Raw genomic sequence first — 72,089 nt, 5'->3', positions numbered from 1 at the left:
TCTCAAATGTCAGTCATAGTTTATAATACAGTTCTGTTATTTTCTTACCTTAGGATGTTGGGATAGAAATTTGGCAGCTTCTTCAAAGTACTCTAGGTGAAATTCAGTCATTGCTGGTGGAAGGTCTTCAAAAGCCAAGTATGGCAGGGCCAAAGCAGCAAATCCGTGACTGGCTAGGAGACTGGAACGATATTCTACCAAACCACCTTCATCTCCAAACATGTCAATCACTCCAGGAAATAATCCCTCCCCTGTGAATGGAATGTGGAACCATTAACGTGGAATAATGTGTCAAATTAATTAACGCTAAACTCAAGACATGAATACAGCTTAAATACACATCTGAAAAACGTTTATGGGAACTATTATACCTTCCAAAAGTTTTGTAAAAATGTTCAGGCAGCCTTTTGGTGCCAGATAGCACAATTAGGCCCTTGACCTGTATAGTAGCACAGCTTGGTCAAGGACACACCCCCAGCAGCACCTCCTTCTGTGTCAGCACATGTGCTCTGCAGTAGAAGCTCATTGGCTCCTAATACTGCCCTCCCTCCCCCAGTCTGGGTGATGCTGCACTACATATACACAAGGATTTACACTAGTGGCATTTAAGGTATTATTGCTGATTTTAATGTAATACACATCTGCACTAATTAATGGCTGGGATATCCCTGCCATGGATAGAGCAACAAGGGGGTTTGCGGATTTTGCATCACTGGAGAAGGACATACTGGAGTGTAATTGTGCCATAATGTGCAAGTATGCCTAGCACCATGTCACAAGCCTACCCACCCTGCAAGTGGTAACTTTTAACTTATTAAATCAATGATGTCATGTAATAATGCACAACAATCAGAGTATTAGGGGTGGGGTTTTGTCAACTATTATGGAAATGTGGTCCACCAGGGTATCATCCCGATGTAGATGTAGATACAACCAAGTAAGCTAAGTGAGACTTTAAATATACCACTGGTAACCATTCTATGCAATAAATTATAGCATATATAAAAAAAATCAAATTTACATTTAGAAACCAAATATAACATTTAACCACTTTACCACCGGAGGATTTTGCTGTCTTACATCCAGGCCACTTTTTGCGATTTGGTACTGTGCGACTTTAACTGACAATTGTGCGGTCATGCAACGCCGTACCCAAACGAAATTTACGTCCTTTTTTTCCCCGCAAACAGAGCTTTCTTTTGGTGGCATTTGATCACCTGTGCGATTTTCATTTTTTACGATATTAACCACTTACCGCATACTAACGTAGGTCTACGTCGGTAAACTTTGCGGTAGTGTACCGGGATGATGCCTCTAGCTAGAGGCACCATCCCGGTACCGTGGTTTAGAGCTGACGGTTGGCTTTCCGTCGGTACCGACCGATGCGGCTCGGGAGCCGCTCGATCGGTACCCGGGGGGGCGGGAGGGGATGTCCCCCCCCCCTCCCGCCGCCTTCCGTGGCTTTGCCCGGGGCTCCCGTTCCACCGGGAGCCCTGAGCACCCAGCCGGCACGTCCGCCGGCTGGATGGAGTCCCGATGAATGCCGGAAACGGCATCGATCGGGTCTCCGATGACGTAACCCGGAGGCGGCGTCCATGACGTCACTTCCGGGTTACTGTGCTGCAAAAGGCGGCAAATTTGAAAAACGGCTGTATGCAAAAATGCCGTTTTCGGCGTTTTGCATACAGGGAAGTGTAGTGGAGGAGTCGAGGGTCTTTTAGACCCTCGATCCCTCCATAAAGTGTACCTGTCACTACATATTGATGTCACAAGGGATGTTTACATTGCTTGTGACAGCAATAAAAGTGATCAGATTTTTTTTTTTTTTTCTAAACTTTAATAAAGTTAAAAAAATTAATTAAATAAATGGGAAAAAAAAAAAAAATTTAGCCGCCCCCGTCACCGTTAGCTCGCGCACAAAAAAAAACCGTATACGGAAGTCGAGCCGCAAATGAAATCGCTGTTCAAACCACACATGTGAGGTATCGCCGCGATCGCCAGAGCGTGAGCAATAATTTAAAAAAAAGAGCTACACTCTAACTCAAAACTGGTAACCATTAAATAAATTTAAAAACGTCGCAGATTGAGATCTCTATTGACCGTAGTTTGTCGCGATCCCACGGGGGGGCGCAATTTTAAACCGTAACATGTTGGGTATCTATTTACTCGGCGTGACATGTTCTTTCACAATATACAAAAAAAATGGGCTAACTTTACTGTTTAGTATTTTTTAAAATTAGTGAAATGTGATTTTTCAAAAATTTTCCAAAAAAGTGGCGCTTTAAAGACCGCTGCGCAAATACCGCGTGATAAAAAATATTACAATGACCGACATTTTATTCTCCAGAGTCTTTGCTAAAAAAATATATATAATGTTTGGGGGTTCTAAGTAGTTTTCTAGGAAAAAATACTGATTTAAACTTGTAAACAAAAAGTGTCCGAAATAGGGCTGGGGCTTAAGTGGTTAATAAAAAAAAAGCGACAATTTTGAAAAAATAACAATATTTTTCTACTTTGACAGTTAAAAAATATCCAATATATAAAATTTTTGTCATATATTTAGACCAAAAGGTATTTAGCTACATGTCTTTGACAAAAAAATTCTCAATGAGCGTATTTTTAACCGCTTTAAGACCGGAAGATTTTACCCCATTCCTGACCAGGCCATATTTTGCAATTCGGCACTGCATTATTTTAACGGACAATTGCGCGGTCGTGCAACGCTGTACCCAAATTAAATTTATGTTCCTTTTTCCCCCCACAAATAGAGCTTTCTTTTGGTGGTATTTGATCACCTGTGCGATTTTTACTTTTTGCGCTATAAACAAAAAAATAGTGACAATTTTGAAAAAATAACAATATTTTTCACATTTTTTTATATGAAATTCCCCCCCAAAAAATGTAAAAAATCAAAATTTTTTAACATTTTAGGCCAATTTGTTTTCTGAAACATATTTTTGGTAAAAAAAAAAAAAGAAATCGCAATAAGCGGATTTTGATTGGTTTGCGCAAAAGTTATCGCAGCTACTAACTACAGGAAATTTATGTCATTTTTATTGTTTTTTTTTTTTTTATCTAGTAATGGCGGTGATCTGCGATTTTTTTTGCGCGGGACTGCGACATTGCGGCAGACAGATCGGACCCTTGACTGACATTTTTGACACTTTTGGGGGTACCAGTGACATTACTACAGTAATCATTGCTATACATATGCACTGTTACTGTAAAAATGACACTGGCAGGGAAGGGGTTAACTTTTATTGGTGATCAAGGGGTTAATGTATGCCTGGTGCTTACTAACGTGTGTGGGGGGAGGGGACTGTGTGACACAGGCACAGATCGCAGGTTCAGCTATGCTGAACCCTGCAATCTGACCCTGCCTGTCACTTAGGAGATCCGCCCGCTTTCTTTACACAAGCGGGCGGATCTCCACACTCGTTCCCCGACGATCGGGGAAGAGCAGTGGTGATCACCGCCGCTCCTCCCCTGGCCCGACTCCCGCTGTAACTGAATACAGCGGGAGCGAGACTCCGGCGGCGCGCGCGCCACCCACAAGGGGAGGAGTCCAGCGACGTAGGTCTACGGCGCTTGACGATAACGAGCCACTTTGCCGCAGTACGGTCAACGTGACCGGTCGGCAAGTGGTTAAAATGCTGATACCGAGGTACTTGTCACAGACATTACTGTATATCTTTCAGAAATGTCTACGCGTTTAGCAGATTCAACTGCTTCTTCAGGACCAGCAAGGATTTTTGCACAAAGAAAGATATTAATAATCATAGAAATACTTCTTAAATCAAAATTAGAGCAAAACAGCATAATGCATGGGGTGGTCTGTGTTGGTCAAACCCGCCTGCCGGCCCATGGGAGATAACCCAAGGGCATCCACTAACAGATAAGTATACCTATATTTGTGTCCTCATATACCACACTATTTATAGTATAAGTAGCCCAATGTAAGCGTAAATGAGCTCTGTACATATATATCAATGGCAAAATCTTAAAGGGACCCAAAGTCTGTTAGACAACTTCACGGCATACTTCTTGTAACTCAACTTCATCAAATATGTCCACAAAATGTCCTCCCTGCCCTCAATGTCTGATGAATGCCTCTGTATCAGCCTTTTAAATGGTATATTTGGATTTTATTAGTATATATATATATATATATATATATATATATATATATATATATATATATTGTATAGACTGTAACTGTTTTTTGAAACTGTTAAAGTGGTTGTAAACCTTCCTTTTTTTTTAAATAAAACATGCTTATACTTACCTGCTCTGTGTAATGGTTTTGCACAGAGCAGCCCTGATCCTCCTCTTCTGGGGTCCCCTGCTGCGGCTCCAGGCCCCTCGTCTTGATCGGGTGCCCCCATGGAATGTCACTTTCCCTGGGGGCGCCTGTGTAGGCTCGCTCCTGAGTCCCGCTTCTGCATCTGTTGACTCAGACAGTGGGTTTCAGCCTTTCCAATCCAAGTGCCTGCATCATCCTGACGTAAATTTTGTTTGGGTACAGCGTCGCACGACCGCGCAATTGTCAGTTAAAGTCGCACAGCGCCGAATCGCAAAAAGTGGCCCAGACGTAAGACAGCAAAATCCTCCGGTGGTAAAGTGGTTAAAGCGGAGTTCCGGGCACAGAAGTCATTTTTCAATAAACATACCCCCGGGACAGTCAGGGCTAGCACATTCCACAATGGCTATCCTCTGATCTGTCCCAGTTCGCACTTATCTTTTAGAAGAAATACTCACTTATAAAATTTCTTCCACAGCGTCTCCATCTCTCTTGTGGGCAGCTGAAGCCGGCGCGGTCCTCTTCGGCGTCTTCTTCCGCGTCTTCTTCTCCCAGAATGCGCCTGCACCGGCCCCTCTCGTCACTTCCGGTGCGGCGCCGCATTCCTCCACAGCTTCTGGGCATGCCCAGAAGCTGTTTAGCAGGGGAATGCGGCGTCGCCCGGAAGTGACGAGCGGGGCCGGTGCCGTCGCATTGATTCCTGGGAGCGATGACGTTCAGCTCCCAGAAATCAGTGCAAGCCCGGAAGAGACGACTGAGCCTCGGCACAGAGGGAGGAAGTGAAGACTAGGTGAGTATCTTCGATCTTCAATTACAAGGTGAGTAAATAAAAAAAAAAAAAAACCTAACTATCCAATTCCTTTTCAGGTGAAGGTGTAGAAGCGGACGGGCACAAAAAAAAAATATCGATTTTGTGCCCGGAACTCCGCTTTAAACACAAAAATCATTAAAATAGCATGCAGACAGTACTGTTTAAATACTTTTGTAAATTGGAAGCATTTTCAAGGTTACAAACAAACAACACACAGTAATAAAAGTTGGTGACAACAAATATTATTACCTGGAGGTAAAAACAGGCTGCCCCGAACTGCCCCTTCTCTAAGCCTTATTCTTCGCACTCCCGGGGCATAGAACAGTCTTTGGATTTTAGTCCTAGCCGCCACCTGCCCCGGTATAGTTTTAGGATTGCTGTGCCCCTTGTGCACTAACAGCTCCATGATCATGGGGGATTTCATGACACTTCTCTTCTCCAGTCTCTGGAAGGGTTTCTCCATGGTGGAAGGGGACAGGCTCCAGAGCAGCCCCATAGGCAGCACCCCTGTGTAGTCCCCTCCGAGGGAGGCGTCCCTTTCCAGATCCACAGTGCCAGAGCTGTCAGCCTCATAGTGGGCACAGGAGTCAAACAGACAATCCTGCTCATCCACTACTACAGCTCTCAGTGTCACCTGCTGTCTGGGGCTGAGCCCATGCACTGTGATATGTAGCCTGTCATCTGCCAGCCCAGATTGAGGAGATGCAGAGAGGGAAACCAGCCTGCTTAGCTGTGTATAGCTATAGGGGATTCGCAGGAGCCCAGCAGCAAGGCGACTCCCTCCACGCAGCATCATGTTTCTGTTCAGTGTCAACAATAGTCAGCTGACTACACTAGCCAGTCATGTGACCTGCAGACAGACTAGCTAAGCAGATCCCAGAGCAAATCCAAATGTCATTCACATTGTATATAGGCAGTGCTTTTACTTTAAAGCTAGATACACATTATACAACTTTTGTTGTTCAATTTCCTTTAGATTTACCTTCGACTGTGTAGTACAAGGGCCTGCCTGATTGCATACAAATTGAAAGAATTTAGGCTTGTCCTCATATTATATGGTTTTGGTAAATCTAAAGGAAAAAAAGAAATTTGTATGGTGTGTATCCAGCTTAAAGCCTCGTACACACGATCAGATTATCGAACAATCTGTCCGTTTTTTTGTGGCATGCTAGTCTCATGTCGAAAGTGAAGGTTACTTTCATACGAAAATTTCCGTACGACAGAATTCTACTTCAGAAGTGATGTCATGTGTTGAATTGTTTTGTATGTGTTCTTTCGTCTCTGAGCATGCCTAGTCTTGCTCTTACGATTTTTTTCGGACGAAAACTGTACTAATTAAACGAAAATTGGACGTTGTGTTGACGTAGGATAAAAAGTTTATAGCCTGCACATCCAGTTTTTGTCGTCGGAAAATTCGTAATCGGTTGTCGAAAGCACTATACTAACAATCCGAAAAACGGCAGATCGTTAGTCGGACTAAATTTTCCTTCCGATTTTTGTATCGTGTGTACGGGCCTTATGGCTACATTCACATTAGCCCTGTAATTGTTTTTTTTTTTAATCGTAGCAGAAATTATCTGGGAAGTATAACAAACTTTAGGGCACATTCACACCATGTGCGTTGACGTTGACCTGTGTTTTTCTACACATCAATGCAGGTCACTGGCTGCAAGGACAAATAGAATACAATACTTCTTTATGTGCCATGTTCATGCCACAATGTGTACTGTGTTACAATGCAGCATTCCTTCATTATAATGCAACACAACGCACAGGAATGCATGTAAATATAACTAAAAGTAAAGAAACAAAAAATAAATTCTTGATACAACTTTGACACTTCCAGGGACTGTCTTTTCCACAATGAACAGGGCCAGCGGTAGATTATTGTGCACCCTAGGCAAGCCCAGCTACTTGCATCCACCCGATGGTTAGGGGGGGGTGAGGGGTAGGTGAGGCAGTATGGGGGGGGGGGGGGTGAGGCAGCATGGTGGGGGGGTTGAGGTAGTATGAGGGATGGGTGAGGCTGAGTATGGAGGGTTGGATGAGGCAGTATGGTGGAGGGGGTGAGGCAGTATGGAGGGGGGGTGAGGCAGTGTGAGGATTGGATGAGGCAGTATGGGGGGGTGGGTGAGGCAGTATAGTGGGGGGTGAGGCAGTATGAGGGGTGGGTGAGGCAGTATGGTGGGGGGGTGAGGCAGTATGTAGGGGGGGTGAGGCAGTGTGAGGGGTGGGTGAGGAAGTATGGGAGGGTGGGTGAAGCAGTATGGTGGGGAGGTGAGGCAGTATGGTGGAGGGGGTGAGGCAGTATGGTGGAGGGGGTGAGGCAGTGTGAGGGTTGGGTAAGGCAGTATGGGGGGGTGGGTGAGGCAGTATGATGGGCGGTGAGGCAGTATGATGGGGGGGTGAGGCAGTATGAGGGGTGGGTGAGGCAGTATGGTGGGGGGAGGGTAAGGCAGTTTGGAGGGGGGTGAGGCAGTGTGAGGGTTGGATGAGGCAGTATGGGGGGGTGGGTGAAGCAGTATGGTGGGGAGGTGAGGCAGTATGGTGGAGGGGGTGAGGCAGTATGGTGGAGGGGGTGAGGCAGTATGAGGGGTGGGTGAGGCAGTATGGTGGGGGGTGAGGCAGTATGAGGGGTGGGTGAGGCAGTGTGAGGGTTGGATGAGGCAGTATGGAGGGGGGGTGAGGCAGTATGGTGGGGGGGTGAGGCAGTTTGGAGGGGGGTGAGGCAGTGTGAGGGTTGGATGAGGCAGTATGGGGGGGTGGGTGAAGCAGTATGGTGGGGAGGTGAGGCAGTATGGTGGAGGGGGTGAGGCAGTATGGTGGAGGGGTGAGGCAGTATGAGGGGTGGGTGAGGCAGTATGAGGGGTGGGTGAGGCAGTGTGAGGGTTGGATGAGGCAGTATGGAGGGGGGGTGAGGCAGTATGGTGGGGGGGGTGAGGCAGTATGAGGGGTGGGTGAGGCAGTACGGAGGGGGGTGAGGCACTGTGAGGGTTGGATAAGGCAGAATGGGGGTGGGTGAGGCAGTATGGTGGGGGGGGGTGAGGCAGTATGAGGGGTGGGTGAGGCAGTATGGGGGGGTGAGGCAGTATGGGGGGTGGGTGAGGCAGTATGGTGGGGGGGTGAGGCAGTATGAGGGGTGGGTGAGGCAGTGTGAGGGTTGGATGAGGCAGTATGGAGGGGGGGTGAGGAAGTATGGGGGGTGGGGCAGTATGGGGGGTGAGGCAGTATGGAGGGGGGGGTGAGGCAGTATGAGGGGTGGGGGTGAGGCAGCATGGTGGGGGGGTGAGGTAGTATGAGGGGTGGGTGAGGCAGTATGGAGGGGGGGGTGAGGCTGAGTATGGAGGGTTGGATGAGGCAGTATGGTGGAGGGGGTGAGGCAGTATGGAGGGGGGGTGAGGCAGTATGGAGGGGGGTGAGGCAGTGTGAGGATTGGATGAGGCAGTATGGGGGGGTGGTGAGGCAGTATAGTGGGGGGTGAGGCAGTATGAGGGGTGGGTGAGGCAGTATGGTGGGGGGGTGAGGCAGTATGTAGGGGGGAGTGAGGCAGTGTGAGGGGTGGGTGAAGCAGTATGGTGGGGGGGTGAGGCAGTATGGAGGGGGGTGAGGCAGTATGGAGGGGGGATGAGGCAGTGTGAGGGTTGGGTAAGGCAGTATGGGGGGTGGGTGAGGCAGTATGAGGGGGGGTGAGGCAGTATGGTGGGGGGGTGAGGCAGTATGGTGGAGGGGGTGAGGCAGTATGAGGGGTGGGTGAGGCAGTATGGTGGGGGTGAGGCAGTATGAGGGGTGGGTGAGGCAGTGTGAGGGTTGGATGAGGCAGTATGACGGGGGGTGAGGCAGTATGAGGGGTGGGTGAGGCAGTATGGTGGGGGGGTGAGGCAGTTTGGAGGGGGGGTGAGGCAGTGTCAGGGTTGGATGAGGCAGTATGGGGGGGTGGGTGAAGCAGTATGGTGGGGAGGTGAGGCAGTATGGTGGAGGGGGTGAGGCAGTATGGTGGAGGGGGTGAGGCAGTATGAGGGGTGGGTGAGGCTGTATGGTGGGGGGTGAGGCAGTATGAGGGGTGGGTGAGGCAGTGTGAGGGTTGGATGAGGCAGTATGAAGGGGGGGGTGAGGCAGTATGGTGGGGGGGTGAGGCAGTATGAGGGGTGGATGAGGCAGTATGGAGGGGGGGTGAGGCAGTGTGAGGGTTGGATAAGGCAGCATTGGGGTGGGTAGAGACAGTATGGTGGGGGGGGGTGAGGCAGTATGAGGGGTGGGTGAGGCAGTATGGGGGGGGTGAGGCAGTATGGGGGGTGTGAGGCAGTATAAGGGGTGGGTGAGGCAGTATGGAGGGGGGGTGAGGCAGTATGTAGGGGGGAGTGAGGCAGTGTGAGGGGTGGGTGAGGAAGTATGGGGGGGTGGGTGAAGCAGTATGGCGGGGGGGTGAGGCAGTATGGAGGGGGGTGAGGCAGTATGGAGGGGGGATGAGGCAGTGTGAGGGTTGGGTAAGGCAGTATGGGGGGTGGGTGAGGCAGTATGAGGGGGGTGAGGCAGTATGGTGGGGGGGGGGGGTGAGGCAGTATGGTGGAGGGGGTGAGGCAGTATGAGGGGTGGGTGAGGCAGTATGGTGGGGGGTGAGGCAGTATGAGGGGTGGGTGAGGCAGTGTGAGGGTTGGATGAGGCAGTATGGAGGGGGGGTGAGGCAGTATGGTGGGGGGGTGAGGCAGTTTGGAGGGGGGTGAGGCAGTGTGAGGGTTGGATGAGGCAGTATGGGGGGGTGGGTGAAGCAGTATGGTGGGGAGGTGAGGCAGTATGGAGGGGGGGTGAGGCAGTATGGAGGGGGGTGAGGCAGTGTGAGGATTGGATGAGGCAGTATGGGGGGGTGGTGAGGCAGTATAGTGGGGGGTGAGGCAGTATGAGGGGTGGGTGAGGCAGTATGGTGGGGGGGTGAGGCAGTATGTAGGGGGGAGTGAGGCAGTGTGAGGGGTGGGTGAAGCAGTATGGTGGGGGGGTGAGGCAGTATGGAGGGGGGTGAGGCAGTATGGAGGGGGGATGAGGCAGTGTGAGGGTTGGGTAAGGCAGTATGGGGGGTGGGTGAGGCAGTATGAGGGGGGGTGAGGCAGTATGGTGGGGGGGTGAGGCAGTATGGTGGAGGGGGTGAGGCAGTATGAGGGGTGGGTGAGGCAGTATGGTGGGGGTGAGGCAGTATGAGGGGTGGGTGAGGCAGTGTGAGGGTTGGATGAGGCAGTATGACGGGGGGTGAGGCAGTATGAGGGGTGGGTGAGGCAGTATGGTGGGGGGGTGAGGCAGTTTGGAGGGGGGGTGAGGCAGTGTCAGGGTTGGATGAGGCAGTATGGGGGGGTGGGTGAAGCAGTATGGTGGGGAGGTGAGGCAGTATGGTGGAGGGGGTGAGGCAGTATGGTGGAGGGGGTGAGGCAGTATGAGGGGTGGGTGAGGCTGTATGGTGGGGGGTGAGGCAGTATGAGGGGTGGGTGAGGCAGTGTGAGGGTTGGATGAGGCAGTATGAAGGGGGGGGTGAGGCAGTATGGTGGGGGGGTGAGGCAGTATGAGGGGTGGATGAGGCAGTATGGAGGGGGGGTGAGGCAGTGTGAGGGTTGGATAAGGCAGCATTGGGGTGGGTAGAGACAGTATGGTGGGGGGGGGTGAGGCAGTATGAGGGGTGGGTGAGGCAGTATGGGGGGGGTGAGGCAGTATGGGGGGTGTGAGGCAGTATAAGGGGTGGGTGAGGCAGTATGGAGGGGGGGTGAGGCAGTATGTAGGGGGGAGTGAGGCAGTGTGAGGGGTGGGTGAGGCAGTATGGGGGGGGTGAGGCAGTATGGGGGGTGTGAGGCAGTATAAGGGGTGGGTGAGGCAGTATGGAGGGGGGGTGAGGCAGTATGTAGGGGGGAGTGAGGCAGTGTGAGGGGTGGGTGAGGAAGTATGGGGGGGTGGGTGAAGCAGTATGGCGGGGGGGTGAGGCAGTATGGAGGGGGGTGAGGCAGTATGGAGGGGGGATGAGGCAGTGTGAGGGTTGGGTAAGGCAGTATGGGGGGTGGGTGAGGCAGTATGAGGGGGGTGAGGCAGTATGGTGGGGGGGGGGGGTGAGGCAGTATGGTGGAGGGGGTGAGGCAGTATGAGGGGTGGGTGAGGCAGTATGGTGGGGGGTGAGGCAGTATGAGGGGTGGGTGAGGCAGTGTGAGGGTTGGATGAGGCAGTATGATGGGGGGTGAGGCAGTATGAGGGGTGGGTGAGGCAGTATGGTGGGGGGGTGAGGCAGTTTGGAGGGGGGGTGAGGCAGTGTCAGGGTTGGATGAGGCAGTATGGGGGAGTGGGTGAAGCAGTATGGTGGGGAGGTGAGGCAGTATGGTGGAGGGGGTGAGGCAGTATGGTGGAGGGGGTGAGGCAGTATGAGGGGTGGGTGAGGCAGTATGGTGGGGGGTGAGGCAGTATGAGGGGTGGGTGAGGCAGTGTGAGGGTTGGATGAGGCAGTATGAAGGGGGGGTGAGGCAGTATGATGGGGGGGTGAGGCAGTATGAGGGGTGGATGAGGCAGTATGGAGGGGGGGGTGAGGCAGTGTGAGGGTTGGATAAGGCAGCATTGGGGTGGGTAGAGGCAGTATGGTGGGGGGGTGAGGCAGTATGAGGGGTGGGTGAGGCAGTATGGGGGGGGGGTGAGGCAGTATGGGGGGTGTGAGGCAGTATAAGGGGTGGGTGAGGCAGTATGGAGGGGGGGTGAGGCAGTATGAGGGGTGGGGGTGAGGCAGCATGGTGGGGGGGGTGAGGTAGTATGAGGGGTGGGTGAGGCAGTATGGAGGGGGGGTGAGGCTGAGTATGGAGGGTTGGATGAGGCAGTATGGTGGAGGGGGTGAGGCAGTATGGAGGGGGGGTGAGGCAGTATGGAGGGGGGTGAGGCAGTGTGAGGATTGGATGAGGCAGTATGGGGGGGGTGGGTGAGGCAGTATAGTGGGGGGTGAGGCAGTATGAGGGGTGGGTGAGGCAGTATGGTGGGGGGGTGAGGCAGTATGTAGGGGGGAATGAGGCAGTGTGAGGGGTGGGTGAGGAAGTATGGGGGGGTGGGTGAAGCAGTATGGTGGGGGGTGAGGCAGTATGGAGGGGGTGAGGCAGTATGAAGGGGGGATGAGGCAGTGTGAGGGTTGGGTAAGGCAGTATGGGGGGTGGGTGAGGCAGTATGAGGAGGGGGTGAGGCAGTATGGTGGGGGGGGTGAGGCAGTATGGTGGAGGGGGTGAGGCAGTATGGTGGAGGGGGTGAGGCAGTATAAGGGGTGGGTGAGGCAGTATGAGGGGTGGGTGAGGCAGTGTGAGGGTTGGATGAGGCAGTATGATGGGGGGTGAGGCAGTATGAGGGGTGGGTGAGGCAGTATGGTGGGGGGTGAGGCAGTTTGGAGGGGGGGTGAGGCAGTGTCAGGGTTGGATGAGGCAGTATGGGGGGGGGGTGAAGCAGTATGGTGGGGAGGTGAGGCAGTATGGTGGAGGGGGTGAGGCAGTATGGTGGAGGGGGTGAGGCAGTATGAGGGGTGGGTGAGGCAGTATGGTGGGGGGTGAGGCAGTATGAGGGGTGGATGAGGCAGTGTGAGGGTTGGATGAGGCAGTATGAAGGGGGGGGGTGAGGCAGTATGAGGGGTGGATGAGGCAGTATGGAGGGGGGGTGAGGCAGTGTGAGGGTTGGATAAGGCAGCATTGGGGTGGGTAGAGGCAGTATGGTGGGGGGGGGTGAGGCAGTATGAGGGGTGGGTGAGGCAGTATGGGGGGTGTGAGGCAGTATAAGGGGTGGGTGAGGCAGTATGGGGGGTGGGGCAGTATGGGGGGTGGGTGAAGCAGTATGCAGGGGGGGTGAGGCAGTATGAGGGGTGGGTGAGGCAGTATGGCGGGGGGGTGATGCAGTATAAGGGGTGGGTGAGGCAGTATGGAGGGGGGGTGGAAAAACTTGTGGAAAAAAATGACATGTTCAAAAGACTCATTATGCTTCATAGAATATATGTTGGGGTGTTTGCTTTCCAAAATGGGGTCATTTTATGGGTAATTCCATTGTCCTGGTGCTCCAGGGCCTTCAAAAGTGTGTTAGGTCTTTAGGAAATTATATGTGTAATTTATGCTCCTAGAACACCTGACGGTGCTCCTTGGATGTTGGGCCTCTGTATGTGGCCAGGATGTGTAAAAGTCTCACACATGTTGTATCGCCATGCTCAGGAGGAGTAGCAGAATGTATTTTGGGGTGTAATTGCAAGTATGCATATAGTGTGTGTGAGAAATAACTCATTATGACAATTTTGTGTAAAAAAAAAAAAAAAATGATTTCTTAATTTTCCCAAGAATTGTGGGAAAAAAATTCACCATGCCTCTTACTAAATACCCTGGAATGTCTACTTTCCAAAAATGGGTCATTTGGGGGGTATTTGTACTGTCCTGACATTTCAGGGCCTCAAGAAATGAGTTACATCAGGTGTGATCAATTTTCAATGATTGGCAACATAGCTTGTAGACTCTATAACTTTCACACAGACTAAATAATAACCGCTAATTTGGGTTATTTTTACCAAAGATATGTAGAAGTATACATTTTGGGCCAAATTTATGAAAAAAAATTACTTATTTGCAAAATTTTATTATAGAAACTAAAACAAAATGTGTTTTTTTCAAAATTTTTGCTCTTTTTTCACTTATATCGCAAAAAATAAAAAACCCAGTGGTGATTAAATACTACCAAAAGAAAGCTCTATTTGTGTGATAAAAATTTTGATTGGGTACAGCGTTGTATGACTGAGTAATTATCATTCAAAATGTGAGAGCGCTGAAAGCTGAAAATTGGTCTGGGCAGGAAGGGGGTGTAACTGCTCTGTATGGAAGTGGTTAAGAGATAGGATGTTGATATCTTTGTTTTTTCTTTTATTGCAGATATCTGGATAGAGATAGAACTCCACTGTTTGGTACCATAGTGGTTCCTATTGGTCGACTACTTGGATGTAGCTTCCAATGCCTACTTATGGACTTTCCATGGGTTCATAGCGAAACCCTTTTGTTGTTATGATTATAAAGGATTTATATAGCGCCAACAGTTTACAATATAAAAGGGAGACAATAGAGTTACAATACAATTAAATACAAGAGGATTAAGAGGGCCCTGCTCAGAAGAGCTTACAATCTAATAAGGTGGGGCAGGTGGTACAAAAGGTTGTAACTGTGGGGAATGAGCTGATGGAAGTGGTACAAGATTAGTTGGAGGTGTGACAGGCTTCCCTGAAGAGATGAGTTTTCAGGGATTTCCTGAGGGTTGCTAGGGAAGGAGATAGCTGGACAGGTTGAGGTAGAGCATTCCAGAGGATGGGAGAGGCTCTGGAGAAATCCTGGAGATGAGCATGGGAGAAGGAGACATCTTTCATCTATTATTGTTACAAATTTCCTTTATTGTATACTGACTATAATGACAGTTCCATTTTGCACTGCTGTGTGGGGACCTGAATGGAGTATACACTTCTAATAAAGTTAAACCAAAAGGTAAACAGTGCAATTCACTGAAACCGCGGATTGCACTGCCTGACAAACTGCAGGGCAAAGTCACAGCAGCCTAAATGTTAAAATTTCTCCTTCAGTTTCCTGAAATAGCAACAAAATAAAACCTACTTCTGGATGCTTATTAATTATGTATCTGTTTAGAGTGAAAATCAGTCTCATTTTAAGTGATAAATCTTTTGAAGACTTTTACAAATCTCTTGCAGTTGGCTGCCCAGAATTATAGGCATAGGGGTCACCAACAGGGATGTGCTCAGGCATGTTCAGGTACTGAAAACAGACAAGAAAGGAGGTGCAAACGCCTAGTGCGGGCATCACTAAATGGCGGTCCGCGGGCCGTTTCCAGCCCGAGCTACTGCTCTCTCAGGACCGCCTGCTGCTGCTTTTCTTTATACAAATAAGTTGCGCTAAAGAATGAAAAACATATATTGATTGTATGTTGTGAAAGTCCGTAATAAAAGTCCGTATATAAGCAAACAGCACGTCAGATGAAATAACTGTGCAGGTACCGCTTACCGGAAACTGATAGTATACAAGCCAAAAAAAGCTCTAGAAGTCCTCAGGAAGTAGACGTCAATTGAACCTCGTATTCCTAGATGGATCTCCTCAGTGTAATATGGACATGTGAAATACTGGACCCTGGTCTGCTCCAATCTGATCTGTGAGCTCACACAGTGCTTCTGGCTGCCACTAGCACTCTGAAATGCCACTGTCATTAGCAGAGCAGGGCGGATGGCCGGAGGCGGGACGGTTCTGGACTGGGAGCGGGACCAACATTGCATGGAGAGAGGCAAGCTGCCTGAATTAACTTTTCTTGTTGGAGGTGATTGGCTGCTGGGAGGTGGGAGGTGATTGGCTGCTGGGAGGCGGGAGGTGATTGGCTGCTGGGAGGCGGGAGGTGATTGGCTGGGCGTCACACAGTCGGCTGCCTCTCTCCATGCTGTGCTGCTGTTTCTCTGCCTTTGGATAAAGATTGTCCCGGGACAACGCTATGGGTGGTGGGTGGTGATGTGAAGGGGACAGTGCTGTGTGTGGTGGGTGGTGATGTGAAGGGGGACAGTGCTGTGTGCGGCGATGTGAAGGGGACAGCGCTGTGGGTGGTGATGTGAAGGGGACAGTGCTATGGGTGGTGGGTGGTGATGTGAAGGGGGACAGTGCTGTGTGCGGTGATGTGAAGGGGAAAGCGCTGTGGGTGGTGATGTGAAGGGGACAGCGCTGTGGGTGGTGATGTGAAGGGGACAGCGCTATGGGTGGTGATGTGAAGGGGGACAGTGCTGTGGGTGGTGATGTGAAGGGGGACAGTGCTGTGGGTGGTGATGTGAAGGGGGACAGTGCTGTGTGCTGTGGGGGGTGATGTGAATGGGGACAGTGCTGTGTGCTGTGGGTGGTGATGTGAAGGGGGACAGTGCTGTGTGCTGTGGGGGGTGATGTGAATGGGGACAGTGCTGTGTGCTGTGGGTGGTGATGTGAAGGGGGACAGTGCTGTGTGCTGTGGGGGGTGATGTGAAGGGGGACAGTGCTGTGTGCTGTGGGTGGTGATGTGAAGGGGGACAGTGCTGTGTGCGGTGATGTGAAGGGGACAGCGCTGTGGGTGGTGATGTGAAGGGGGACAGTGCTGTGGGTGGTGATGTGAAGGGGGACAGTGCTGTGGGTGGTGGGTGGTGATGTGAAGGGGACAGTGCTGTGTGTTTGGGGGGTGATGTGAAGGAGACAGTGCTGTGTGTGTGGGGTGTTATGTGAAGGAGGACAGTGCTGTGTTCTGTGGGTGGTGATGTGAAGGGGACAGCGCTGTGGGTGGTGATGTGAAGGGGGACAGTGCTGTGGGTGGTGATGTGAAGGGGACAGTGCTGTGTGTGTGGGGGGTGATGTGAAGGGGGACAGTGCTGTGTGTGTGGGGGGTTATGTGAAGGGGGACAGTGCTGTGTGTCTGGGGGGTGGTGATGTGGTGGGTAAGATGTGAAGGGGGATAAGCAGCTGCACAGAAAACGTGCAGGGGTACCATTGAATCTTAAAACGCAATGAAATACAAGGCGTGGTTTCCCGCACATGGAAATTGCATGGTGCAAACGCACCATTCAGTTTCAATGCGACTGCATTTTAAAAAAGGTGCCAGGGCTTTTTCCAAGCAGAAAAAGCAGATACAGCAGCCCATTCACATGAATGGGCTGTCGTGCCTGCACACCTGGGCTGTGATGTAAAGAATCAGAGTGATCACACAAAAATGCAATCTGGACCTCTGCTGGAAGAAAATTTTACTAATCGGACCTCCATAGATTTTAATTCAATACCCCTGGCCTAGTGCATTACCCTTCGATACCTTTAAAAAAAATGTATTAAAAAGCCAAAAACACTCAGGACATGAAGAGTAAAATCGCACATCACATATCAACCCTTATGTGGAAAAGGACACGTCCCTGTGCTTGGACCGCTAACGCGTTTAGGGAGACATGCTCCCTTCCTCAGAGTGTTCAGATACTGGCCCAAACCCATCAGGAAGCTGTCACTGCACAAAGCCAATCATAGGCAGCTGAAGCATTCCCCACCCTGCAGCTGCACATACATGCACCCCTTGTATATGTGTGGCTCCGGGACAGGGAATTCCTTGACCGCCTTGTACAGCGACAGCTTCCTAGCAGGATAGCTCAGTACGGAATAAGATCTGAACATGCCTGAACTCATCCCTAGTCACTAATACACTCTAAACCTGTCACAGACTTTATTGAACAAGAGCCAGCCCGATTTGTGTCTAATTGATTTGTTCATTTGCTTTATAAATGTCTCCTACAGTGTTTGAGATAGGAGGTAATGGGGCAACCAGTATTTAAAATCACACCCAACTGGAAGGTGCCAAAAATAATGATCCAGATGCATCTCCTACTATTGCTCAGGCTGATATTTCTTGTAAAATCTAGGTGGAAGTCTACTTTATTGCAGATAAGAAGATGGCACCAGGGAAAAAGGATAGGAAGAACAATATTGAAGAAACTTCACAGCACTTGAATTTCCCAAAGATAAGTAGTCAAAAGGCATGGGAAGTTTTTAGTTTGTCCGTGACCATTTCAACAGGATTTGGTGATGATTATGTTATACCTAGCAGGTCAGCACACATTTCTGCAGTGGGCATCCAATACACCTAAACCCTAGGTTCACATACTGTATGTGCAGGTTGGGAACACATGCATAATTGCACATATTCCCGACTCACATGGAAAAACGCACTGCTCTATAGCAGACGAACGAGGATGCCATCGATTCTAAATGGCACCCTAATGCATTAGAAAACCATATGATGCCGCAGCACCCTGTGGTTCCATGCAGCATGTTTCTAAAACGGTTCTGAAACTTTTTACCTGCATTTCTCGTTGGCACAGCAGCCAATTCAAATGAATAGGCTGCTGTACCCGTGAGGTGTGTGTGCGCAAAGGTGCATGCAATCATGTGAACCTAGGTTAAAGGAAACTTACATTGATAGAAATATGGAGGCTACAATTAATAACCCACTTCTGAAAATACTGTTTCCTGGCCTCCAAAAATCAGTGCATTTGTTTCTAAGCGCCGAGGCAGTGCTAGGCGTTCAACACTGGAAATGAAACATGCTTGCCAAAAATTGTCTTTTTATATATCTTTATTTTGATATAATTTTTTTATATACAAATAAAAGCAAACCTTGATCATATTAAATTAGAAACAATATTTTTGTCATAAATGAAGATCAAAATACTTTGAAAAGCCCTGAGTGCAGTAAGGCATTTTGGCAAATGTGCAGAAGCTTCATTAACATAACAAGCAGATAGGTGATAGAAGTATTGTTCTGAAAAGTATTTAAAAGTAATAATGTTTAGTTTTGATGCATACAAATACAGAGAAGATTTAAAACATTTGACTGTTGTATTTTTTTAAAAGAACTGTAAGATTCGAACATATCACCCCTGCTATGCTCTGGGTTTATTATAATCCACATTTGATGACACCAAAAGTGTCTACGCCATGTGTGTCATGTCACGATCTCGAGAGTTTACAATCTAATAATCCTGCAATAAACACGCACAAACACTCCCTCTATGACAGTTTTAGGCAGAAATCTATAAACTGTGTGTTTTTTGGGTTATGGGAAGATACATGGAGAAAATATACAAACCTTAAGTTTTACAATTGGTCAGCAAAGCCTACTAAAGGCTCTTTCACACGGGCGTTCCTTTTTTTTTGCCCGATCAGGTCCTTTTTTTTTTTTTTGTAAAGGACACGGATGACACTTGTGTCATCCGGTCCGTATGTCCGTTTTTCATCCCATCCGTTTGCGGATGAAAAACTGACATAATACATGTCTATGTAAATACGGATGTCTGCGGATGACACCACTGACATCCGTTTTTGCTTCCGTTCCGTTTTTTGAAAGGAAGAAAAAAATAGGGTTCTCCTCCGTTCAAAAAAACTGAACTGAACTGACAAAAAACGGATGTCAGAGGATGATCATCCGATGACATCCGTATTTACATAGATACATTATGTCCGTTTTTCATCCGCAAACGGATGGGATGAAAAACGGACATACGGAACGCCCGTGTGAAAGAGCCCCAACTTGTTGGAGGACCAACAGAGAGAGGACAGCTGATGAGTTAATTAGGCAACATTAGTGCTTGCATAACATAATAATAACAGGGCTCCAAAGATGTTCTAAAATATATCAGCAGGTATAGGAATATATAGCAGGTATACTCTGAAGGCAACTCTGGATGCCTATAATAATACTGGTCTGGAAGCTTACACTGTAAAAATAGGAGTACAGGTACACTTTAATCTGTGTACAATATAAATGTTGAGTATTTTTGAGAGAGGAAAGTCTATCCCAATAACTGCATGGTCATACCAGAATCTTTCAATGCACATAAATACTATCCTGTACTTTTCCCTCTATAATAAGTGCAAATGTTAGTGCAAAACAAAAAATGTTAAAGAGGAACTTCCTAGCTAAACATTTTTTTCTAGGCTATGGTAACTATTCTTGTATAAAAATAAAAAACAAACGTATTAGAGTCGCTTCACACTAAGGCGACACAACGCTGCACAACTTCGGGGGCGACTTGTGCATTACCATGCACCACGACTTCGGAGTGACTTGCAGGGACTTCACATAATGGAAGTCTATGCAAGTCGCTCCGAGGTCGCCCCGAAGTAGTACAGGACCCTTTTTTCTGAGTCGGAGCGACTTGTGTCGCTCCTAACGGGTCCTGTAGCGGTCAATGGACCGCGAGGGAGCGCGACTTGTCAGGCTGACAAGTCGCATGACAAGTCGCTGCAATGTGAACCGGCTCTTAGTCCATGGAGCTCATTGTTGTCATGCTTCCATGCAAAGTTCTTTTTAATCACTCTGCTCCCAGACCGCCATCTTCTACATATATTACAGATATAAAATTAACATTCATAAGAAAATTCAAGAAGACCTTTCAAGTAAGCTAAAACCAAAGGCAAATGTTTGAGAACTCACTAAGTTTTAACACCATAAAACTATTTAATTCCTTATTCACCCTGGGAGTGTGTTCTTTGCACATATTAGTCTTTAGCACTAGGGCTTGTAGCACTAGGGCTTGAAGACAGTGTGCGATTTCCAGTGCTCACACAGACTCACAGGTAATATGGTTATGGTTTTTCTCTTACACAGGTTACCAATTAATGTACCTACGATGGAAAAAAACCTTCTATTACATTGTCAATCCTGCCCCTGCCCCACTTTCGAAGTTCTTTAGTGCCGTTACCCATCATTGAAGTCCCCTTTAAGAGGATTGCCATGGACCTTGTGGGTCCACTGCCCAAGTCTGCCCAGGGCCATCAGCACATTCTTGTGATTATGGACTATGCTATCTGTTACCCCGAGGAAGTCTCTTTACGCAAAACATATGCTAAAAACATTGCCAAGAAGTGGTTTATGATGTTTAGTCGTGTTGGGGTTCCTAAGGAGGTCCTTACAGACCAAGGCACCCCATTCATGTCAGGAGTAACCACAGAGCTGTGCAAATTGTGTAAGGTGAAACAGTTGCGAACCTCCGTGTACCACCCTCAAACTGATGGCTTGGTAAAATGCTTTAATAAAACATTAAAAGAGTATGTTGAACAAGGTTTGTTGAGAAGGATGGGAAAAACTGGGACTTCTTGCTTCCATACTATTGTTGGAGGGTCTTAAAGTGGAATTAAAGTCTGAAATCCTTACCTTAGCACCAATGGACTGGCGCCCATTAAGGGTCCATCGCAGGCCATTTTGATTGTCTTGCACAAGGTGACATAACTCCTGTGCAGGAGTTCAGTCATCCTGGCACTCAGCAACAATGGCGGAAATGTATACTGAGTGCAACAGTACATGTATACTGAGCATGCGCAGTTTATTGTACAATTTTAGGGAAGACTGTGAGAAGGCAGGTGGGTTTAATTTTATTGTCTTATGAAATAAATAGCCTGCATAAGTGCAATTAATAAAAAAAAAAAAAAAAAAAAAAGAAGACTTTAATTCTGCGTTAAGTACAGCTTAATACTACTGAGCTACAGAAATCAAAGTGAATAAAGAAGAAAAAAATAAACCTATGCAGCTGATTAAAGAAAAGCAATATATGCCTCCCCACACCCCGCTGCTATTAAGTCTAGTGCTGAGCTTTACAGACACCCCTCCGATGTGCTTCAGGACTCTGAAGCAAGCAAAGCCCCAATCAAATTAATGATTCGAAAAATAAAATTAAAGGCAGGAAGAGAAAAGAGCACCTACTCCTCCAATCACTCTTTTCAGTATTCTACAAGAATACGAGACTTCACACCATGCTCTGCATTTTATAAATTACGTGTGAAATGCAGAGTGCAGTGTAGAATAACACTGTGGTGTCTGCCTCCTTTGAAAATTGTCCAAAAAACATTTTTTCCCCATTAAATAAGCTATGTACGAGCTTACGTATTAACTGAGTTTCCAAAAGCTAGACATTTTTTTACTTCAATGCACTCCCTGCATTAAGGTAAAAAATGTCCTAGTAACAGCATCACCCCCTAAATACTTACCCAAGTCATCACTTGACCCGGTGCTGTGTCCATCTGTATGAGCTTTCTCTCCTCTCCCAGCTTTCCCAGGACAGATTGACAGCAGCCAAAGCCATTGGGTCCCGCTGCTGTCAATCAAATTCTGTGAGCGGGGCCAATCTTAGAATCTGTCGCTATAGCTGTGAGAAAGTCTAAAAGAATAAGCGCCAGTTCACAGACAAGTTAACCAGCGGTAATTGCAATCAGCGTTGAGTTGGCCAACAGAGAGAGATGCCAATACTTAAGCCTAGGACACACGGGCCAGATATCAGGCGGCATTGGTCAGTTCCACAGAAACTAGGCGACATTCGGCCTGTGTGTACTGCAGCTGGTCCAACAGAAGCCGGCCATTCGGCCAGCTTATGTTGAAGGAGCATGACCAAAAAAGGTTCCCATGTCAGCGCTCTCAGCCGATGGGGGGGGGGGGGGGGGGGGGCAGTCCCCCTGTCAGAACACAACAGAACTGCAGGGGAGATCACTGTACTAACATCGCATAGTTAGTACATCGGCTCCGCCTGAACCCCGTTTTTTTTTGTTCAGCCCTGCTGGGCAGAATAAAAAATTAAAAAAAAACTAGTAATGTGTACCAGGTTTTAGAGAGTTGGGCATTTTGCTGGGAAGATGTCATAGCAACCGATGACTTATCCCCAGTCCCAAATCAGCTGCCATCCAGGAGATTCTCCTGCCAACAGCTGAAAGTAAACCAAGGGGTGGGGATGCTAGCTGACATCATTGTCCAAGTATGACTATGGCTATATTTGGGTAATGACATCAAGGGTCATGCAGAGGAGCAATGAAATTCTACAGCATGAATTTCTCAAACGGTTGCTGCAACTGTTCATGTGCCCTTGAAAATGTTCTAGCTTGGCCCAGTCCAGCCCATCAACTTTTGCTGGACATCTCAATCAAGATGTAAATATAGCTAAAGATATAAAATTGGAACATGAAAAAAATAAAAGCATGTATGCTTATCAGAATACAATATCTTCAATACAGATTGTTTAATGATATCATTCCTACGGTATCATTTTCACATTTTGCTTAAGGGGCTTTCCTGAATTAAGTGCTTGCAGAAGAAAGCCTGAATTCTCTGCCAGGAGTCGACTTGTGCAAAACTGTGCGCTTTTAGTTCCCCTCCCCAAACACATGGAAGACCAACAAGCTTATGCATGGAAGCTTTACATAGTGGAAAGTAAGGAGGCTCAATATAATGTCCAGCATTGGCATAGTACACAACCTCTGGCTTTTCTTTCCCGTGTTCTTCCAAAAGTTTGCAGGCTGTCTGGGCATAAAAGTCGCTCTTCCAGTTCCGGTCATCTTCTCCCACAATAAAGAGAAACTTGCAATCTGCTCTCCAAACAGGAATAAGGCTCTGACGATTCGGTTCTTCAAGTGGATTGTTAAAAACGTCCCGGATATCCATAAATCCTGGCTGTGGAAATTTCGCTTTTTTTCGGTCATAGCCAATAGCAGGCATTGTGATGTCTTTGTAGTGAAGGTCGGCCGCAACATTGGCCACAGATCCATTTACAACAGCTGCAGCAGTTATACCTTTAAGGAAGGAGGCCATAGAAATCACTAAATCTCCACCTTTAGAATGGCCGAGAAGACCTATTCCTGGACCTTTAACCTGGTGTAGAGAGAAAGAGATAACTCTATCAGCTTACTATTGTGACATATGGCCAACAAGCTTTTTTAGGGGAAATAAATCTAAAACAACTAGACATTTAATCACACATCCATCTAAAAATTTTGGAAACTACAGATGATTTATATTTTCAAAGTAACCTTGCAGCTTGTGAAAAAAAAAAAAAGCATTTACAATGGGTAGTTTTATTTTTTGAGCCCCCCGCCCACTTCCCCTTTATTACATCTTGTGGACCTACAAAAATTTCCTGTCCTTTTATGGCTACACTAGTTCCTCTACTGTATATGGATAGTGCCATGGATGTCACCCAGGCCAGACTTCAACGTATTTACCTTTGTTCATCTCCATTACATGAGGGGTGGTGTGATTAGCAGTCTACAAAAGGAAATAGAAGAAGAGGGGGGGGGAGAGAAGCACCAAAACCGCCTATGGTGCAGTAATAGTTTATTACATAGAAACAATAGTAAAAACACAAGTGATGCACTCACAAGGACTGGACAGTGTTCTGACAGCTCCGGTCATCAAGAGGAGATTCCTCCAGCGTCTTCCCGGGTCCCTGCACTTCCATCCCTGGATGAGTTAGATACACGGTGGCCGCCAGGCATACCCAGTTCCCTCGAGCTGCCACCCAGCATTACTTACATGCCTGTCTCGCTGGATACCTTGTGAGTGCATCACTTGTGTTGTTACTATTGTTTCTATCTAAGAAAACGTTATTGCACCATAGGCGGTTTTGGAGCTTCTTTTCCCCCCTCACTTCTCGTCTTTACAGTGTTAGGGTCCCCCAACCCACCATAGAGGCTGCCTTACCCCCTCCATGCAGTGATTTAAATAGACTTATTGAACTCGCACATTGACCAGCTTTTCTACCCTCCGGGACTATAGAACTTATTTTTTATGTGTTTTTACTATATTTCTTATATGTTTTTACTATATTTTTTGTCTTAATCACTTTCCACTGGGTTATTTCCACCAGAGTTGGTTACACTTGTAGACCACTTAAAACGGAAGAGCACCACACACAGCCCTACAGCTTTTACATATAACCTCTAATGCCTCGTACACACGTTCAGATAATCATATGAAAAAATCGTATGAAAAATATAGTTTTCAACTTGATCGCTCGATAATCTGATCGTTAGTACACAGCTTTCGATAGCCGATCACGACATTTTGTCCAACAAAATCTGAAGGGACAAACACGAAAACGTTTGTCGTACGATAGCCTAGCGAACGACAATCGTTTAATCAGTACAGTATGCGTCCGCTAAGAATTGATAAACAAAGGCCGCGCATGATCAGAAACACGAAAATAACCCGGAAAAAGCCTGGCTACCATTTTTTTTGTTTTGCACTATCCGATACGTAGCTACGCAACCAGGAAGCTTTTCCAGAATCGTACGACAAAAATCATACGTTTAGTACGCATTGTTGAATTTGATATTTAGTATCATGCAACAAGATGCGAACGATAAGTCATCCGATTATCTGACCGTGTGTAGGAGGCATTAGGCTGTTGTCAACAGGTGTAGCACTGAGTCTAACATTGAGACCCCGTTCACACTGGGGCGACTTGTCAGGCGACCTGGTCGCCTGACAAGTCGCCGTGGGTCGCCTGCCATAGATTAGCACAGGACCAGTTCTAATAGGAGCAACACAAGTCGATCCGACTTAGAAAAAGGGTCCTGAGCCTCTTTGGGGCGACCGGGAGCAACCTGCATTGACTTCAATGATATGAAGTTTGTGCCGGCCGCTCCGAGGTCGCGGTGCGAGCTGCGCCCCGCGACTTCACAGGTCGCCCCGGCAAGTCGGGTCGCGCCTGTGTGAACCGGCTCTAAGTGTTTCGTTTTTTTGTGGTACAAAAGAAAGATAACATTGTTTATGCAGTTTTTTAGCTCAAAGAAAGTGAGCTGGAGAGGTCAACAGGTATTTTCTGTACTTGATGAAAATGCCATTAGCCTAAAGCAGCCACCACAGTCAAAGACTGGTAAGCTGAAAAACATACATTTTTGTTTGTGGAGCTAGATACACTACTATGACCAAGCTGCTATTGGACTCCACTACAGGGAGCTTTTTTTGAAGACCGAGACTTCTCTGTGCCAGGACACTACAGACCAGACTGAAAAAACAAGAGATATACCTTCAGAAACCAAAACCCTTCATTTTGGCAATTTTTAGAGGCTGTATATATTATCAAACATACTGTATACAACAAATAAATATCAAAGAGAATTACAAGACTTTGAAAGTAGGCAGTTGTTTGACCTAGGTGGACATATAATGCGAAGTGGGAACAAGATGAGTAACTAATTGTTAATCACGTAACCGCGCCTAGGATTTTATGAGTGTAAATTTAAATAATGAACTCAAATAAATCAAATAAACAAATGATCTGCTAGTCAGGACACAACAGTGTGCTAGTGGAATGTGAAACAAAAGGGGACAGCGCTCAAAAATTGTGCACAATTCTAAACATAAATCACAAATTTCCAAATAAATATAATATAAATATGGTATAAGTGATATACCATAAAGTGACAGTGCAAAATTATATGATATATATGATACAAATGTTATACCATAAAGTGACAGTGCAAAAAAGTGACTGTGCAATAAATATATAAATAATTAAAATGAGAAAAAATATATAAATATAGTCCTTATAACTTGAAAGTGCAGGTGCGAATTGTGCAGCAGACAAAATCCAATATATTAAAGTGCTTGGTGCTCAAAAGAAATGCATCCTTCATGCAAAGAAGGAAGAAGGAGAAGGAATCCATCACCAGGTACTCCACACACTTACCAGATGACCCCTTGGGGTCTAGCACAGGTAAGTTGTTGCAAAAGGATCCCAGTATAGATAGGACTCTCATCCCCCGCTCGCTTGATAGCTCGGGAATCTCTCTGCTGTAAAAAGGACTGGTGTAGGTTCCCCTCGATACTCTCAATCAAGCCGTGCACGATCAGCTCATAAAAAACAGAAGGACTTCATGGTGCAGTATGTATAGCAATTGTTTAATGGAAAAAAGGAGCCACTTACATCAAGGTTGACAAGGAACAGCTTCTATTGCGTTTCGTCATCCAACGTATGTCGTCATCAGGGATCACCGTGATCCCTGATGACGTCATATGTTGGATGACGAAACGCGTCGGGTCCCGTACTACGCCCTACGTCACTTCCGGTTCCTTGGAACGCAGCCAGAACGCAAACCGGCCGTGGCGCAATAGAAGCTGTTCCTTGTCAACCTTGATGTAAATGGCTCAGTTTTTTTCCATTTAACAATTGCTATACAAACTGCACCATAAAGTCCTTCTGTTTTTTATGAGCTGATCGTGCACGGCTTGATTGAGAGTATCGAGGGGAACCTACACCAGTCCTTTTTACAGCGGATAGATTCCCGAGCTATCAAGCGAGCGGGGGACGAGAGTCCTATCTATACCGGGATCCTTTTGCAACCACTTACCTGTGCTAGACCCCAAGGGGTCATCTGGTAAGTGTGTGGAGTATCTGGCGACGGATTCCTTCTCCTTCTTTGCATGAAGGATGCAATTCTTTTGAGCACCAAGCACTTTAATATATTGGATTTTGTTTGCTGCACAAGTCGCACCTGCACTTTCAAGTTACAGGCGGTCCCCGCGTTACAAACATCCGGCTTACAAATGACTCCTACTTACAAACGAAGGGAGACAACAGGAAGTGAGATGAAATATCCCCCTAGGAAAGGAAATTCACTCCTGTAAGTGTTCTCATGGGAAAAAGGTGTCTCCACTGGAGCTGTATTACCAATCCTTGTTTCCACAACAACCCAAAATTTTCAAAATCCAGTTGTCATAGGGACAGAAAGTGAGGTGAAATCATCTAAAAAATGGGATGATAAAAATTATTATTTTGGCTGGGGCTACACTTAAAAAATGTACTTGTTCCGACTTACAAACAAATTCAACTTAAGAACAAACCTACAGTCCCTATCTTGTTTGTAACCCGGGGACCGCCTGTATAAGGACTATATTTATATATTTTTCGCATTTGAATTATTTATATATTTATAATTGCACAGTCACTTTTTTGCACTGTCACTTTATGGTATATCACTTATACCATATTTATTTGGAAATTTGTGATTTATGTTTAGAATTATGCACAATTTGAGCGCTGTCCCCTTTTGCTTCACATATAATGCGAAGTAGATCAAGAAGCAGATTCAGGAGAAGATTAGGGACCCAGGATGAGGTGAGTGGTGAAAGACAGGGAAATCAGTTCCTTTTTAAAGTAAAAGAACAGGAAGGCAAAGAGCTAAGAGAAAGCAAACAAGAAAAACCAGGAATAGGACAAGAAAGTCGGGGTGCGGAAACAATCGCCAATGAGAAGACACTTCCCCCCACAAATACACAGGAAAACATGCAGGCAATGACAATGTGAGGGCTCTCTCCACAATAATAATAATAATAATAATAACTGGGATAAAAACTTTCAGAGAACTACATTTCCCTCCTAAAAAAGGGTTTGCGTTTCTCCCCTACATGCAGTGGAGATAGTTTTGAAAACTATAAGGATATACTTAGGTTTGTTCCTGAGCAGAGTACAAGTTTATGCATTTCAAGGATGAACAAAGGGGATGGGCCATCCCCTGGATTTGCATGAAATAGTTACATAGTTAGTGAAGTTGAAAAAAGACATAAGTCCATCCAGTTCAACCTATGATGTGTGTGTGTTTGCTTTTAACCGTACATTGTATACCCCTGTATGTTGTGGTCTTTAAGGTGTCCATCCAATAGTTTTTTGAAACTATCAATGCTCCCCGCTGATACGACTGCTTGTGGAAGAGAATTCCACATCCTTACCGCTCTTACAGTGAAGAACCCCTTACGCACTTTAAGGTTAAACCGCCTTTCCTCAAGTTTTAGTGAGTGGCCACGTCTTATTGTATCTCCTTTCTCTGAATAGTTTGTTCCTTATGCTAGGGTCGCCAGTACAGTATTTGTACATTGATATCATATCCCCCCTCAATCGTCTCTTCTCCATAGAGAATAGGTTCAGTGCTTGTAGTCTTTCCTCATAGCTGATGTCCTCCATTCCCCTAATTATTTTTGTTGCCCTTCTCTGGACTTTCTCCAGTTCCAGCACATCCTTCCTGAGGACCGGTGCCCAGAACTGGACAGCATACTCCAGATGTGGCCGGACCAGAGTCTTGTAGAGTGGAAGAATAATCTCTTTATTTCTGGAGTGAATCCCCCTTTTTATACATCCCAGTATTCTGTTGGCTTTGCTTGCAGCGGCTTGGCATTGCATGCCACTTCCAAGCCTGTTGTCTACCAGTACCCCCAGGTCCCTTTCCATCCTAGACTCACCCAGAGGTTCCCCCCCTAGTGAGTAGCTTGCTTTCTGGTTTCTGGCCCCCAAGTGCATTACTTTACATTTTTCTACATTAAATCTCATCTGCCATGTAGTTGCCCACCCCGTTATTTTGTTCAGGTCTGCTTGCAAGATTTCCACATCCTGCATAGAAGATATTGGCAAGCCTAATTTAGTATCATCTGCAAATACTGAGATTGTACTAGATATCCCCTCCTCAAGATCATTTATGAATAAATTAAACAGGATTGGTCCCAGGACAGAACCCTGGGGGACCCCACTTTCCACACCCGCCCAATCCGAGTACTCCCCATTAATCACCACCCTCTGTACTCTCCCCTGGAGCCAGTTCTCTATCCAGGTACTCACCTTATGGTCCATACCTACCTTCCTTAGTTTGTACAGTAAGCGTTTGTGGGGAACGGTGTCAAAGGCCTTTGCAAAGTCCAGATACACCACATCCACAGGCTTTCCTTTATCTAAGTGGCAGCTCACTTCATCGTAGAAGGTTAATAGATTGGTTTGGCACGAACGATTTTTCATGAATCCATGCTGATTACTACTTATAATACCGTTTTCATTACTAAAGTCTTGTATGTGGTCCCTTATCATCCCCTCCAAAATTTTGCAGACTACTGATGTTAGGCTGACCGGCCTATAGTTACCCGGGATATATCTCGGCCCCTTTTTAAATATTGGTACCACGTTGGCTTTTTTCCAATCAGCTGGCACCATACCCGTCTGTAAACTATCCTTAAAGATCAAGAATAATGGTCTGGCAATCACCTGGCTGAGCTCATTAAGAACCCTTGGGTGCAAGCCATCCGGTCCCGGGGATTTATTTATGTTAAGTTTCTCTAGTTTAGTTCTAAGTCTATCCTCTGTTAGCCATGGCGGCACTTCCTGAGGTGTATTATTTAGTTCGGCCTTACAAGCGGGGTTCGTGTAGCCCCCCGATTCCTTTGTGAAGACTGAAGAAAAGAAATTATTTAACACTTCCGCCTTTTCTCTGTCCTCTGTGGCCATTTTTCCTTTATCATCTTTTATGGGGCCAATGTGTTCTGGCCTCGCTTTCTTACGGTTTATATACTTAAAGAACTTCTTGGGGTTCTTTTTACTCTCCTCCGCTATATGTCTCTCGTGTTCTATTTTAGCCGCCCTGATTTCGTCTTTCCATTTCTTATTACACTCTTTGTAGTGCTTAAATAATAGAAATACTTCGGAATACACGTAGGGTCAAAAATGGTTAGAACCACTGCTCCCTTCAGGTGTGAAACAGAAGTCTTAATTCCTCCTTTGAGTAACAGCAATTACCTACAAACCTTTTTTCAATGTACAGTACTGTGCAAAAGTTATAGCCAGATGTGAAAAACTCTGTAAATTAGGAATGTTTTCAGAAATAGAAGTGTTAGTTTATTTTTATCAATTAATAAAATGGAAAGTACATGAACAGAAGAGAAATCCAAATTAAATCAATATTTGGTGTGACTACTATTTGGCTTCAAACCAGCATCAATTCATCTAGTTACACTTGCACACCGTTTAAGGAACTCAGCAGATAGGTTGTTCCAAACATCTTGGAGAAATTACCACAGATCTTCTGTGGATGAAGGCAGCCTCAAATCCTTCTGAAGATTACATTTGGGGCAAATCACATGCTCCCCTGATGGTGTGCCATGATGGATAAGTATCTGCCTGTATTTCTCAGCATTGAAGACACCATCAATCCTGAGCAAATCTCCAACTCCATTTGCAGAAATGCACCCTTAAACTTGCAAGGAACCTCCATCATGCTTCACAGTTGCTTGCACTGTACTGCTCTCCAACCCTTCGCCAGGAAACTGCCTTTTGCTATAGCCAAAAATTTCACAGTTTGGCTCATCAGTCCAGAGCATCTGCTGCCATTTTTCTGAAGCCCAGTTCCTATGTTTTCGGGCATAATTTAATCACTTAGCCTTGTTTCCACATTGGAGGTAAGGTTCTTGTGGCCGCAATCCTTCCATAAGACCACTTCTGGCAAGATTTCTCCAGACACTAGATGGGCATACCTGGGTCCCACTTGTTTCTGCCAGTTCTGAGCAGATGGCATTGCTGGACATATTCAGATGTTGAAGGGAAGTAAGCGGGGTGTGTCTCATCTGCTGCATTAAGTTTTCTTTGCCGACTACGTTCCTCAATGTTGCCCGATCAATGGTGTCCTTAATGCTGAGAAATACAGACAGATACTTATCCATCTTGCCAAATCATCAGGGAGGCTTGTGATTGGTCCCAAATTTATTTTGCAGCAGGACAACGACCCCAAGCATACAGCCAATGTTGTTAAGAACTATCTTCAATGTAAAGAAGAACAAGGAGTCTTGGAAGTGATGGTTTAGCCCCCACAGAGCCATGATCTCAACATCATTGAGTGTCTCTGGGATTACATGAGACAGGATTTGAGGCAGCCTACATCCACAGGAGATCTGTGGTTAGTCCCCCAAGATGTTTGGAACAACCTACCTGCCGAGTTCCTTCAAAAAATTGTGCGCACAAGAACTGTGTGTACCTAGTATTGATGATGGTTTGAAGGCAAAGGGAAATCATGCAAAATATTGATTTTAAAGAGAAGTTCCAGGCACCTATAAAAAAAATAAAGTCAGCAGCTACAAAAAGTGTAGCTGCTGACTTTAAAAAAGAGCCACTCACCTGTCCCACGGTCCAGGGGTGAGCTCACCCCAGCCATCTTTATCCTCTGTCTTCCCAGGGCGGCGCTGACATCTTCCCTGTGGGCACCCGGCTGTGACAGCTTGTGGCTTCACAGCCAGATGCCCACTGCGCATGCGCGAGTTACGCGGCGCATCCTGGATTGGAGGTAACGGGGAGCCAGATGACGCACCCCCTGAATTAAAGTATGAATCGCTGATGTCTCTCAAATATAGGGACGTGGAGATACGCATCTTTGTGATCGATGGAAGCCAGAAAATCCCCCTGATTCAATGATGCCACCACTGACCGAATGGACTCCTTTCGAAACATCTGCACCCGCAAAAAGCAGTTTAGAGCCTCGAAGTCCAGGATTACACGCACCTTGCCCTCCTTTCTGGGCACCGCAAACAGGTTTGATTAGAAACCTTGAGAGCGTTCCTACGGAGGAACCGGCACAATCACCCCTTGAGCCAGGAGATCTCGCAAAGTCTCCCGCAGATGATTCAAACGCTCCAGAGACGGGTGAAGATTCGACTGAAAGAACATGTCCCCTGGCCGGGACCAGAATTCGATCTCGTACCTGGAGCAAATCAGTTCGCGAACCCAATTGTCCTGAATGAAGGTAGTCCAGGGTTCCTGAAAGAAGCGCAGACGTTCCCCCACCCCTGAGACAGGTAAGGGCACCCCTAATGCTGAAGAGGACTTGTCAGCATCACTGGCCTGACCGGCCTTGGGCTTGCCTCAATGCTTTTTAGCTCCTCCAGAAGCTCTGGATGACTTAACTTTTTTTTGCGCCCCGGAGTCACGAAAAAAACGCTTGTGAGCAGAAGAGGAGGTACCCCGCTTAGCACGGGGTGTCTTACCCTTGGAGGATTGAGGAAAAAGGAGTACTCTTCCCACCAGTCAGGCACTTGATCAACTCATCCAATGAGTCGCCAAACAACCACTCTCCCAAAAAGGGGAGATCAGCTAGGGCTTTCTTAGAAGCTTGGTCAGCTAACCAGCTCTTCAGCCAAACCATGCGCCTTAAAACAATGCCCACGGCGGAAACCATGTTCTCTTCGCCATCAGAATGCAATGACACAGAGCCACCAGGGTTGGATGCGTCTGAAGATACCACAGAGGTAGGAGACGGCTTGCGGCTAGCATTACTTTTTAACACTAAATTAACTTTTGACACCAGGATTTACAAAACTGCTGTAAAAGCCGACAGGGTTCCGCAGCCGCACTGAGGGGGTCTGTAGGTGAAATTTTGTCCTGGGACTCCATTTACACTGAAAATAAAAAGATGCAGTGTCACTTTAAAAAAGTCGCAAAAACACGATTGCACCGCTGCACTAGCGGTATAGCAAGTCCCAGCCTTACACATTCTGTCAGCAGTGTGAGTGAGGAATACCTACAAGAGACCCCAAAAACATTACCAAACTGATCAGGAGGATTTCAGGAATGATCTGTACAGCAGAAAGAAGGATCTGACACAGGAAATAGAAAAGCTCCTGGGTCATGCCTAGAGTCTCTAGTGTCTCCCTTTGCTGTCCAGCATTGTGAACTACACGAAAATGGCCGCCCCATGCATTCCTATGGGTAATTTCAAGAAAATGGCTGGCCATGCATTACAGTGAAAAGGTTTTAACAACATTAATGCAGAGCAAAGTTTACAGCAAAATGGTGGCCCCCGACGGCACGCCATGCGGTCTCCAGGACCCGGGGGGAGGGGGTCAGCAGACAAAAGGCATCGGATGGTCCCCAGAAGGAGACCCCACCAGGAAAATGCCCCCCCCTCCCACAGAACCGCCACAGCGGCAGCAATATATCCGCCCCCCAGAGGTAGGAACATGCTATGGGAGGGATGCGAACAGCTGAAGGGGGGGGGGGATCCTGGTATACCCGAGAGGCCAGAGGAACCGAGGGATACCCGAGGGTCCGACTATTCCATGAAGGGGGACCACGTTCACCCCAAAACTGCAAGAGGATTGGGGGGACACTTACTCATCATACCACAATATCAGTTGGGTGCCGAACCACACAGAATACCTCCCACCCGGGGTGGAGGTGTTGCCAGCCAGGGGGTACGCTGCGACTCTCAGGTTGTTCGCGTCCCAGCGAGACGATCCACTCACGGGCTCATCACCGTCCAAACGGGCTCTGTCGTGGGGAGGCCTAGTGCTGGACTATAACCTGCGCAACGCTTGCTGGCCAGGCTGGGAGACCTTAAGGATCTAGAATATCCAGTCAGAAACCCAGCCGGCTTTGGTTGTAGTTCTCCAGGAACTCTACTAAAATAAATTACAAAAAAGGTTTCCAAAAAATAACAGCTAAAAACGAAGTCCAAGCAGCGAACTAGGTCCTACTCCTAAACTAGGCAGAAAAACCCAGGGCTGTAGCAGAGTGTGTGGGGTTACGCCTGCAGGGACTGCCCCATAGGCGTAGTGACGTTTTTTTTTCCTGCCTAGTGTCCTACTCCTGTAGGGGGCAGCATAATCCAATGGTCAAGAAGATATGAAGCTGCGTCTGTCAATGAACGATAGAGAAATTGAATATTTAAGCGCCCATCTATCAAGGGCTACCTACTCCTTCTCAAAGTCTAATTATGGACGAAACATGCTGCCGGCATTAGCGGCCCCTAAGCCCATTGACGTGTGGTTGCTGACCAATAACAGGCTGGGAGAAACTCTGGCATTTGATGTTTATTGTCCTTAGTGGGGTGATGGCTGAGGCAGGCTGGCGGTCTATCATGATTATCTAAAGGACCCAGCAATAGTGCTGGAGGGGACTGTTAATACAAATGTAAGTTCAGCTTCTCTAATTGCCTTGCATCTAATTGAAGGAGATCCTCAGCAGATAACATAAATGGAGCAGTATAGATGGATTAAAAATTGTAAACCCAGTGTGTTTGGACTATCTACTTTGATGTTCTGACACACGGATTTCAAACTAAATGCTTACTAATAATTGTTTTATGTCAACCTACAGTGCATCCAGAAAGTATTCACAGCACTTCACTTTTTCCACATTTTGTTATGTTACATCCTTATTCCAAAATTGATTAAATTACTTTCCCCAAATTTGTACAAACAATACCCCACAATGACAACATGAAAGAAGTTTGTTTGAAATCTTTGCAAATTTATTAAATAAAAAAAAATTACATGTACATGAATATTCACAGCCTTTGCCATGACACTCAAAATTAAGCTCAGGTGCATCCTGTTTACACTGATCATCCTTGAGATGTTTCTACAACTTGATTGGAGTCCATTTGTAGTAAATTCAGTTGGTTGGACATTATTTGGAAAGGCACACACCCGTCTATACAAGGTCCAAAAAATTAACAGAGCATGTCAGAGCACAAACCAAGCCATGAAGTCCAAGGAATTGTCTGTAGACCTCAGAGACAGGATTGTATCGAGGCACAGATCTGGGGAAGGGTGCAAAAAATTATCTGCAGCATTGAAGATCCAAATGAGCACAGTGGTCTCCATCATCAATACATGGAAGAAGTTTAGAACCCCCAGGGCTCTTCCTATAGCAGGCCGCCCAGCCAAACTGAGCAATTGGGGGAGAAGGGCCTTAGTCAGGGAGGTGATCAAGAATTCGATGGTCAGTCTGACCGAGCTCCAGCGTTTCTCTGTGGAGAGAGGAGAACCTTCCAGAAAAACAACCATCTCTGCAGCACTCCTCTAATCAGGCCTGTATGGCAGAGTGGTCAGACAGAAACCACTCCTCAATAAAAGGCACATAACAGCCTGCCTGGAGTTTGCCAAAAGGTGACTGAAGGACTCGACTCAGACCATGAGAAACAAAATTCTCCAGTCTGATGAAACAAAGATTAAACTGTTTGGCCCGAATGTCTAGCATCATGTCTGGGGGAAACCAGGCACCACTCATCACCTGACCAATACCATCCCTACAGTGAAGCATGGTGGTGGCAGCATCATGCTGTGGGGATGTTTGTCAGCGGCAGGAACTGGGAGACTAGTTAGGATCGGGGGAAAGATGAATGCAAGAATATACAGAGACATCCTTGATGAAAACCTGCTCCAGAGCACTCTGGACCTCAGACTGGGGCGAAGGTTCACTTTCCAACAGGACAAGAGCCAAGATAACAAATGAGTGGCTATGGGACAACTCTGTGAATGTCCTTGAGTGGCCCAGCTAGAGCCCAGACTTGAACCCAATTAAACATCTCTGGAGAGATCTGAAAATGGCTGTACACCGACGCTCCCCATCCAACCTGATGGAGCTTGAGAGGTCCTGTAAACAAGAATGGGAGAAACCGTCCAAAAACATGTGTGCCAAGCTTGTAGCATCATACTCAAAAGACTTGAGGCTGTAAATTGATGCCAAAGGTGCTTCAACAAAGTATTGAGCAAAGGCTGTAAATACTTATGTACATGTGATTTTTTTAATTTTTTTATTTTAATAAATTTGCAAAGATTTAAAATAAACTTCTTTCACGCTGCCATTATGGAGTATTGTTTGTAGAATTTTGAGGAAAATAATGAATTTAATCCATTTTTAAAGGCTGTAACATATCAAAATGTGGAATAAGTGAAGCGCCGTGAATACTTTCTGGATGCACTGTATGTCTGTATCACTGTGCATGGTGTGCCAGCACTTAGAAACACTTGATTAGATGCCTAATAATACAACACCTTCTTCCAAGTACATATAACGCAAGACCTTGCAATGGAGAAAATAGGACTGAATTATGCCAGATCAACATTGAGAAATATTGGGTGGGTTGAAGCAAAAGATATTTGAGTAGACAGAGCTTTTTCTTTTTTTTGGATTGTCCACCCAGCATATATAGCCCTGCATGTCTGGGTGAAAGTTGAAGCTCGTCTTAACTCATTCATACCCATTTGCTATGCTGAATGCATGAGCTTATTATAACAGACTAAACACTAGTGAACAATTGCATGGTTGTTTCATTAACACATCCGAGTATTGTCCAGGCTATCTATAAACTATCGCATTGCATGGCTTAAGCAGGCTATACATAGATCAAAATTCAGCTGGTGTAGCAGGGACCAGACCAATTTCAATCCATGTATGGGTGGGGTGGATGTACAGAAGTCGATCTACCAATCGACTTCTGTACAACCGCCCTATTGGAAAAGTTCTGCTTGATCAGTGTATTCTGACGGAGGGGAAGATTCCCCTATCCACCTCAAATCTGTAGATGGGGCAATAGACTCCTTTTTTTTGTTCACCCGCTGGTAAAACAAAAAAAATGTTTATGTATGGGCTGCTTAACCACTTGCCGACCGCTCACTCAAGCTTTACTGCGGCAAAGTGGTTAGTTATCGTCCAGCGACGTAGACCTACGTCGCTGGACTCCTCCCTTCGTGGGCGGCGCTCGCGCGCCAACGGAGGCTCGCTTCCGCTATATTCATTCACAGCGGGAGTCGGGCCAGCGATCGCCGCTGCTCTTCCCCGATCGTCGGGGACTCGAGTTTGGAGATCCGCCCGCTTGATCTCCTAAGTGACAGACAGTGACAGATTGCAGGGTTCAGCATAGCTGAACTTGCGATCTGTCCCTGTGTCACTCAGTCACCTCCCCCCACACGTTAGTAAGCACAAGGCATACATTAACCCCTCCCTCTCCAATAAAATTAACCCCTTCCCTGCCAGTGTCATTTTAACAGTAACAGTGCATATTTATAGCACTGATTACTGTAGTAATGTCACTGGTACCCCCAAAAGTGTCAAAAATGTCAGTCAAGGTCTGATCTGTCCGCCGCAATGTCGCAGTACCGCAAAAAAAAAAAAAAAAAAAAAAAAAAAAAAAATCGCAGATCGCCGCCATTACTCGTTTAAAAAAAAACACCAAAAATGACAGAAATCTTTCCTTTAGTTAGTAAACGCAATAACTTTTGCGCAAACCAATCAAAAATACGCTTATTGTGATTTTTTTTACCAAACATAGGTAGCAGAAAACAAATTGGCCAAAAATTTAAAAAAAAAAAAAAATTTATTTTTACATTTTTTTGGGGGGAATTTCATATAAAAAAAATGTGAAAAATATTGTTATTTTTTCTAAATTTACGCTGTTTTTTTGTTTATAGTGCAAAAAGTAAAGATCAAATACCACCAAAAGAAAGCTCTGTTTGTGGGAAAAAAAGGACGTAAATTTTGTTTGGGTACGGCGTCACACGACCGCGCAATTGTCCGTTAAAGTCGCACAGTGCCGAATCGCAAAAAGTGGCCTGGACATAAGACAGCAAAATCCTCCGGTGGTAAAGTGGTTAATCACTATGCTATACCGGATATTTATCTACAATCACCTGCTATTGGACCTCGGTTCCCTTATGACTGTGAATGACTTATATTGTGCACTACATATAGTTACATAGTAGTTGAGGTTAAATAAAGACAACAGTCCATCCAGTTCATCCTGTGTGTGGACGTATTAATTTCCCACTATTTATTGCGTAAATGGGGTAGATGGTTGCACAACGGGACAATATAGATTTGGCTTTTTTTATAGATTGCTTTACTCTACATGAGCCTTGATAGTTGTAATTAGGGGTCTGAATATAAGGTGCTTGGAAGGGTTAAGGTAAGCAAGGAACAACGTTCTTGTTTTTTAATAGGTGGGAATTGGGTGTGTGCATTTTTTTTAAACAAAATACATGTTTAAAAGAGAAGTATGGGATTTATTTTTTTCAAGAATCATACTTGCGTAGGTGGATGAAGCATTGGTCTGATGCTGCATCTGTCCCCCGCTAGCTCTAAGGCAGGGAACTGAGCAATTAAACACCGATGATTGCTCAGTTCCCAGAGCTCCGTGAGCAGAGAGCTGGTGGTGACTGTCAGTTACCTCTGTCTGCTCTAAACAAAATGGGGTGAATGAACCACCTTTCTCCTGCGCTCACAAAACGAGGCTTCCCCAACTGCTTTTCCAACTGGACTTTATAAATGGCGTCTCGGAAGGCTAAGGTCTTGCTGCCCTAAAGGACTGGGGCAGTCCAACAATACTGCAAACAAAAACACAAAAAAAGGGCGCACCGACCTAGCGCATTATCCTCAATATAGGCTTTATTATTAAAACATTAAAATGGCTACTCACAAACGCAGGTGAAAATCAATCACATCAGACTCATGAACTTGAGTATCAGAAGTAGTCCATACAGGTGTCCACAGTCTCATTAGGATGACGTCTGACGCGTTTCGAGGCATATGCCTCTTCCTCAGAGCCACTCTGTCTGCTCTGTTCCGGCTCACTGAGAGGCTGAGCCAGGACCGGCCAGGGTTGTGGGCAGATCCCGACCATAATGTTGCAATCTTTCCACAGCCTAGACCGACTCTGAGACTTCAGCCAGCTGTCTGTTAAAAACAGGTCACAGAATAACAGAACAAACTGCACACCTGCAATGAACAGAAGAAGTTACAGCCAAACAAGCTTCGGCTGTACTTCTCCTTTAATAAAATGTATATATTTTTACATATTTGGATGGGCTTGAGCCTAATGATGTGTCCTGTGCCATATTTCTTCCTTTTGCTTATGCTTGGTTTATTTAGTATGGGATACTCACCCAAAATTTGCCAATAGCATATAGCCCCCCCCCCCCCCCCCAGGCCTGAGGGTTCCAAATTTATTATTTTTATTTTTTACCATATATTCGCAAATGTCAAATTATATATATATATATATATATATATATATATATATATATATATATATATATATATATATATATATAGGCCTTATTAAAAAGAAGATGGCTGCAGGAGAACATACTGTATATGAAGACATTATTGCACTCCAGCCCATGAACAGAGCTGGGCCAGGATTATGTTCCAATAAGGGCTGCCACCCGGCACCGAATGCACAGATGCTTTCCGACACGTTCTCTGCAGCCATCATGTAATTTGATGCTGGCAGGTAATAAGTGGGGGAATGCCTCATGCTTAGTTTTGGGCCAGCAGTCAATTTTTTTTCAAAAACCTGAAATATAAGCTAGCCATTAAACATGGAACTTTACCCAAGCATGTGATATTTAATGGCCAGCAATAATACATACTGTAGCTGCGGTCCATGGTGACATCACTTCCAGCTAAGAAAGAGGGAGTGGGTACAATCAAAAAAGGTACTCTCGCTCCCCCCAAAAAAAAAAAATTCCTAATAGATTTTCTAATAGATGAGGGGAACTTTCTTGTTCAGGTGACAGTCCGCTTTAAAGTGAGGAGGGTCCAAAAAAATACATAAATCTTAGAGAAGACCTGCCCTGAATAGACCCATTCTAAGGCTGGCAATACATTATACAATTTTCTTGTTCAATTTTCCTTTAGGTTTACCAAAACCATATAATAGGAGGTCAAACCTAAACACTTTTAAAGTGGAATTCCACCCAAAAGTGATGCCTCCGCTTATACGATTCCTCCCCCCCCCCTCAAGTGCCACATCTGGCACCTTTTGGGGGGAGGGGGGCAGCGGGTACCTGTTTTTAACAGGTACCCTGTGCCCACTTCCATCGGACCTCGCCACGGTGAGGTACGTCACCAGTTCGGTTCCTCCCATTGCTGCCAGTAAGAGAGCACAGTGCGCTTTGCACATGTGCAGTAGGGAACCGGCTGTGGAGCCGCAAGGCTTCACTGCCGGGTTCCCTTTCCCGGCAATGGCGGCAGCAGCACCCGACAGCGGATGGAAACATCAGCTGCGGTGCCAACATCGCTGGATTCCAGGACAGGTAAGTGTCCTAATAATTAAAGTCAGCAAGTACAGTATAAATAGCTGCTGACTTAATTTTTGAGTGGGGGGGGACACAGAACTCCGCTTTAATTTGTATGCAAATCAGGCAGGTCCTCTTACTTAATAGTACAAGGTAAATCTAAAGAAAATTGAATATTGTATGGCCAGCTTAACTCTGCTTACACCTCAGTTTTTGGATCTCTGCTAGAGTTCTGGAATGTTGCACTTCTTTCCCTTTACCATCCTATCTTTTCCTCTCTTCTGTTCTGGTTTTCTTTTATTTTTAAATCATGGGATAGCTTGTCTTCAAGCGCTTTAGGATCTACTCCTTGAATTGAGTTTCTTTTTGATCCTTATATGTCAGCACACTTCCAATATCGAGATGTGACCACCGACTCTGCATTGACAATACTAATGGCCCATGTTGGTGTATCTTTCTGGATGTTCATGTAACTTACTTAATCGTGTTATTGCTTATTATTCTACACTTATGTTTGCTTGGAATGCAAAATGTGAGCTATGCATACCATGTCTGTATCCTCTTTTTTAAAATCTTTAATAAAAAAATGTTATTGAAAAAAAAAAAATTAAAAATCCAATGACAACCTAACAAACAGCTTTTACTGCTCTCCCATAAACCCAGTTAGGCTGTAGTCTGGAAAGTATGAACAAAAAAGGTTGAAATTGTCTGCTGACCACAAGCCAGAATGTCATTGTGTTAGAAAGGCTGGGACAGAAACTCATTTCAGATTCTCTGTAAAGCAAATCTGATCTCTCATGACTAAATAGAAAGTGCTTATGTGGGTGGACTAGGGGCAACATCAGGATTGGCTAATCATCCATGTGCATAGACTAGGGGCCAGATCAGGACTGGACAACCACCCAGCTTGGTTTGAAGTCTGGTGACCAGCATACATTAAAAAATTGGGGTTCACAGAACATGGTTAGGACAGCTAGAAAAAGTATATTCACCTTTCTGTTTTTTTTTTTTCATAAATCTCTAGGGACATAATTACAACTCAATTAAACCAAAAGTAAATGTGGCCTTGGATTGCAATTCAGCCAGTTCAGCAGGGACTAGCCAAATTTTGTCCAGTGTGTGGCCAATCCTGTTTAACAGAAGTTGGTGAGGATGGAAGAATCTGCTTGTTTTATTTCATTCAGGCTACTGTCTTAATGACGAAAAAAACAAATAATTTATGGGCAACTTAAGTCAATTTTTTAAAGCCTTGTGAAAAACATTTAAAAGCAGGGATAGGCAACCTTTGAGATTTGAAGATTTACCCTTGCCAACTCTGGCCAGTGTAAGTAGTACGTAGAGCAGTGTACAGAGGTCAGTAGAATGTAGAGCAGTGTACAGAGATCAGTAGGATGTAGAGCAGTGTACAGAGGTCAGTAGAATGTAGAACAGTGTACAGAGGTCTGTAGGATGTAGAGCAGTGTACAGAGGTCTGTAGGATGTAGAGCAGTGTACAGAGGTCTGAAGGATGTAGAGCAGTGTACAGAGGTCTGAAGGATGTAGAACAGTGTACAGAGGTCTGTAGGATGTAGAACAGTGTACAGAGGTCTGTAGGATGTAGAGCAGTGTACAGAGGTCTGTAGGATGTAGAGCAGTGTAAAGAGGTCTGTAGGATGTAGAGCAGTGTACAGAGGTCAGTAGAATGTAGAGCAGTGTACAGAGGTCAGTAGAATGTAGAGCAGTGTACAGAGGTCTGTAGGATGTAGAGCAGTGTACAGAGGTCTGTAGGATGTAGAGCAGTGTACAGACGTCTGTAGGATGTAGAGCAGTGTACAGAGGTCTGTAGGATGTAGAACAGTGTACAGAGGTCTGTAGGATGTAGAGCAGTGTACAGAGGTCTGTAGGATGTAGAGCAGTGTACAGAGGTCTGTAGGATGTAGAGCAGTGTACAGAGGTCTGTAGGATGTAGAGCAGTGTACAGAGGTCTGTAGGATGTAGAGCAGTGTACAGAGGTCTGTAGGATGTAGAGCAGTGTACAGAGGTCTGTAGGATGTAGAGCAGTGTACAGAGGTCTGTAGGATGTAGAGCAGTGTACAGAGGTCTGTAGGATGTAGAGCAGTGTACAGAGGTCTGTAGGATGTAGAGCAGTGTACAGAGGTCTGTAGGATGTAGAGCAGTGTACAGAGGTCTGTAGGATGTAGAGCAGTGTACAGAGGTCTGTAGGATGTAGAGCAGTGTACAGAGGTCTGAAGGATGTAGAGCAGTGTACAGAGGTCTGAAGGATGTAGAACAGTGTACAGAGGTCTGTAGGATGTAGAACAGTGTACAGAGGTCTGTAGGATGTAGAGCAGTGTACAGAGGTCTGTAGGATGTAGAGCAGTGTACAGAGGTCTGTAGGATGTAGAGCAGTGTACAGAGGTCAGTAGAATGTAGAGCAGTGTACAGAGGTCAGTAGAATGTAGAGCAGTGTACAGAGGTCTGTAGGATGTAGAGCAGTGTACAGAGGTCTGTAGGATGTAGAGCAGTGTACAGAGGTCTGTAGGATGTAGAGCAGTGTACAGACGTCTGTAGGATGTAGAGCAGTGTACAGACGTCTGTAGGATGTAGAGCAGTGTACTGAGGTCTGTAGGATGTAGAGCAGTGTACTGAGGTCTGTAGGATGTAGAGCAGTGTACAGAGGTCTGTAGGATGTAGAACAGTGTACAGAGGTCTGTAGGATGTAGAACAGTGTACAGAGGTCTGTAGGATGTAGAACAGTGTACAGAGGTCTGTAGGATGTAGAGCAGTGTACAGAGGTCAGTAGAATCTAGAGCAGTGTACAGAGGTCAGTAGAATGTAGAGCAGTGTACAGAGGTCTGTAGGATGTAGAGCAGTGTACAGAGGTCTGTAGGATGTAGAGCAGTGTACAGAGGTCAGTAGGATGTAGAGCTGTAGGGTAGTGTACAGAGGTCAGTAGGATGTAGAGCAGTGTACAGAGGTCAGTAGAATGTAGAGCAGTGTACAGAGGTCTGTAGGATGTAGAGCAGTGTACAGAGGTCTGTAGGATGTAGAGCAGTGTACAGAGGTCAGTAGGATGTAGAGCAGTGTACAGAGGTCTGTAGGATGTAGAGCAGTGTACAGAGGTCTGTAGGATGTAGAGCAGTGTACAGAGGTCTGTAGGATGTAGAGCAGTGTACAGAGGTCTGTAGGATGTAGAGCAGTGTACAGAGGTCTGTAGGATGTAGAGCAGTGTACAGAGGTCTGTAGGATGTAGAGCAGTGTACAGAGTAGGGCTGGGCGATATGGCTGAAAACTGTATCACAATATCAGTGTTTCATATCGGTCGATATCGATAATTATTGATATTTTTTATTACCCATTTAAAATAAGGACCCTAGGGTGAGAATGCAGGGCACTGGCATGGTGCAGGAGAATGCAGGGTGACTGGCATGGTGCAGGAGAATGCAGGGTGACTGGCATGGTGCAGGAGAATGCAGGGTGACTGGCATGGTGCAGGAGAATGCAGGGTGACTGGCATGGTGCAGGAGAATGCAGGGTGACTGGCATGGTGCAGGAGAATGCAGGGCACTGGCATGGTGCAGGAGAATGCAGGGCACTGGCATGGTGCAGGAGAATGCAGGGCACTGGCATGGTACAAGAGGATCCGGGGTTGTGAGCATACTACAGGAGATGCAGTGCTGTGGGCATGGTACAGGTAGACCATGCCCGCAGCACTGCATCCCTTGTAGTGTGCCCGCAGCCCTGCATAATGGCAGGTAGTGAAGCTGTTTCACTTACCTGTGCCAGAGGCGCCTTCATTTTAAAAATGGCGCCGCCCGGCGCCAACACGTCATTGCGCACGCGCCGCCACCGCTCGTATAATTTCGGCTATTTCCGGCCTCTCCCGAGCGGCGGCGGCGCGTGCGCGGTGACATGTATGCGACGGGCGGCGCCATTTTTAAAGCTTAAACCCGTCGGAGCGGACTTTTCGTTTTATCGTTCAATTTTGTTTATTGCTATCGATGACGAGACTATCGCGATACATATCGGTATCGTTTTATCGCCCAGCCCTAGTACAGAGGTCTGTGGGATGTAGAGCAGTGTACAGAGGTCTGTAGGATGTAGAGCAGTGTACAGAGGTCTGTAGGAAGTAGAGCAGTGTACAGAGGTCTGTAGGAAGTAGAGCTGTAGGGCAGTGTACAGAGGTCAGTAGGAAGTAGAGCAACGGATGACATCAGCTGACAGAGGGCTTCCTCACTGGGGGGGGGTGGATTTTGGGGGGAACCCCACGTTATTTACTTTTTAAATAATTTTGGCGTGGGGTCCCCCCCCCCAAAAAATCCATACAAAACCCTTATCTGAGCATGCAGACCATTAGGCCATTAGAGGGGGGAGAGAGATAATCTTCACCCCCCCCCCCCCCCGAACCATATCAGGCCACATGCCCTCAAAACCCTTGGTGGTGGTTTTACGGGGTGGGGGGTCTTATCAGAATCTGGAGCCCCCGCCCAGATCTCGAACCTCCCATTTTGTGAATGAGTATGGAGTACATTCACCAAAAAAGTGTAAAAAAAGAGTAGACACACCACAAGTTCAAATTCTAATTGTTCAGAAAAATTTGGAATTCTTTAGAAAACGAATATGCAAAACAAAATGTTACTTTTTTTTTTTTTTTTTTTTTCGGAGATTCTGATACATCCGAATCACCAAAGAGTTGTCCAAATTTATATTCGGACTGAAACAAATTGCACGTCTACCTCGCCTCACATCAATCCCGAGTACCTGATTATGATATACTAAGTGGGTGGGCCGGATATGAAGGTGGACTACTGGAGACAATGCAGCCGGGTAGGACCACAGGAGCAAGTGCAGCCACGCTGTACAGACATTGCATCGGCAAACAGGGCTGCCGTTGGCAGAAGGTCACTTGTCAGCGGGTCGGCACCATGCGATCTACACGTCACTCGCTCACGATCGACGGGTAGATTGCGATTGACAGGTTGCTGACCACTGATTTAAAAGAGAATTTTACCTTTGCAGAAAAAATAACTGCACATATTTATGCAGGAAAAAGTGGATTTATTTATTTTTTCCAGCAGGAGATTGGAAAGCATTGTACCCTCAGTCAGTACGTTACGGGTGCAATGTGAGCTCCTGACAAGTCCTCCAGTCTATACTTCTGTATAGGCTTTCTGTTTGAAAGCCAGAGGACATGTCAATAGACTACAAAAGCGCTCATCAGCATCCCCGCAGCCCCCTAAAACTACAAGCCAGTCTGCCGCGGTGGAAGAGGGTACTTGTACTTTATTTACATTAAAACTGTGAATGCATGATATTGCTGTTTGGGTGGACCCTACACAACCACACTCTTTTCAAAAAGTGATAGTGGGTGCAGAAATAAGAACCACACCCGCTGTCATGGGGAAGAGGTGAAGGGAGCTGGAACATGTTACATGTTTCACCCTAAATACAGGTGTAACGTAAATCGTTCAGAAGGAGAACTGGTCCTTTAACTACACATCCATGCCTGCTACAATGACGCTCACCTTTGGATGCTGCAGCATGTAATTTATTGCTTCTTCAAAGTACTCCAATCGAAAAGCTTTCATGTCCTTTGGGAGATCTTCATAGTTGTAGTACGCCAATGCCATTGTGGCAAACCCTCTACTGGCTAATAGGCTAGCTTTGTATTCCAGGAGTCCTCCGCCTGTCCCTTGAATTTCGATGACTCCGGGAAATGGTCCGGGTCCTGCAGGCATAATTCACACACATTACTATTCCTGCACATGGATCTTCTTCACTGCACTAGCCAAATGTAACTGTAAAGCAATTCTAATTGTAAAACAATGCCCTGTATGGAATTGCAGTCATGTTTTACAGCATCGATAGGACATATGGTCTTTGAATTGCTGTGTACTCGGACCTTTTCTTGTTCATCCTTGATGTACAGTACATCTCGCTACATATTCCAGCACAGGAGAAGGGCATTGACAAGATAAAAAAAAAAACAGTATATTCAATAGGATCTTACATGGGAATGAAGGTGCAGGATGTTTTGCTCCCTTTTCTGCACAGACTTTGGTAATGGTCACAGAACCTCTCTATGCTTACATAATAGGTACCAAAATCTGCTATTAATGTCTGACCGTCTCCTGCGGCACGCCTGCAGTCTCTCGCCGTCTCCTGCGGCGCGCCTGCAGTCTTTCGCCGTCTCCTGCGGCGCGCCTGCAGTCTCTCGCCGTCTCCTGCGGCGCGCCTGCAGTCTCTCGCCGTCTCCTGCGGCGCGCCTGCAGTCTCTCGCCGTCTCCTGCGGCGCGCCTGCAGTCTCTCGCCTTCTCCTGCGGCACGCCTGCAGTCTCTCGCCTTCTCCTGCGGCACGCCTGCAGTCTCTCACCGTCTCCAGCGGCGCGCCTGCAGTCTCTCGCCGTCTCCTGCGGCGCGCCTGCAGTCTCTCGCCTTCTCCTGCGGCACGCCTGCAGTCTCTCGCCTTCTCCTGCGGCACGCCTGCAGTCTCTCGCCTTCTCCTGCGGCACGCCTGCAGTCTCTCGCCTTCTCCTGCGGCACGCCTGCAGTCTCTCACCGTCTCCAGCGGCGCGCCTGCAGTCTCTCGCCGTCTCCTGCGGCACGCCTGCAGTCTCTCGCCTTCTCCTGCGGCACGCCTGCAGTCTCTCGCCTTCTCCTGCGGCACGCCTGCAGTCTCTCGCCTTCTCCTGCGGCACGCCTGCAGTCTCTCGCCTTCTCCTGCGGCACGCCTGCAGTCTCTCGCCGTCTCCTGCGGCGCGCCTGCAGTCTCTCGCCGTCTCCTGCGGCACGCCTGCAGTCTCTCACCTTCTCCTGCGGCACGCCTGCAGTCTCTCACCTTCTCCTGCGGCACGCCTGAAGTCTCTCACCGTCTCCTGCGGCACGCCTGAAGTCTCTAACCTTCTCCTGTGGCACATCTGCAGTCTCTCGCCATCTCCTGTAGTACGTCTGCAGTCTCTCACAGTCTCCTGTAATATGTCAGCAGTCTCTGTCTCCTGTAGTACGCCTGCAGTCTCTCACCGTCTTCTGCAAAGCGTCTGCAGTCTCTCACCGTCCCCTGTAGTACGTTTGCAGTCTCTCACCATCCCCTGTAGTACGTCTGCACTCTCTCACTGTCTCCTGTAGTACGTCTGCAGTCTCTCACCATCCCCTGTAGTACGTCTGCAGTCTCTCACCATCCCCTGTAGTACGTCTGCAGTCTCTCACCGTCCCCTATAGTACGTCTGCAGTCTCTCACCGTCCCCTATAGTACGTCTGCAGTCTCTCACCGTCCCCTATAGTACGTTTGCAGTCTCTCACCGTCCCCTATAGTACGTTTGCAGTCTCTCACCGTCCCCTATAGTACGTCTGCAGTCTCTCACCATCCCCTGTAGTACGTCTGCAGTCTCTCACCATCCCCTGTAGTACGTCTGCAGTCTCTCACCATCCCTTGTAGTACATCTGCAGTCTCCCACCATGCACCTCCATCCCTGTTATGCATACGAAAATACAGAGTTTTGCCCGTGGGACTTTAAATAAGGCGACACAGTTTTACGTTTGGGTGGTATTCAATTTATCTTGTTTTATATATACTTAACTTATTTATTTTATGTATCACTTTTAAGAAAGAAGTTTGGACTCCTTTACTTATACATTTAATGTATTCAATATTGTATTAGAATTTTTTATTAGTTCATTTAATAATATTTTTTCCACTCTTATTTAGGTTATGTTGGATAGGTAGGTGCAAGCTCATTTAGATGTCCCCATCTATAGTGAGGTTGATTTCAGACGAGGTTGTCATTTCCCTTTCTGTGATCTGCTGGTCTGCCTAGGGGGAGTGAAGATTGTGTCGGGTAAGTTTGACACAAGCGCATAATTGTAATCCATACGGATTACCATATGTCATTCCTAAAAGGAATGACAGAAAGGAATGCCCATAGACTTTAACATGGAGATGGAATGCCCATAGAGAATAATGGAACAAAATGGAATGCCCATAGACAATAATGGTAAAAAATATTTCAATTAGCGACAGAACCTTTAGACATATCAAATAAATCTTTAACAAAACATACTTTTGAATATCAGTGGCGATGTATAATATTCGGATTAGATGGGATTATTATTGTTTTTAATGGAATGACAAGGGTGAATGACAGAAGAGAATGCCCATAGAGTATAATGGGAAGCAAAAAATGAACTAATTTGCAGAAAAATCTGAGAGACATAGCAATTTACCTTTTCCCACAGATGTTCCTCAGATAGAGTAGTAGATTGTAACATTGAGATCATTTGTGATTATAGCTGTTTTCTATGGAATGACAGATAAATGACAGAGGGGAATGCCCATAGAGTATAATGGGAAGAATGATGTGACCTGGAGTCAAAACCATTGGATATATCAGATTAATCCTTAGCAGACATTCACTCCACGTTCAGTGGTGATGTTTAATATTGAGAAGAAGTGAGATTAGCAATTGCTTTCTATGGAATGACAAAGGTGAATGACAAAACGGAATGCCCATAGACTATTATGGGAAACAAAATATGAACTAATTTACAGGCAAATCTGAGAAGCGCCGCAATTTAACCTTTCCCACAGGTGTTCCCCAAGTAGAGTAGCAGATTGTAAAGTTGAAATTATTTGGGATTATAGCTGTTTTCTATGGAATGACAGATAAACGATAGAATGGAATGCCCATTGAGTATAATGGAAAGCAAGATGTGACCTGGAGTCAAAACCGTTAGACATATCAAACCAATTTTTAGTGGACATTCACTCCACGTTCAGAGATTATGATTAATATTGGCATGAAGTGGGATTATTATTGTTTTCTATGGAACGACAAGGGTGAATGACAGAAGGGAATGCCTATAGAGTGTAATTTGGAAGCAAAATATGAACTTGTTTTCAGGCAAATCTGAGAAGCTCAGCAATTTCACCTTTACCAAAGGTGTTCCTCAAGTAGAGTAGCCGATTGTAAAATTGACATTATTTGGGATTATAGCGGTTTTCTAAGGAATGACATAAAAATGATAGAAAGGAATGCCTATAGAGTATAATGGGAAACAAGTTGTCACCTGGAGTCAGAACCATTACACATATCAAATCCAATCTTTAGCAGACATAGACATACTCTCCACAGTGAGTGGCCATGTTCAAAAGGAAGATTACAAGGTATTATCATTGTTTTCTATAGAATGACAAAGGTGAATGCCCATAGAGTATAATGGGAACCAAGATATGGCCTGGAGTCAGAATCATTCAATGTACCAAATAAATTCTTAGCAGACATACTCTCAACATTCAGTGGTGATGTTTAATATTGAGATGAATTGGGATTAACGTTGCTTTCTATGGAATGACAAGGGTGAATGACAGAAGGGAATGCCCATAGAGTATAATGGGAAGCAAAATATAAACTAATTTGTAGGCAAATATGAGAGACACAGCAATTTCACCTTTCCCACAGGTGTTCCTCAAGTAGAGTAGCAGATTGTAAAATTGACAATATTTGGAATTTAAGCCGTTTTCCAAAGAATGACGTAAAAATGATAGAAAGAAATGCCCATAGAGTATAATGGGAAGAATGATGTGACCTGGAGTCAGAACTATTAGACATATCAGGACAATCTTTAGCAGATATAGTCTCCACACTCAGTGGTGATGTTCAAAAGGGAGATTAAGAGGGATTACTATTGTTTTCTATGGAATGTAAAGGGTGAATGACAGAAGAGAATGCCCATAGAGTATAATTGAAGCATAATATGAACTCATTTGCAGGCAAATCAGAGAAGCTCAGCAATTTCACCTTTCCCACAGGTATTTCTCAAGTAGAGTAGCAGTTTGTAAGGTTAAAATTATTTGGGATTATAGCTGTTTTCTATGGAACGACAGATAAATAATAGAATGGAATGCCCATTGAGTATAATGGAAAGCAAGATGTGACCTGGAGTCAAAACCGTTAGACATAAACCAATCTTTAGCAGACGTTCAGAGATTATGATTAATTTGAAGTGAAGTGGGATTAGCATTGTTTTCTCTGAAATATAAAGGGTGAATGACAGCAGAGAATGCCCATAGAGTATAATGGGAAGCAAAAAATGAGGTAATTTGCAGGCAAATCTCAGAAGCACAGCAATTTCACCTTTCCCACAGGTATTTCTCAAGTAGAGTAGCAGTTTTCCTGTCATTCCATAGAAAACATCTATAATCCCAATTGATCTCAATGTTACAATCTACTCCTCTATCGGAGGAACATCTGTGGGAAAGGTGAAATTGCTGTGTCTCTCAGATTTGCCTGCAAATGAGTTCATATTTTGCTTCCCATTATACTCTATGGGCATTTTCTTATGTCATTCATCCTTGTCATCACATAGAAAATAATAATGATCCCACCTTCATCTCATTATTAAACATCTTCACTGAAAGTGGAAAATACGTCTGCCAATGATTTATTTGGTATGTTGAATGGTTCTGACTCCAGGTCACACCTTACTTCCTTTTAAACTTTGTGGGCATTCCTTCCTCTCATTTTACATCATTCCTTAAGGCCCGTACACACGTACCGATCGTCGGCATACAAACGTCGGTGGACGAAGGATCTGCCGATTGTACGCGTGTTAGTATGGTGCCTCCGACAGATGTCTGCGCACAATCCGCGGACAAAAGTCTTTCGTGCAAACATGAAAATATTTGTATGCCGACACCAGAACGGACGATTGTTCGCCTGTCAGTACACAATTCGGCCGACAGACCGCAGATTTGCAAGACTGGGCATGCTCAGAAAATAGAAAACACAGGGAAAGTTAACCATTACATGACATCACTTCTGCAGTCGGCGGACAAAATTCTTGTGCTGTCCTTGTGCTGTCTTTGCACTTTTCAGCAGACACCGACATCCCGGGGAGAAAAGAGGAACATTTGTAAGCCGACCATCGGTACGTGTGTACGGGGCTTTAGAAAACAGCTATAATCCCAAATAATCCCAATCTTACGATCTGCTACTCTACATGGGGGGGGGGACACCTGTGGGAAAGGTGAAATTGCTGAGCTTCCCAGATTTGCCTACAAATGAGTTCGTTTTTTTTCTTCCCATTATACTCTATGGGCATTCCCTTTTGTCATTCCATAGAAAACAATATTAATCCAATATTATTTCAATTTTATTATTTGCTACTCTACTTGAGGAAAACCTGTGGGAAAGGTGAAATCGCTGAGCTTCTCAGATTTGCCTGCAAATGAGTCCATATTTTGCTTCCCATTATACTCTATGGGCATTCCCTTCAGTTGTTCCCCTATGTCATTCCATAGAAAGCAATGCTAATCCCACTTCATCTTAATAATAAACATTCCCACTGAATGTAGAGTGAATGTCTGCTAAGAATTTATTTGGTACATTGAATGGTTTTGACTCCAGGTCACATCATTCTTCCCATTATACTCTATGGGCATTCCCTTCTGTCATTTATCTGTCATTCCATAGAAAACAGCTATAATCCCAAATTATCTCAATTTTACAATCTACTCCTCTATCTGAGGAACATTTGGTCAAAAGTGAAATTGCTGTGTCTCTCAGATTTGCCTGCAATGAGTTTGTATTTTGCGTCCCGTTATACTCTATGGGCATTCCCTTCTGTCATTCATCCTTGTCATTCCATAAAATACAATATGAATCCCACCTAATCTGAATATTATACATCGCCACTGATATTGAAAAGTATGTTTGTTAAAGATTTATTTGATACGTCTAAAGGTTCTGTCGCTAATTGAAATATTTTTTACCATTATTGTCTATGGGCATTCCATTTTGTTCCATTATTCTCTATGGGCATTCCATCTCCATGTTAAAGTTTATGGGCATTCCTTTCTGTCATTCCTTTTAGTATGTCCCATCTTAAGTGACCTCTATGTCCTACCATGACATACCTGGTGACCCTGATTTCCCTCCATGTCATTCCCGGTGACCCCAATCCCAAGTCTTACCCAGCGATGTTCCTTCATGTTACACCTAGTGACCCCGATCCCCCCCCATGTCACACCCAGTGACCCCGATCCCCCCCCATGTCACACCCAGTGACCCCGATCCCCCCCCCCCATGTCACACCCAGTGACCCCGATCCCCCCCCCCATGTCACACCCAGTGACCCCGATCCCACCCATGTCACACCCAGTGACCCCGATCCCCCCCCCCCCATGTCACACCCAGTGACCCCGATCCCCCCCATGTCACACCCAGTGACCCCGATCCCCCCCATGTCACACCCAGTGACCCCGATCCCCCCCATGTCACACCCAGTGACCCCGATCCCCCCCATGTCACAACCAGTGACCTCGATCCCCCCCATGTCACAACCAGTGACCTCGATCCCCCCCATGTCACACCCAGTGACCCCGATCCCCCCCATGTCACACCCAGTGACCCCGATCCTCCATGTCACACCCAGTGACCCCGATCTCCCCATGTCACAACCAGTGACCCCGATCTCCCCATGTCACAACCAGTGACCCCGATCCCCCCATGTCACAACCAGTGACCCCGATCCCCCCATGTCACCCGGATCCTTCCCTGTCCTGGGTGCACTCACCGGGCGGTATGAAGAGAGTGGCCCGCACGGCGCCCTCCCTCACCGGGATCCTGCTGACTCCTTCCCCCAGGAAGCTCCTCTCCTGGACCGCAGTGCTGAGCACAGCTCCGGCCGGCTCCTGGTGGAGGGAGAAGCGGACAGTCAGGGGGCTCAGCACCTCCTTCTTCACCATCCTCCTCAATCCATTCCGGGGCTCCAGAGCCCACAGGGGCCCCTCCGCTTCTACTCCGGTGAACGTGCCGCCCTCCAGTGCCGGGCTCCGGCTCAGCTCCAACTCCCCTCCGCTCCCGGCTCGGTACCGGCCCAGGGAAGTGAACGGCTCCCCGCCTTCATCGGTCAGCTCGGTGCGGAGAGTCACCTCCTGTCCGGGGATCAGCCCGATCACCTCCAGCCGGAGAGGATCATCGAACAGGCAGCGCTCCGGGGACACCCGCAACTCTACCGAGCCGGACATGGAGCGCCGAGACTGGGGGAGACCCGAGCCAAATGTTGGGCGACAAACACTGTGCACCCCGGGGGAAGACCTGTGCAGAACGCGGCACATACACTGCATGACATCGGACTGTTACTGGGGGAGGAGGATCTGTGCAGGACGGGGGCGTCTCCCGGGGGAGGTGCTTAACAGGGGGCGGAGGACCTGGGCAAGACAGAGGTCATTGTCCCGGTGCGGAGTTTCAATGAGGACAGAGAACCTGGCACATAGCACTATACACACATGGAATGACAAGTCCTGGGGCGGGGCTTCACGGGGCGGAGGCGGAGGACCTGTGCAGGAATGAAGCGTGCTCCCCAGGGCGGGGCTTCACGGGGGCGGAGGAAATTGACAATAGACGATTCATACAGTACTCTTGCATGACAGAGGAACCCACTGGGGGCGGGGCTTCTGGGGGCAGAGAGGGCGGGAGCAATTTCTTTACTTTTGGAAATCTGTATTTTTAATAGAAATGACCTCTAAACAATTATATATTTTCAAAAAGCAGTGACCATGGAGAATAAAATGGGGCCGCAGTTCCAAATTTGTACATTGCACAATATTTGTGCAGTTATTTATCAAATGCTTATTTTTTTTTTCCTTTTTTTTTATATATATCTTTACTGAGATTTTTCATCATAGATATTTGTAGAAAAAAAACACCATACAAGTCACAGCATAAGAATATACAGCAGGGGTGTCAAACTCAACTTCATGGAGGGGCGCATCAGCATTATGGTTGCCCTCAAAGGGCCGGTTGTATCTGTAATAATAGATGTCCAGAGTATCCCAAACCCCCTTACAACAAAGTGCACCCCCTTACCTTGTGTTGCTGCTGGGAAGAAGCTGGGGCAGAGCTGGGAAGCAGAAAGTGCAGGGTCTGGAGTAGGCCCAAAGGAAGGTTGGAGCTCTACTGCAGCTCTAGAAGTACGAGGGTCACATGAAATGGCCTGGAGGGCAGGATTCGGCCCGCGGGTCTTGTGTTTGACACCTGTGATATACAGTATGGCTGATAGGAGTCCTAGGTGTAATGAACCAAGCTCGGTTCCCCTCCAGGAAAGCAGCTTCACACAGGGATCTCTCGTCCTGGCCTAAAAGGCCTTTTGCAATCCCGCGAGACCCCCACCTTCATAATGGAGAGAATGACTAAAGTCCACTCCTCCTGCCCTGTACCGGGCCTACGTGTGCTGGTTTGTGTGTGTTTGACTCATATGGGTGCTGACTTACCTCTGACATCACTGCAGGAGGGCTCTACCTAAAATGGCCTAGCACCTATTGACACCAGACATTATTCTGGTACAGAGCCACCTAGTGGCAAAGTAGCTAACTGCACCTGCCTACAATCATATGCTGATCATATATTAGCATTTGGATATCAGGTATCTGTTTAGAATTTATATAGCAGAACAACACATATCACCTGGAGTCCACATGCCAAATTCATCACCCTTGGATCAGTGCTATTTGTCCTTTAGCTCTATTAGCAACAATAATACTTTTTTGCTCCTTGAAGGTTCCATGTGGAAAGAGGCCATCCTGGAGCAGCTTACAAGAAATCTTGCTAGTGTCCACAAAGCCTCTAAAGTCTCAGCTCTTGTGACAATTGCTTCTTTTGCATTTGCTGGACCTCTAGATGGGATAGATCCTCAGAAGATGGGTGAGTAGTAAATTGTCACAAAACTGTGCTATCTACACCATTTGGTTTATTGGAGAATTTTCCAATGGCTAAATCAAGAGCGCAGTTGGTCAGCCTCTTTGATTCCAGCTATTGGTTTCATGGTGATCAGTTTTGTAAGTAAAAGTCAAAGCCCAAACTACCAGCCTACACATATATAGAAGTCTATTTTAGCTTTTTCGAGACTGTGTCCTCAACTAACCATATTTGCAGCATCCTGATCTCTTGCAAACCCAAAGCATACATGTATTATCTCTGTTGTAAATGGCTTTATTTACTATCTAAATATCTACTGTTCCTGAAAGGGATGAAAATATACTGGAAATAAATAATACATTAATAGTGTCAAGTTTATTCCCTACAAAAGCAAGACGTTTCCTGATATTTCAATATATATCCTGTAATCAGCTTTTCCATTTAATTTATTTGAGCCACAACATTTATTTGAAACCCTTTAAATGTTATTTACCATTTTTTTTTCTATTATAGCTGAATTCCAGGTATGGATTTTTTGCATAGTTACATTGGTCGGACCAATGTATGCATATGCCATACCTGTGGGATCTCTGTGGTAGTCACCAATACTATGGCTGTCTCCATTGTCCTCCAGGTCTTATGGCAGCTGTCATGCTGCATAGTGAACACAGGGGTTGCTCGTTTGGCACAGGAGCCATTCACAGAACGCCTTGCATTTTTCAAAATGTATAGAAGGTATTGAAACAGATGTGGGGTGGTGACACGATGTCCACCTCTTCCTATCAGGGAATGCTTTGCATTCTTTTAGAAAAATGCAAAGGGTTCTTGAATGGGGCCCATGGTGAGCGAAGTCTCCCAAACCAAATGTAACTATGCAAAAACACTCTATTCCTGGAATTCAGCATTAAAATACCTTTTTCTCTTAGTGGAAGTGCACTACTTGTCCTCGCTACCTGGTAATCTATGCAAAGATTAGTAATAGTCCCAACCCTTATTACAAGGGTAGCACGCCCCTGACCTCTAGAGGTAGGTTGGGTACCCCCCAAGACAGGGTGGGCTAGCTTTATCCAGGGCTGAGCCTTTGGTCTAAAGCTAAAACGTGGGATATGTGCAACAATTGGGCACCAGCAACACATGAAAAAGAGGGGTAGGGAACTCAGAACACCCTAAAGCCCCACACACACAGGTTGAATATCAGCCAAAATCTGCTGATACAGTAGATACTGGCAGACATACAGGTCCTTGTTTAACAGAAGCCAATCTCACCACAGTTCTGTTGAATGCGCTTACTGGAAAAGCCGGCTTCCAAACAACGATCTTAGCCAATGGCTGTAAGCACTGTCCAATGCGTTCAGGGGGGTGCAGGGAAGGGGTCAGTCCTTGGGGCAGAAAAAAAAAAAAAACTTACCGTGTATGCCAGGCTTTACCGACTTGCAGACTCAGACTCCACCCATAGACCTAGTACAGGCAAAGATGGGCTTCCAGTTGAACCCAGCAACCTTTATCTTTTTCAGAAGCAGCAGCAGTTTTAAGTAGCAATGCCCTTTATAGTGACCCTTCTGATACTTCACATACTCTCCGCAAGTTATTCCTCCATAGGATCTTAGGCAGCAGAGTCACCTCTGGTACTTCATCCCAGGCATCACTTGTCCTTCCAGATCCTTATGCTCAAGCAGCAGGACTATACCAGACAGGCAGGCTTACTCCGCTTCAGCAAAAAATAAAGTTGCGCATAAATTTTAGTAAAGTGAGTATAATCTAAAACATGGGTGTCCAACATTTTGGCTTCTCTGGGCCACATTGAGTGTAGAGAAATTTTCTCGGGCCACATATAAAATATATACTATAGTTAAGGTATACAAGTAATAAAACACCGCCGCGCCCTTCCTGCACTGAAGCCCCCCAGCACTAATTTAACACAAATTGAGGATGATCCCTTCCGAGTCAGCCTCTGCCTACAGTTAGTTGGAAGCCGCTGTGGACGTGCCCCCGACTCAACTTCCTTCCTTCCCAGCAAAAAATAAAATTGTCAGGGGGCAGTGGGCCGCATTGCCTGCAGTTCTGGGCCGCAAGTTGGACATGCCTGGTCTAAAAGGTAGTGTTACAAAATCCATAAATCCCAAAGTTTACTCTTCATCACTCGGTAATCTGTGATCCCATGAGAAAAAGAAAAGCCTCCACCACACAAATTGGCTAATTACCAGATGGTAATGACTTCCTATTTTTGGAAGGTCTTACTCGCCTGTGGCTATAGTCCAGCCTAGGCCTCTATTCCTATAGGGAAGAGATCATTGCCCATCACTAGCAGGAGACTCAATTAAAAGTACCCCAAAAGAAAGAAAGCTTCCATAGCATAAAATCCTTAAAATGTTTATTACCGAATATGGTTATACTTGCATGTAATATAAAAAACACACACATAAATGAAGCCGGCTGGCTCTGAACAACAGCCCGTCCTTCTGGGACTTAAGCAAACGCGGTGACACGTTTCGTCACAAGCTGACGTTGTCCTGGGGCTTGGGTGGTGCACTGACTCACCGCTATAAATTCAGAACAGATAACAGCCAAGCCTCGATCTGAGCATTAGACAATCGCTGACTCTATTTCCGCCATCTTAAGGAAGAGCCATACCTATATCGTCACCCAAAAATAAAATTGCAACTATAAAATATAATTAGTCAACGTATTAAAATAATAACATAGAAGCCTTTAAGGTAAGTGGTTAAAGGTTTCTATGTTATTTTAATAAGCTCAGATCGTGGCTTGGCTGTTGTCTGTTCTGTATTTATAGCGGTGAATCAGTGCGCCGCCCATGCCCCAGGACGATGTCAGTTTGTGACGAAATGCGTCGGGAAGAGCAACGTACTGATGTCACCATGTTTGCTTAAGTCCTGGAAGGACGGGCTGTTGTGCAGAGCCAGCCAGCTTTATCCATGCGTGTGTTTTTATATTAATTGTAAGTATAACCATATTTGTTAATAAATGTTTTAAGGATTTTATGCTTTGGAAGCTTTCTTTGTTTTGGGGTACTTTTAATTGAGTTTCCTCGGAGTGATGGGCAATGATCCCTTCAACATTCCCACTCTTGAAACAGAGGCCTTGGCTGGGCTATAGCCACAGGCGAGTGAGATATTTCATAAATAGGTGGTCATTACCATCTGGTAAGCAGCCAGTTTGTGTGGTGGAGGCTTTTTTTTTATGTGGGATCACAGTTTACTGAGTGATGAAGAATACACTTTGAGATTTATGGATTTTGTGACACTACCTTTTGGACTATACCCACTTTCCTAAAATTTAAAGCGCAACTATATTTTTTACTTAATTTACTATTGTAGTGTGTGTGTCACAGTTAAGTTGCCGCTGTTATTTATATATATATATATATATATATATATATGTTTATGTTTGAATAGCGCAGTTTTTTTTTTATTTTTTTATTCTGCTTCCAGCCATTTGCACCTAAAATAAGGGACGCAGAGCTCGCAAGGTCCACCTAAAGTATTTATGCTCTCCCCCAGCATGAACCGGTGACAATAAACCTCCTACTGGTTAGCAAGAGGAAACTTAGTATTACTGTGGAATCTCAAACTGGCAGCAGATAGAAACCACAGCTACACTGAAATTAAATGACAGGCTCAAGGAAATCTATACAGGGAGCCACATAACTTCTTTTTATGAAGAAGGAGGAGCCTTTATGGACTTGAGAATGCCAGACCTGAGCTCAGAGTCCTCACAAATTCATGATCAAGTCTACAGTAACACTATCAACTATCGCTTTACCTTCATGCAGCTCTCTAACAAAAATATTAATAGTTTTGGATAGAGTGGGACAGAGTTAGAACCTTTGTCAAGTTTTTCTGCGGTCTCCAAGCTTGATAGAATAAAGTGTTTCTAATCCCAGCATTTCATATTCCTGATCTGTACCTGCTGTATCATGTACTTGTATGAAAATGTATCCAGTTTCCTTTGTGTGAAATACCTGGTGATCCTGCCAGTCCCTCTGCTTTCATATGAAAAAAAAAAAAGAACTGACCACACTAAGCACGAGAGTACTCTGGTCAGTTCTCTAGCTGGGCTGGGAACTCAGTGTGCTCTCCTCCAATGATCAGACTTGTCCGACACACCTCCCCTGCACAACATTTCAGTGGGAAGCTCAGGTTGCTTCTTCTCCCCAGCTCATATGCAGCTCAGTACCAAGGGAATGTGATCAATTTATTTAACCACTTCAGCCCCTGAAGATTTGGCTGCTCAAAGACCAGGCCCTATTTTGCGATTCGGCACTGCGTGACTTTTTTTTTTTTTTTTTTTGAAATTCTGTTTATTAATTTACAAAACACAACATACAAAACAGAGCCTTGTGGGCATACCCAGGCTCAACAACGCAAAACCCACTAACACAACACACACACAAGCAACAATAAAAAACATAAACCCCATGAATACCCCCCCCCCCCACCCTCTCCCCAGCAAGGCTACCGGTCCAAAATTCCTGAGTTCAGTAGTACCGAGTAGCTAATGTTCAACAGGCAGGTAAGAAGGAACATAGTGTGGTCCAGTGCGGTCAGGGAGGCACAAGCAGGTCACATCAACCTACATACATGACACCCAGCTATGCATCAGCCAAAGACACTCCTGGAGACGGAGGCGAGGGCTCATCCGTGGTATCAGTAGCCTCCATCCATATATTCCAGACTTTGTGAAACTTGTCAGGGCATCCTCTGAACTTGTAAACCGCTTTATACATTGGTATCATAGAGTTGACAAAAGCCTTCCATTGTGACAAGGCCGGGGCCCCCGAGTCTTTCCAACGCATTACTACCAGCTTTCTGGCATAGAAGAGCAACAGCCCCAGCAAGGTGTGAGTGGCCACCGAGTGCGCCAGGGCATTAACAAGTCCCAGGATACAGGTCTCAACCCCCGGAAGGGACAGCAATACAGTAATGGTCAGATGTGTAATGAAGCCCAGAACCTCAGACCAAAAGCTTTGGAGGGACGGACAGTGCCAGATCATATGGGCGTAGGAGGGAGCAGCAGAACCACACCTCCAGCAAACATCTGGAATGGCAGGGGACACTCTATGTAACCTGGAGGGGGTAAGATGGAACTTATGCAGAATCTTGAACTGTATTAGGCGATCCCTGGAGGACACCAAATGTTTAAAGGGATAATCCCAGACATCCTCCCAATCCTCTGAATCCAATTCCGGCATCTCCGCCACCCAGAATGCCTGCAATTTCTCCAGACCCACATGCACACTAGGTGTCAAGGACCTGTATATAGAGGAGAGTGGTTTTTGGAGGTCCTCATCCCGGAGGACCAGCTCTAGGTCTGCCGGAGTCAAGTTCAGGGGGGATCCCCCAAACTGAGTCCGAAAGGCATGGCGGAGTTGCAGGAACCGGAAAAAGTAGGAGTTGGGGAGATCAAACCTGCTTTTTAATTGGTCGAAGCTAAGAAGGTCACCCTCCGGACAGATGTGAGAAAGACACCGGATTCCCTTAGTAGCCCAAATAGATGGATCAGGGATAGAGTGGAATTCAGGCAGTTCCGGGTTACGCCATAGGGGAAGGTTCGGAGACCGCCGACTAGGGTCAGATTTGGAATAAAGGGAGATCAAAGTCCAGGCCCTGATGACTGCCCTCATGGAGGTCGTAAGGGGGTACGGAGCCCTGGGTCCTCGATAGAGGGCATTACGCAGCGCCTCATATGATCCGAGCAGGGCTGCCTCTAGAACCACAGCAGAGTTAGTAGCGTCAGATATTAGCCAGTTATGCGCGTGAGTGAGCAAACCAGCCAAGAAGTACTTGAAAGAATCGGGGCAGGCCAACCCCCCCTTGAGTCCAGGGCCTCTGGAGAACAGATAATCGTAGCCTCGAGGGACGGCCCCCCCAAAGGAAGGCAGTCATCAGGGAGTGAAATTGTTTAAAGATCCGCTTGGGGATCCACACCGGGGCCTGGCGTACAATATACAAGAGCGGGGGCAGCAACTTCATCTTGATTAGATTGATTCTCCCATTCAACGTCAACGGAACATTCGTCCAAGCCCTGAGTCTATCCTTAAAAGACAGGAGGAGGGGGAAGAGGTTGAGCTCACAGAAGTCCTGCACCTTCGGGGAAATAGTGACTCCCAAGTATCTGACAGTGTCCGCCCAGCACAAGGGGAGGGAGGGATCCGCCTGCGCCCGAGCGTCCGCGTCAACCGGCAGCAACAGAGATTTCCCCCAATTGACACGGAGGCCCGATAGCTCGGTGAAGCGCGAGAGCAAGCCCAGGACAGACCGGAGGGAGGGGCCCGGATCCCGGAGGAACAGGATAATATCATGGGCATACAACGCCAACTTTTCCTCCAGGGACCCCACCCTGATCCCCCCAATCTCCCCCGACCCTCGAATAGGCCTCGCCAGGGGCTCCACCGCCAGCGAGAACAGCGTCGGCGAAAGTGGGCAACCCTGGCGGGTACCACGGCACTGCGTGACTTAAACGGATAATTGCGCGGTCGTGCAACGCTGTACCCAAATTAAATTGACGTCCTTTTTTCCCCCCACAAACAGAGCTTTCTTCTGGTGGTATTTGATCACCTGTGCAATTTTTATTTTTTGCTCTATAAACAAAAAAAAATGAAAAAATAATATTTTCACATTTTTCTATATGAAATTCTCAAAAAAAAGAAAATTAAAAAAAAAAAAAAAAAAAAAAAATCGCAATAAGCGTATTTTGATTGGTTTACACAAAAGTTATTGCGTTTACTAACTACGGTGAAAGATTTGTCATTTTTATTTATTTTTTTTTAACTAGTAATGGCAGTGATCTGCGATTTATTTTGCGGGACTGCGCCATTGATCGGATCCCTGACATTTTTTTACACTTTTGGGGCTATAAATATGCACTGTTACTGTAAAAATGACACTGGCAGGGAAGGGCAGGGAAGGGGTTAACTTTATTGGTGATCAAGGGGTTAAGTGTGTCCCTAGGGGCATGATTCTAACTGTTAGGGGGTGTGGTTAGTGAAGTAACCACAGAGACATGCAATCCTATATAGCAGGATCACATAGCCTCTGTGCCTACTTCACGGATAATGACAGGCGGCTGTTTTTCATCAGCCGCCTGTCTTTCTCCCTCTCCTGCGGGAGATCGCGAGTGGCCAGCGGCCATCGGAGCCGCCGGTCACACGTGCTGGCTAGGCAGGGAATAAGTGGGGGCACGCTCGCCCCCTACAGGCTCTTTGGCAAGCGGCGTAGTACTACATCACTTTGCCTGTAAGCTGCTGCATGCCGCAGTAAATATACAGGAGGCGGTCGGCAAGTGGTTATAAAAAGAAGGGGGGGGATTGTTTTTTTTTTAATTATATCTATACACAAAAGTTTTGCCTTTCATTTTAAATTTAAACAAAAAGGGTTGTTTTACAAGGTGATTGTTTACAATTATATTTATAAATAATGGATCTGATTAAAGTGAAAATCTAGTGATAAATCTTGCAGTTGACTGCCCAGAATTACAGGAAAGGGGGGGGGGTCACCAACAGGGAGGGGCTAAGGCATGTTCAGATTGTAATCTGAACGCACCAGGAAGCAGTCACTGCACATAGCCAATTCTAAGCAGCCAAGGCATTCTCCACCCTGCCCTTGTATAGGAGTGACTGTGGAATAGAGAATGCCATGACTGCTTATGATTAGCCTTGTGCAGTGACAGCTTCCTAGGATAGCTCAGGTGGGTTCAGAATAGGATCCCAACATGCCTGGCCTCATCCCTGGCCCTGGTAAATGTCTCCTATAGTGTTTGGGATGGGGGATGATGGGGGCAACCAGTATGTAAAATCACACTCAACTGGAAGGTGCCAAAATAACAATACGATGCACCTCCTACCATTGCTCAGGCTGATAATTCATGTCAAATATAGGTGAAATTTTACTATATTGGGGATAAGAGGATGTCACTGGGGAAACGGGAAAGGAAGGACAATCTTGAGAAAACTTCGCAGCACTTGAAGCTTCAATTAAAAAGGTACTCACAGGCGAAGGAAAAGTTTAGTTCATTCATGACCATTTCACCTGGGTGTGACCATGATTATGTTATACATAAGCAGGTCAGCACAAATCTCTGCAGTGAGCATTCAATACACCTTTAAGTGATATTAAACCTTTGGTTTTTTTTAACTACCAAACATGTCATAGTTACCTGCTCTGTGCAGTGGTATTGCACAGAGCAGCCCCGATCCTCTTCTCAGGTCCCCCGTCAGGGCTCCTGTCCCTCCCACCTGCCCTCATAGCAAGCAGTTTGCTATGGGGGCTCCCAAACTACTGCTCCTGTGTGTCCACTCACACAAGGAGTGTGGCTCAGCCCCATCCCCACTCTTTCCTCATTGGCTCACTGGCTGTGTTTGACAGTAGCTGTAGCCAATGGCTACCGCTGCTATCTCAGCCAATGAGGAGGGGGAGATCTGGGACAGCCGAGGCTCTCATGCACAATGCTGGCACAGGTAAGTATTGGGGGGTGAGGGCGCCGCTGCGCACAAATGGTTTTTTACCTTCATGCATAGAATGAGCCTTTACAACCACTTTTAGGCCCCTTTCACACTTGCGGACCATTCAGATCCCCCTGTCAGTTTTTCAGGCTGATCTGAACAGACGCCCCATGCATCTCTATGGGGCATTGGATGTCAGCGGAGACATGTCCGCTGAAATCCGATACGATCTGTCAAATCTGGACCGATGGAAACCCTATTTTCCATCTGTCCGGTGGATCGGAAAAGAACGAACAGGTGGTCTGTTCTCATCCGATTCCCCCATAGAGGACAGCGGGGACCTGACAGCTCTGTCTCTGCACACAGAGCAGAGACAGAGCTGCCATCCGCCTGCTCAGCGGGGGATCGGCGGATCGATCCCCCACTGAGAAAAATGGAGTCCGCTGACGGAGCGGACAGTGTGAAAGGGGCCTAAAGGAAACTTGTACATATAGAAATATGAAGGCTGTCAATAATAACCCTCTTTCAAAAAATGTTAGTTTTATTGGCCTCCAAAATCAGTACATTTGTTTTTTAGCACCAGAAGCAGTAGCTCCCTGTGTTGGACATTTAATGCTGAAAATCAAATAAAATATTCTTTTGTTCCCAAATTGTTTTGAAAATATAACTTTATTTTGGTATAAAGTTGTTCTAAGCAAACAAAATTAAACCTTAATCATATAAAATTAGAAACAGTTCAACAATTATGTCATAAAACAAGGTCAAATCACTATTAAAAGTCCTGAATGCAGTAAAATATTTTAGAAAATGTGCAGAAGCTACATTAACCACTTTACCACCAGAGGATTTTGCTGTCTTCCGTCCAGGCCACTTTTTGCGATTCGGCGCTGTGCGACTTTAACTGACAATTGCGCGGTCATGCGACGCCGTACCCAAACGAAATTTACGTCCTTTTTTTCCCACAAACAGAGCTTTCTTTTGGTGGTATTTGATCACCTGTGCGATTTTAACTTTTTGCGCTATAAACAAAAAAAGAGCGTTTATTTTGAAAAAATAACTATTTTTCACATTTTTTTATATGAAATTCCCCCCCAAAAAAATGTAAAAATCTCATTTTTTTTAAATTTTTGGCCAATTTGTTTTCTGCTACCTATGTTTAGTAAAAAAAAAATCGCAATAAGCGTATTTTGATTGGTTTGCGCAAAAGTTATTGCGTTTACTAACTAAGGGAAAGATTTCTGTCATTTTTGGTGGGTTTTTTTTTAACGCGTAATGGCGGTGATCTGCGATTTTTTTTGCGGGACTGCGACATTGCGGCGGACAGATCGGACCCTTGACTGACATTTTTGACACTTTTGGGGGTACCAGTGACATTTCTACAGTAATCAGTGCTATATATATGCACTGTTACTGTAAAAATGACACTGGCAGGGAAGGGGTTAATTTTATTGGAGAGGGAGGGGTTAATGTATGCCTGGTGCTTACTGACGTGTGGGGGGGGAGGTGACTGTGTGACAGAAGGACAGATCGGATGTCCAGCTATGCTGAACACTCCGATCTGTCAGTCCCTGTCACTATGGAGATCCGCCCGCTGTGTTTACACACAGCGGGCGGATCTCCAGACTCGATCCCCGACGATCGGGGCAGAGCAGCGGCAATCGCCGCTGCTCCTCCGCTGGCCCGACTCCCGCTGTGAATGAACACAGCGGGAGCGAGCCTCCGGCGGCGCGTGAGCGCCGCCCACAAGGGGCGGAGTCCAGCGACGTAGGTCTACGTCGCTGGACGGGATCGCGGCAATTTGCCGCAGTAGCCTCCATGTGAGCGGAGGTAAAGTGGTTAATATAACAAGCAGACAGGATAGAGGATATAAGAAAGGTCCTAAGAGACATAAAATTATTACTGTTTAGTCTTGCTGCATACAAAACAGATAAGAAAACTTCACAGTTGTAGTTTGAATAACGAACATTGTTACATACTGTATGGATCAACTGAGGTCGGAACAAGTCTCTCAGCCCACTTACCTAACACCCCAAAGTGTCCTGAGTTTATTAGAACCTACATCCGATACCAACATTTCCTTACATCTGCACCATTTGTGTCATGTCACTATCTCAAGGGAGCTTACAATCTAATGATCCAACCATAAACACACACGCAACACTCCTATGACAATTTTAGGCAGAAACCTTTAAGCTGTGTTTTTTGGTTATGGAAAGATCCATGGAGAAAATATATAAACTCCAAGTTCCCCAATTGGCCAGTAAAGCCTACTATCATGTTGGAGGACCAATAGAGAGAAGCTGATGAGTTAACTAGCTAACAGTTAACAGCTGATAAGTTAACTAAGCAATGTTATTTGATCACCTGTGCGATTTTTTGATCATGCGCTATAAACAAAAAAAGAGCGTCAATTGCATGGTCCTAACAGAACCTTTCAATGCATATAAAAACTATCCTGTATGATTTCATCTATAAATTAGTGTAAAATAAAAAAAAGTTAAGAGGAACTTCAACTTTCCTAACTTAAAAACTTCAAAGTGCATTTATAATTTAGATATTTTATAAAATAAATTAAGAATTACATTTTTATAAAATTATGAAATATTTAGAATTAACTTTTATTAAACATTAAAACTCAAGAAGTAAGCTAAAGTCAAAAGCAAATGTTTGAGAACTCGCTACGTTTTAACACAAACTGTTTGGTTACTTATTTACCCAGTACTGGCACACATTAATCTTTAGGCCTAGGGCTCAGTGCAAGCTTTACACAGGCACATAGGTAAAAATAATTTGCCTTATGCCTCGTACACACGTACCGATCGTCGGCCGAACGATCGGCCGTCTTTTGTCCGAGGGCTGTCGTGTCTGTTGAAAAGTGCAAAAGACTGCACACAAATTTTGTCAGCCAACAACAGCCGACTGCAGAAGTGATGTCATGTGATGGTTAACTTTCCGTGTGTTTTTTCTTCTCTGAGCATGCCCAGTCTTGCAAATCTGCTGTCTGTCGGCCGAAATCTGTACTGACTGGCGAACAATCGGCCGTTCTGGTGTCGGCATACAAAAATTTTAATGCCTGCACGACAGATTCTGTTCGGCCGAAAGTGCGCTGTCGGCTGTCGGAAGCATCATACTAACAAGCCTACAATCGGCCGACAATCTGCACGTGTGTACGGGGCATTAGCCCCAAGTGTCTGATGCCCGGGAGGACCCTTGCTGGCATCTTCTCCCCGGCTTCTTCCGACCTTCTTGATTGGCTGGAGCAGGAAAACATACTGAGCTTGCCAGTCTGAACTGTGGCTGATGTATAAAATCAATATACACCTCCCTGTTCATATAAATTCCAGTGCTGCACTTTACAAACGCCCCTCTGCTTTTCTTTGGGACTCTAAAGCAAGCAAAGCCCCAATGAAATCAATGATTGAACAAGTGTGTAATAAAATGAGCGCTCCAAACAAGCAGCTAGCACAAGGTAAAGCGATCAGCCAACCTTATTTGCAATATAAAAAAAGTGAGTACAGCACTAGGAAATTCTACATACAAATAATAACATGCATAAATTAAATGCTGGAATTCATAACCCAAATTAACCGCTTCAGCGCTGGAAGGTTTACCCCCTTCATGACCAGGCCATTTTTTTGCGATATGGCACTGTGTTACGTTGATTAAGCACCAGTGAAGGATGTGTAACTCGTCAGCTGCTGCTGTGCCTGAGTTCTCTATATGCTCTATGGATTTTATTATATTCAATAAAGGTGATTGCATTTGGAATGCGGCCATCCAGAACTTCATTATTTCTTTGCCTGAACTGCGTTACTTTAACTGACAATTGCGCGGTCGTGAGACACTGTACACAAATAAAATGTATGTCCTTTTTTTTTCCCCACAAAAAGAGCTTTCTGTTGGTGGCATTTGATCACCTCTGGTTTAAATTTTTTGCGCTATAGAAATATATATATATATATATATATATATATATATATATATATATATATATATATATATATATTTTTTTTTTGACTTTCTGGTTTCTGCCATAAAACATCCAATAAGAAAAAAAAAATGTAAAAAAAAAAAAAAAAAGCCCAAAAAAGGTCTTCATAAATGTAAGCCATTATGAATCCTGCTACATTTTTGGGGAAAAAAAAATGTCTTCCTGAATTTAAGCCAATATGTACCCTGCTACATTTTTGGAAAGAAAAAAAAATCCCAAAAGGAGTAAATTGATTGGTTAGCGCAAAACTTATAGCATCTACAAACGACAGGATATATTTATGGAATTTTTATTTTATTTAATTTTTAACTAGTAATGGTGGCGATCAGTGACTTATAGCAGGACTGCGATATTGCAGCGGATAGAGCGGACACTAACCTACTTTTAACATAAAACAAACAATACATGCAATGAGGGGTAATCACCACTAGGTGGCAACCATCCTTAAAACTGCTGATAAAGTCCCAAAAAAAAAATTAATATCAATCTTCGTCCTAAAAAAGTGCTAATAGTGCAAACAAAGTCCCAAAAATTAAGTGCAGTGATGACTATCAACCCCCCTTTCTTGAAAGAGTGCTAATAGTACAAAGTCCCAAAATTAGGTGCAAGGGCCAATATCAATCTTCCTGCTTAAAAAATGCATAAACAGTGCAGAAATAATCCACGTTGTCACCAACAGTGCACCACACCACCACCTTTGCAATGCATATACTAGATGGATGAAATGTATAAGCAAATATATATCCAATCCATGTCGCCCGATATTCATCCAACTCCCAACAGCTCAAGTGCCGGTGATCCTTTCTTCCAGAGGCCGCCGATCAGTCTCCTCAACACCTACAGGCTCCATCCAGGTCCACAAGTCAGATCGGTGGCCTCTGGAAGAAAGGCTCTCCAGCACCTGAGCTGTAGGGAGTATGATGAATATCGGGCAATAAGGATTGGCTGTGTATTTGCTTTTTACAGTGGGTATGTATGTAAACAAAGCAGGCGGATCTTCTCTCAGACAGGCAGGGAAAGAGCAGCTGTTTCAGCTAAGCTACAACCCCGATCTCTCTGTGCCTGTCACAGAACCCCCCCACCCCACCCTACACACAGTCAGTAAGCACATTAGGCACACATTTAACCCCCTTGATCATTCACAGTATTAACCCCTTCCCTGCCAGTGTCATTATTACAGTAACAGTGCATATTTTTAGCACTGATTACTGTAGTAATGTCACTGGTCCCTCCAAAAGTGTCAAAAATGTCAGTTAGGGGTCCAATCTGTCCGCCGCAATGTTGCAGTCCGGCAAAAAAAAACGACAAATCTTTCCCATAGTTAGCAGACGCAATAACTTTTGCGCAAACCAATCAAAATACGCTTATTGCAATTTTTTTTTTTTTACCAAAAATATGTAGCAGAAAACAAATTGGCCTAAAATGTTAAAAAAATTTAGATTTTTACATTTTTTTTATACAATGTCAAAGCAGAATGTGAAAAATATTGTTTTTTTCTTCAAAATTGTCGCTCTTTGTGTATAGCGCAAAAAAATGAAGAAAAAAAAAATAAAAAAAATCGCACAGGTGATTAAATACCACCAAAAGAAAGCTCTATTTGTGGGGAAAAAGAGAAGTCAATTTAGTTTGGGTACAGCGTTGCACGACCGCGCAATTGTCCATTAAAATAACGCAGTGCCAAATCGTAAAATAGGGCCTGGTCAGGAAGGGGGCAAATCCTTACGGGGATGAAGTGGTTAAAGCAAAAGGTGGTTAAAAAAAAAAATACTGACATAAGGGGGTGATCCTTTTTCCAACTCAGTAAGCCCCCGTTCACATGCAGGCGACGCTACCTCGCACCGTGACCTCCGAGGTCGCGGTGCGAGCAGCGCGCCGCGACCTCGGAGCCGCCGCCACGGACTTCATAGCATTGAAGTCTATGGCGGTCGCCTCCTGTTCGCCCCAAAGAAGCTCCGGGCCCTTTTTCTAAGTCGGAGCGACTTGTGTCGCTCCTATTAGAACGGGTCCGCAGCTTCCCTATGGGAGGCGACCTGTGAGGCGACCAGGGCTTATTCTGTTTATTTTTTCTGGCATGTCATACAAATGCCAGAAAAAAATATATATTTCACTTCAATGTTGTAGTAAATACAGCTGGATAAAAACAAAAACTGTCTTCATTTCAGGCTGTAAAGAAACAAAAATATTTTCTATACCCACTGTACATTTCATCTATCTGGTGAGTGCATTGCAGATGTGATGGTGCTGTGCACTGTTGGTCACAACGTGGATTATTCCTGCACTTGGGGACACTGCTTATGCATTTAAGGAGAAAGATTGATATTCATAATTGCATCTAATTTGGGGACTTTGTTTGCACTATTACCACGTTAAAGGAGTGATATTCATTTTTTGGGACTTTATCATCACCTTATAAGGATGGTTGCCACCTAGTGGTCATTACCCCTCATTACATGTATTGTTTATTTTTTAGGTTACTTTTTTGGTTTGATTATATATTCCAGCAATTTATTTATGCATGCTATTATTTGTATGTAGAATTTCCTAATGCTGCACTGTCACTTTTTATAAATGAAAGATTGAAAAATAAATTCAAAAAGGCAGGAAGAGGAAAGATCAACATTTTCTCCAATTACAGATTGCTCTTTACAGTATTACACAAGAATACCCCTGACTTCCCATCCTGCTCTGCACTTGTGGAATTCAGAGCGCAGTGTAGAATAAACATTTCTGTGCTGAAACCCAAAATTCAGGCTGCACTTGGCCAAAACCGAAATGGATGGTTTTTAAATCATATAAATAAATATTTTTATGAATTGTATTATATTCAACTTTTTATTTAATATAATAAATGTAAATAATTATGAATTTGTCGGTCATTAGCGGCACCTTTTGAAGCAGTGTTAAAACTCTTCAAAAGTGCACCAATGTTGTGTTTTTGATGCATTTTTTGAGTCACAGTTTACCAAAGAAAAAAAACACTATAAGCACAGTAAAATCGGGGACGTTATCGGCACCTTTTTTGCTTTCAGCACAACGCTGAAAACCCAAAATTTCAGTGCATCACTTGTAAAAACAATTTACTTTTTGCAATTCCAGATAGGCAGACAGTAACAATAGACCCCTCCCTCCACAGAATTTCTTTCATCTACAATTGACCCCCCAGCAGCCAGCATCAATAGACACTCCAGCACCCTTGGTATATACATTCAGTGCTAAAGGTGCCAGAACTGCATTACCCCATATTCCCGCTAAAAAGAAAAAAGCCCTGAGTGATGTCACCCATAGGCTCCTATTGCCCAGCCATTCTTGGCACTCCCGCCCCTCCCCTGCAGCAGCAGACACAGTAGATCTGAAGCTGAGGAGTCACATGACCAAACCAGAGTGGTTTAAAATTGAAAAGATCTTTTTTTTTTATAGGGGTTCGGTGGGGAGGTTGGAGGAGAGAGAATGATTTCTAAGAATAGTTATACTTTGATGGACCACCATCATAGAAAATAGCTGTATGTGGATTTGTAATCAAGAAATACTTGCAAAAGATACAGCCGATACTTACAAAGTATTGAACAGTTTCAAGCATCTCGGCTCTTTGTCAAGTTCAACAGGACACCTGCTGAACATAAAATATTTCAAAGAACTGCTTTATTTCACATCTTTGGATTTTCTCCTCCTTTACATGCAAACCATGCGGACCAGCTATAGTGATAATATCAGCAATTGGGAAAACTAGAACAATGCCAGGTGTGCTATCGGCGGTCATCTTTCATTAAATTTTTAATATAGCAACAGTACAATTTTTCTGGCAGTATGGCTCCTTTACCATCATCTGTGCCAGTTTTGGTACAAGTAAAAACACAGGCGCCAAATCCCGGTAGTTTTTACTTGCACCACTTTTAGTATCTGGCACAATGGTTTCAATGAATTCTAAAAAATGACCACCATGTCACAAATAAACAAATCAGTGATAATTAGAACCAGCTCTGAGTTAGCATACAGAGAAATAGGAGTGCTGTATGTGTTAGGAAGATGTCATTAGTATGACAGCTTCCCACACAGGGCTCATGGGTAGCCTGGACGCCAGCATCCTCCCAAGTGATGACTCATCTCAGCCCCATTCAGTTGCCAGCTCGGAAATTCCTGATCAAACAACTAAAAGTATACAAAAGAAAGAAAAAAAAAAAAAGGAGTTGTGATGCTGGCTGACCTTGTCCAAATATGACCATACCTGGGTAATGACATCAGGGGTCATGCGGAGACCAAACACTTTTGGCCCATTTCAAATGAGAACCATCAAGAGGCAAAAAAAGGTGGCTGAGCCGCATTTTTAACTATCCACAGGCATCTGTCAAAACCAGGCAACTGCTGTAAGACATTCCCATACACGAGGAGCATTCAAGTCAAACTGGGACTTTTAAAATTTTACAAGTATAAAAAGGGATGCTAGTGTGGCGGTACTACACGCAGTAGTAAGTGCCAAGTGTGTCCTATTACTAATAGGCGGAGCACATGTCACGGGCCAGTCCAGAGACCATTAGGCTACGTTCACATGTGGGCGTAGCAGATCGCGGGCAGAATAACCACGATTCTGCCCGCGATCCGGAAATCAATGCAAATTGCGGGACGCATGTGCGTTGCCCGTGATTTGCAATGGCACCCCAAACGCTGTGCGATGTTTTCGCGATTTCCGCCTGCCAAATCGCGGTAACATCATGCAAACAAAATCGCGGGAAGCATGACTCCCAAAAAAAGGTACAAGAGCTTCTTTGGGGCATCATGCGTCCTGCGATTTTGTTTGCGCAATGTTACCGCAATTTGGCAGGCAGAAATCGCGGCAACATCGCACAGCGTTTGGGGTGCCATTGCAAATCACGGGCAACGCACATGCGTCCCGCAATTTGCATTGATTTCCAGATTGCGGGCAGAATCACGGTGATTCT

General features: G+C 45.6%; 2 protein-coding genes across 2 annotated transcripts in view; both read right to left on the bottom strand.

The window, feature by feature from the left end:
- LOC309569551 (acyl-coenzyme A thioesterase 1-like) overlaps positions 1–5,940 on the bottom strand; it is a 22,583-nt gene extending 16,643 nt beyond the window's left edge. Inside the window, exons 1-2 of the mRNA XM_082275425.1 lie at positions 5,361–5,940; positions 49–251 (exon numbers count right to left, since the gene is read on the bottom strand). Coding sequence (XP_082131551.1) covers positions 49–251; positions 5,361–5,907 — 750 coding nt within the window. The 5' untranslated portion in view covers positions 5,908–5,940. The remainder of the gene's footprint in view (positions 1–48; positions 252–5,360) is intronic.
- Positions 5,941–22,285: 16,345 nt separating this feature from the next.
- On the bottom strand, positions 22,286–53,094 carry LOC309569553 (acyl-coenzyme A thioesterase 1-like). The gene is made up of 3 exons (XM_082275427.1): positions 52,584–53,094; positions 45,539–45,741; positions 22,286–23,300 (listed from the first exon to the last, which is right to left on the bottom strand). Exons 1-3 carry the CDS (start codon positions 53,035–53,037, stop codon positions 22,701–22,703), a joined length of 1,257 nt encoding a protein of 418 aa, XP_082131553.1. The 5' UTR covers positions 53,038–53,094; the 3' UTR covers positions 22,286–22,700.
- Positions 53,095–72,089: the final 18,995 nt, after the last annotated feature.

Source organism: Pelophylax lessonae (assembly GCF_965119305.1).
Source record: "Pelophylax lessonae genome assembly, chromosome: 13".
Taxonomy (NCBI): Eukaryota; Metazoa; Chordata; class Amphibia; order Anura; family Ranidae; genus Pelophylax; species Pelophylax lessonae.
Note: the sequence above shows the minus strand (reverse complement) of the source record. Positions and strands in the feature narration are given on the sequence as shown.

Bases quoted from the DNA above. Each gene is read 5' to 3' on its own strand.
- LOC309569553 (XM_082275427.1), bottom strand. From the start codon at position 53,037: ATGTCCGGCTCGGTAGAGTTGCGGGTGTCCCCGGAGCGCTGCCTGTTC. The intron at 45,742-52,583 runs GTGAGTGCACCC...TTATGCCTGCAG, and splicing joins CACTCTCTTCATACCGCCCG to GACCCGGACCATTTCCCGGA. The intron at 23,301-45,538 runs GTGAGCGTCATT...TCTCTACACCAG, and splicing joins ACATGCTGCAGCATCCAAAG to GTTAAAGGTCCAGGAATAGG.